Raw genomic sequence first — 72,089 nt, forward strand, 5'->3', positions numbered from 1 at the left:
ATTAATAATAGTTTTGAAATAAAAAATAAACTAAATATTATTTAAGTGATATTTAGATATAGAAAAGCTTCTTTAAAATTTTTGCCTTAGGCCTCAAACTATCTTGGGTCGGCCCAGGTTATCCAAATAGCTAGATGTTTTACTGTTTGGCTTTTATATCAAACTTAGCTTAAGTAGGGCTGTAAGTTGTATATCAACAATTGGGGTTGTGGGTTTCAATTTACTCTTTTGTCATTAAACAAAAGATTTGGGGTTTGAACCAATCTACACTAAAAATCAATTGGTGTCTTAGTCTAATAATAAAGGGTAACTAGTATAGGCGGTCAGATGTTTCCGTTAAAAATACTAGGAGGTGTAAATCAATTAAGTTACAAAGATCTTAGCAAAATTTATAGATAATTTTTAATATTACAAGGTTAGTTAATCTAATTTTTATAAGTTTATAGATGAAAATCATTCGATCTAATTAACTTAAATAATATTATTTCACTGATGATTAAATTTTAACAATTAGCATATATTTGTTTAAAAATACTACTCGTGATGGTTTTGATATATAGAGCTAGAACAAGTTAATCAAGTAGCTTGTCAACAAGTTCAAATTTGTTTGATAAAAAATGAATCAAACTTAAATATGTAATCTAATTCGATGATAAACTTGAGCTTGTCTCGTATTTAAAATAAAATTAAAGGAATAATCTTATAGTTTAATATTTAGCTAGATTTAGCTTGTATACAGTCTAGGTTCAAGGAGAAACTTAAAACAATTGAGCGGAAACATCTCTTGTATTCAATTTTGATGTTAAATTTGAGTACTTAAGTAGTAGTGATTAAGAATCATTTCAAGTTAATATTCCTATAAGTAATGTGTTAGAATCTTTAAAATCCTAAATTCTAAGTATCCAACTTTTTATTTTTTTTGCTAAGCTTACCTAATGTGATTCTTTAATTATTGAGATACGGTTTTTTGTGGCTTTAAAATATTTGCAAGTGGGAATTTCTTATATTATATATATTTTATAAGATTTGGATATTCCGGGAAAAAGCCAGCACCGTAGCCACAACTCTTAAAGATACCTAAATAGTCACCTCCCAACAGTACTAGTCAAGCAAAGAACCCTGGCCAGATGGTCCTAGTTTCCCCAATTTCCTTGGCCAATCGCTATGTGGTTTCTACAATCCCAAAACCAAACTATGAAAGGCCACTCCTAACCCAGTCTAGCTTTAGTTTTGCCTTAATATCCCCAACACCTAAGGCAATAACTCCAAACACAGTAGATGATCCCTTTGGCCCCTTACAGTCCCAAAGATCATCCTAGCCATCCAGCAGAAAGAATAAGTCTCCTTACATTAAGGAACCTTACATCCAGCACATCTTTTATACTAAACCACACATGATCCATATAAAAGATCCATTAGCCTTAGTAATAGAAGTTTTGCCACCAAATTGGCATTTTCTTCCAAAGGTCCCAGAAAAATCCATTAAGTTCTATAAGAGCATCCTTATCCCAAGAAAAGTCTACTCGAATAGAAGACATCAAGTCAAAATTGGACACCTCAGTTGTCCTCTACCACAAACTCATCATCACCAAGTTTGTCAGTTGCAAAGAATGGGGCTAACACCCTTCCCTACTCAAAACAATAGAAGGCACAGGAATTCAATATAGTTACTATGACTATATTGATGCCTTTGAAAAGATTTTATTTTATCAGAATAAGAACTTTGATCATTCATGGTTCTTAATGTTTGATAAAAATTTCAACAGCCAAATACCGACTTGGTTCCTTAAGTGGTGGGAAATGTTCGGATCAATTCCTCAGATCTTCCCAGAACCTCTCAAAGATGCCCTCAGATATTTCAGCTCAAGATTCCAAGTTAACCATCACAATTCCCAGTTTCCAGCAATCTTGCATATGACCATCAGGTATAAAATCCATTGGATCAGCATGTGGTCCTATGCAATTAGCAACAATCTATTAAACAAGGAGTTCTCAGTAAAATGGTGGGATAGCCTCAAACTTGATCCAATCATCGATTAGATAAATAAGGATTTCCCTCCTCTAGTCCACAAAGCCATTACCTAGAAGACAATGTCCCAGTCTAGCCTAGAATCTGTCTTAGTCGCCGAAAAATCTAGCAAAGAATTAAAAGATCTTGTCGACTAGTTGCTCCTCTAGGATTCTCAGTTAGAAGAAGAAGAAAAGACTTCTTCTGCCTCTTCTGAAGCATCTACCAGTCACCAACCATTTGACCCCTTCTTCTTAAGATCCCTACGAGGGCCATAATTTGGACAATCCCTAGATTATTCTAGTAGCACCAGTCACCACTCAAAATAGCTCTAAATAGCTCCAGATTCAATCACTATTTAGAACAGTACCAGCAGACAAGTTACTATTCATGAATAATACTAGCCGACACAAGAAGATAAAAACAGTACCAGCTGACACAAGAAGATAAAAACAGTACCAGCCGACACAAAAAGACAAAAATGAACAATCGTGCAGCTTCGCTACGCTTTCGAAGGTCCAGTCTACTTTCGGTGGAAAAGGTTTTCACCCAAGGAAAGAACAAATTACGCCCCCAGAATTTCAGGAATCTTTAGAGCTCTTTCCAGAGGATCCTAAGCTCTTCCCAGTCTATATAAAGAAGCTTAAGTTCCATTCAGAGGCATGCTTGGTTCAACATATCTCCTTCTTATAAGAATCCCTTAATAATCTTGTATTAGGAATATCCATTCTTGTAACCAATCTGTAGCCAAATGGCTTTTCTATTTTTCTGTTTTCAATGTAATCATATGGCCTCAGTCGGCTTAGTTGTCTTTGCATAAATAAGCTGTAACTTATCCTTTGTGGTGTGTGTGTGTGTGTGGTGTGTATGTATATGAGATCCCAACAAAAAAACGATTTGACCCCCTAAAAAACTAATTAACTAGTTATCCTAATGATTATCCAAAAAACAGTGGCTTAAAGTTAAATGACCCTCTTAAAAAAAGTTAAGAAAGAAAGGAAGGAAGAGTAATTCTAAGGACTAGTTATTGAGTTCAAATAGAGTGTTTTTAATAAAACAATTTCTCTTGTAACTTTTAGCTTTGAGTCATTTATGTGGCTTGAGGACTTGATTGGGTTCACTTGCTTGTGATTTCTAGAAGAAAAATTATTTTCAAATGAGACAATCGATTTTTGCATCATGAACAGCCAATCCCTTTTGGCTTTAATTATGGAGGAAAAGAAATGCATTAGCCTTAATAAGTTTGGTGTACCTCTAAAGAAAGAAAATAAATAAGAGGAAGTATGAATAAACTATAGCAATACTTATCTCTCCTATCTACAAATTTTTTCTTTTGAAAATGATTTGTTTCACGACATTCTTAAATTAGTCCACCACCTTACACATGAACCCACCATAATTTGTAATTTAAAAAAAAAAAAAATTGTGGATTTGTGGTATCTATAGAAGGACTCTAAGATGTGAAAATAAACATATGTTTAAATGAAAAATTTATTAATATCTTGTTTTCTTTATATTTCTTGTAATTTCCTTTTATAATCAAACAAATTGTAAATAGATTTGTTTTTGGTGATTTTTTTTTCTCTTTTCTTTTTCTTTTGATTTTTTTTTTTCTCTTCAATTTTGCTAATTATCTTATGCTCAATTTATTTCAATGAAAAATTTTATATGAAAATGGTTTTATTTTTTATTTAGGGTAAATTTCACTAACTAGCCTTGAGGTTTGGCCAAATACCAAGGAGGTCCAAAAGATTTCAAAACTGGCCATTTCAGTCCTTTAGTCCAAACAAATTCTAACACCGTTAACCTCAGTTATAATGCTCATGTTATGGTCTAATACCATATCGATTTTCCATGTCACCCAACAGCAATTGGCCTTCCTCTTAGATTCCTACATGTGTACATGCCACTAGAAGGACAACCTCATCACCATCAAGCCTGATCCCATTAGGATTTTTTTTTTTCAAAATAACACTAATTTTCAAACAATTTCGTTAATTAGCATCGTTTTCAAACTATTTAGGAAACTAACATCTCGAGTCTCATAGACTTGAGTTCACTGTAGCAACTCGAGTATCAAAGACTTGATTTCTATGATAATTCACTTGGAACTTGAGTCTCTACAAAAGAAAACCAAAAATCAATAAATGTGAGTCTCTTCTTCTTCTTCTCCTTCTTCTTCTTCTTCTTCTTTTGGTCTCTTCCTTTTCTCCCTTTGAAAAAAAAATTTACGAGTTTCTACAAACAACCGAAGAAACAACAAAAACACAAACACAAACAAACATCAAGAATCAAGAAACCCAAAGACAGGGAGAAACATCAACAAACCCAAAGACCCAGAGAAGAAAACGAAGGAATTAAAGAAAAATCTTTGCCTGGAGCCTTCGCCACCTAGGTTTAATCACAGCCAGCTGGGTTTGATCTCTTTGGTTTGTTGTTTTTGTCTTTGTGGTTTGGGTTTATTCTTCTTGGTTCCTGTCTTTGTGGGTTTTTGTTTGGGCTTGTTCTCTCTTATTTCTTCTTTTTCCTAATTTCTAGGTTTCGTTCCTCCGTTTATCTTCTTCTTCTTCTTCTTTTTTTATTTTATTTTATTTTATTTATTTTTATTTTTTATTTTGTGTGTGTGTGTGTGTGTGTGTGTGTGTGTGTGTAAAGCAGGAACTTGAGTCTTAGAGACTAGAGTTCCACGCCACCTCATGGATATTGACTCTTTTAGACTTGAGTTGCTATAGTGAACTTAACTCTAAGAGAATCGAGACGTTAGATTTCTAAATAGTTTGGAAATGATGCTAACTAACGAAATTATTTGAAAATGAGTATTATTTTGAAAAAAGAAAAAATCCTATCCCATCATCTACCTACATCCTATCCAAACAATGAATTGCCTTCCTTGCATACCATGTACTCCCAATCCTTCAATCATGGCTGCCCATGAAAACACATTCCTTTTAGGCATCCCCCTCAAAGACTTCTTCAGCCTTGTCTATACACCCGCACTTAGCATACATATCAATAAGTGCAGTCCCCACAAACACATCTATCTCCATTCCACTCCTCTTCCTAACATACTTATGAATCTATTTCCCTTGCAAAACTGCCCCAGTTTGAGCACAAGCAGTAAGCACAGTTTACACAAAATTCATCAAGCTCAACTCCACTCACCAACATATCCCTCAAAGCCTCAAAACCCATATTACACTTAACATAACCATTCATAAGAACCCAAATTTTTTTTGCTCAAACCAACTCAAACTCATTGCTCAAAAAAAAAAAAAAAAAAAAAAAAAAAAAAAAAAAAACCCACCACCACAGATCCAAACCAAAATTCACAAACCTCCATCGCCGACCCATAAATAACCCAAACCCTTCAATGCTAATCCACATCAAAACCCACGAACCACTGCTAACCCACAGCACGCCGCCGCTGCAAAGACCACGAGAGCCAACATCGATCCACACCGAAACCCATGAACACCACTTACCCACACCATGGCGCCGCCGCAAAGACCACAAGAAGAGAAGAGAGGTCTGAGAGTGGAAAAGGGATGAGGGAGCCAGAGAGAGTGAGTGAGAAGAAAGAGTGGTCTGAGAGTGGAAGATCAGGGAGCCAGAAAGAGAGTAAGAAGAAAGAGCGAGGAGAGAGAAGAAAGGTTTGAGGGTGAGAGAGAGAAACTAAAATAAATAACGACGTTAGAGTCTATTTGAACTTAAGGACTAAAATGGTCAATTTTGAAATCTTTTGGACCTCCTTGGTTTTTGGTCAAACCTCAGGGCTAGTTAGTGAAATTTACCCTTTTATTTTTTATTTTTGCGTTTTCTTGTATTTGGTAGCATAAAAAAAATGGGTTAAATGAAAATTATTTTTGGTCAATAAAAATCTCATGACTTATTTTTCAGAGGAGGTTTTCTATTAATTTTTTTTTGGAAAACAACTTTATCCCAAGCTCATTTTCAAGGTTGCTACTAAATAAATAAAAATAAAAAAAAAAAAAAAAAAAAAAAGCAACTATTTAAAAAAAATTGAAAAATGACTTATTTTTCAAAAAACTTTATTGTCGAAAAGTTTATTTCCTCTCACTCAGTAGCCCTTTTAACCGAAAATTTTATTAGAAAAAATTCCAAATTAAAATAACTTTTGTCGTAAGTGAGTTGAACTCTAGTTGTCATATTAATTCACTTTCTTCTTCCCCCCTCTTGGACAGTGAAATTGTAGGGAAAATAGACCTGCAGTCCTGATTGGCATTGTGACCCCAACAGGTTTTTATATAAATATTGAATCAATAAACACCATGAATTTTCTTCCGTCCTAAAAGGAGGCATCCATTAAAGTACTTAGCGTTTGTTTGACAAAAATTATTTTTGCTTACTTATTTTATTATTCAGCTTATTTTTGCTACTATTTATGGGTCCTATTACACTTTTTGATATTATTCATGGGTCCTACTACACTTTTTTTGAAAGGAGCCTTAAGCCAGTAATACCAACTCAGTCAACCCTAACTTAGGTTCAACCCACTTAACACCAAAGCCAATGCTACTTCAAGTTTAGAAGTGCAGCTAAGGCAAGTGTGAGGCTAGCAACATTCACTCCCACCACTAAGTGGGGTACTGGGTAACATTAGATTAGAAAACCAGACAAATATATAACTTGTGTTCCTTGACTTTGGCTCTTTCAAGTATTTAGTACAAGTGTGAACCCAACGATGTTCACCCCTCACTACTGAGTGGTTATTGCAGGACAACCTAACAAACATTTTTGTTCCTCCAATTAATGAGGACCAAATGCCTTTCAAACCCAAAATAAATGATAAGACTAAGCTAACCACGTGGCCAAAGCCCACAGTGGCATTAGGAAATCATTGGAAGCAGTGGTTTTAGAAGGTTTAGATATAGGTAAGTGGCTCACTTAAGTGACTAACAGGGATTGTTAATGTCAATTGTCAAGGTTTGAGATATTGGTTTCGGGTAATCGTTGTTGTACACACTCTTGCACACAACGGTGTACTTGAAGTCATAATTTTATTGTAAATTGTGCTTGTGTGTACGGTTGTGTGTAATAAACACTATTAATTAGTTTAGGTGTTTATTAAATAGATCAACCCCAACATTAGATCGCTTTTCTCCTTTTTAGTATGCCTCACTATAAATATCCTCAAATTTCAAAATTTTAAGCATCATGTCTTTTTACATCCCAATACATTAACTTTGAACGTTATCATCAGATGATGTGCAATAAAGCTTTTGCATTGATGTACCCGTGACTCCCATTTATATTCATGTTCGCGTGTCGGGTTCGTATCATGTCAACTCATGAGTATCTGACTATATAGATCAATACTAACCTGACCTATTTATTAAATGGGTCAAGATTTTTCAACCCTAACACGACCCATTTATTAAACGAGTCAGTTGTGTCAACTTGTTTATTAGATTTTATCAAAATGAAAAAAAAAAAAATTATGAAAAAACAAACAAATAAATATTTTTAATATATAATTCAAAGCTAATGAGTAATTGCATTACAAATAATTATTCAAAACTAAAGCATATTCCAATATCATAAATAATCAATTACAATATGTCAAAGAAAATAAACCACAACAACTAATAAGTTTATATACCTAGAGTTTGAAGGTATATTAGTAAAATGTCATTTAATTAAACGGGTTCTATGTGTTGAATACTAACCCAACCCGTTTATTAAACAGGTCAGTCATGTCAACCTGATATGACAAGAACTCATTAAGTTTTAACTCATAACTTTCTAATTTTGTGTCGTGTCATGTCGGATTCGCAGATTGTGTCCAATTTTGCCACCTCTACCCAATTGAAAGAAATTATGACAATTACAACATGTAAACCTAATTTGCATGTATTCTCTACCATAGGATAGGTAATTGCAATATCTAATTTTATCTGCACCTTTTTCATGCTCCGATAATCATTTATCAAACTTAGCAAAAATCTCATTAATCATGGAATATTGTCTACACAGAATATTGAGCTCCAATAGGAACACAAAAATTCCACATCTTAATGTGGAAAAAAAATTTTGTGTTAAAGGCTTAAGTTTTTTGGGTTTTAGATTTTAGACTTTCGGGTTTAGGGATTTGTAATTATTATTATTATTATTATTATTGTTATTTTTTATATTTTAGAACTTGGGTCTGGTTAATGGGTTAATGGACCAACTGAGGAAAATTTTGATACAAATTTTATGAGAAATATAAAAAATTGTGAAAAAATTAATTACTTTTTCTTTTTCCATAAAAAGTTTTTATAAATATTTCCTAAACTAATTCCCTTAGACCTTCCATTATCTTTTCCATTTGAACTTTTAGAGATTTGGAGCTTTTAAGAGGGGGTTTTGGGTCTTGGGGTTTTAGAAATTTAGAGGTTTGAGGTTTTAGGGGTTAGGGTTTAGCGTTAAGAGTTTAAGGTTTAGCTTTAGAGGTTATAGCTTATAGGGTTTGGTAAATAAGTGGATGCATCCTATTGTCATTTGATTATATTAATTGCAATTCTGTATCCCTCAATACACACACGTTTTTAGTAAAGGTCAACAAATGTTCAATCCTTGTCTTACTAAGTGGATTGCCAAAAGACTAGTGAAAAGAATCTTGTTTAGAGCCGAAAGATAATTATGTAGTAGATTTAATAACTAAGTTCAATTAGCCAATTCCTTTAAAAAAAAAAAATTCAATTAGTGAATTATGTGACCAAAAGTAGCAAGAGTCTTGTTAACAGGTGCCTTTAGTAAAGGCACCTCAATACACACACGTGTTTAGTAAAGGTCAACATATGCTCAATCCTTGTCTTACTAAGTGGATTGCCAAAAGACTAGTGAAAAGAATTTTGTTTAGAGCCGAAAGATAATTATGCAGTAGATTTAATAACTAAGTTCAATTAGCCGATTCCTTTTAAAAAATAGTTCAATTAGTGAATTATGTGACCAAAAGTAGCAAGAGTCTTGTTAACAAGTACCTTTAGGTATTTGTTAATGGACAATTTTAAAAAAGTTTTAATTTCACTTTTATGAAAAATATAAAAAGTTATCAAAAAAATTAGGCAACAATGCAAAACTAACCCTCTAACTTTCACATTTTTTTCATTTCAGTCCTCTAACTTTTAGTTTTGTCAATTCAGTCTTCTAACTTTCAATTTTTGTCAATTCAAGACTTCGTTACTACTTCTGTTACTGTTGCCGTTAAACCCACTAAACGACGCCCTTTTTTTTTTCCCTTTTATTTTTTTTTATTTTTTATTTTTTTTAATCCAGAATTAAAAGAAAAATTTGGAAAAAAAGAAAAAAGAAAACATTCGTCGTTCCCCTTCCCAAATTCATTTCACAGTCTCTTTGAAGCTCTCTCCTCCTCCCCAGTTCAACTTTTTTTCTTCTCAAAACCCAATAGTTCAAGCACAAATCAAATATCAAATATCAAACACAAACCAAACATGAAACCCAAATTAGCCAAACCAAATTTAGTATCAAACCAAGTTACCAAACATATCAAACACAAATCAATAGAAAATCAGCCCAGCAAAGCTAAGCCATAGCCACCACCCACAACCCATTAATCAAACAAACCCACGACCCAGCTTGCCACCACCAAAAATCAAAACAAAACAAAGTGGGTTTAATTCAAATCCCTAACTTTGAGAGAGAGAGAGAGAGACTGAGTTCGCCCCTGCTCGCCATGTGAACCTCGCAGCCCTTGCTCGCCATGTAAACCACCACCACCCTCACTGCTCTACCTTGACTGAATCGGTGATGGAGTTCTGAATCAATGATGGGTGTGCCATGAAGACTGTGAGGACAGAGGGGTTTATGGCTTTGTATAAGGGTTTCATTCCAACTATCTCAAGGCAAGGTCCATTCACTATGGTGCTATTTGTCACACTTGAACAAGTCTGAAAGCTATTCATGGATTTGTGATCATGGCAGAGTTGAAACATTCTTATTAGATTATGTGTTTAAGCAGTTTGAAGAAGAAAAGCATAAATTTGGCAAATTTAAGGAAAATTAGTGGAAATTTGGTTATCACTTGATAATGTTTGCCTATTTGCCCCCCACATTTTACCACACGTTTGTTCAGGGGAAGGGGAATTACGTCGTTTCCCTTAATGTTTTTTTTTTTTTTTTTTTTTTTTTATTAAAAAAATGCAAAACGGCGTCATTTAGTGGGTTTAACGACAACAGTAACAAAAGCAGTAACAGAGCCTTGAATTGACAAAAATTGAAAGTTAGAGGACTGAATTGACAAAACTGAAAGTTAGAGGACTAAAATGAAAAAAGGTGAAAGTTAGAGGGCCAGTTTTGCATTTTTGCCAAAAAATTATTACTTTTTTCTCTTCCCATAAAAAGTTTTTAAAAATATTTTTTAAATCAATGCCATTAAAGCATTCGTTAAATTTTTCCAAGTATAAAATATCAACAGCCACAAAACAATGAGTCACAAAATATAAAGCAAAATTATAAAAGTAATAAAAACATGAGACACCGCGATATAGTGATGAAATGGAAAATCAATGAATAACAACTCCGAAAGAAAATCCACTACGAGGTTCCTCTACCCCAATAAAAATATAAAACAATTCACTATAGTAAGAAAAACTTGACCCCACACCAGCTCTAGAACTTCAGAACTCCTTGTACATGAACCCCTTTCACGAACCTTCTTTCTTGATCACAACTAGATTCTTTGACCCAATCCAAGGACCCTAAACCCTAAGTTCAACTAGCCGATTCCTTTTAAAAAAAAAGTTCAATTAGTCAATTATGTGATCAAAAGTATCAAGAGTCTTGTTAACAGGTGCCTTTAGGTATTTGTTAATGGACCATTTAAAAAAAAAAAAATTAATTTCACTTTTATGAAAAATATAAAAAGTTATTAAAAAAATTAATTACTTTTTTCTCTTCCCATAAAAAGTTTTTAAAAATATTTTTTAAACCAATGTTATTAAAGCATTCGTTAACTTTTTCCAAGTATAAAATATCAACAACCACAAAACAATGAGTCACAAAATATAAAGCAAAATTATAAAAGTAAAAAAAATATGAGACACCGCAATATAGTGATGAAATGGAAAATCAATGAATAACGACTCCAAAAGAAAAACCACCCACTATGAGGTACCTCTACCCCAATAAAAGTATAAAACAATTCTCTATAGGAAGAAATACTTGACCACACACCAGCTCTAGAACTTCAGATTCCTTGTACATGAACCCCTTTCACGAACCTTCTTTCTTGATCACGACTAGATTCTTTGACCCAATCCAAGGACCTTAATTGAAGATTTGAATACTGCATTAACATTAGGTTTTTTGGCTCTCTAGTTTCAAATTTGATCACACCAACTGATACTATCCGATCGAAGGAATACCTCTTTTTGTACTTGCAGGTTCACTATAGGATGGAGGTTTTGATTTTCTCTTTGTTTTGCTCTCTGTTTCTTCTTCTCTAGTCTAGAAAGTCATGAGAAAATAAGCCTTTATATATTAGACTTCAATATGATTTTGAAACAAAGAGCTCAATTCAATTAAAACACATAATCGTATGTCCAATTCTCGATCAATTAAGAGTTGATTGAAAAATAATCGAAATTACATACTTCTCATATTCAACAATTTTGTGTCAACTTCAACTAGGCATTCACTCATTCCAAATTTAAATTGGATAAAAATTGTGTCTATTTTGAAGCTACATATGCACTTTCCAATGAAAAATTTGATATATACAAAGAGAGAGATAGAATTTTTTAATGAAATGGAATGTAAAATAGACAATCTTTTTTTTTTTTTTTTTTAAAGAGTTTCAACCAATGATATCCGTTCCTGATGATAGCTCTTTATAATCAGATCAAGACACCAATTGGTTTTTCGTGTAAGCGTGGATTGAACCCCAGATCTCTTATTCAACTATTAGAGACTTTACCAGTTGAGCTAACTAGAACCCACTAAATTAGACAGTTTGATGTAATTATTTTTGACAAGTAGTTATGTAAAATAGAAATGTAAGTTCTTATGTTAAAATAAACAAAAAATATTTTTACACGAGCTAATGCGAATGCTCTTATTGTAACATCAAATCATCAAATCGAAGATCGTAACATTACAAAACTACTAAATATAATTAATAGTAATGTAGGAATCTAAGTCTACCTATGGATTATTATTATTATATTTTCCTAAATTTAAGACTAATATTCTAAAAATACTTAAAATGATGGGTGTCTTGGAAGAAAAGATCGAAACACCTTTCCCAAGACGGTTGGGGTCCTTGGTTTATGCTAATAATAAATTTAGAAGATTTAAGTAGTAATCATACTTTGAATTTCTTTACACAGGTTAAGAGAGTCTCATAGCTCTTCTGGTTAAGAGAGTCTCCTAACTATATTGAATTATTAAAAAAAAAATCATTTTATATGAGTGTACCTAAATAAATAAAATAAAATATTAAAAATCTAATAATTTTAAAGATTGAGGATAAAAAGATGGGGGAAGTTAACATTTGCCCTAAGGGTATTGGTTTAAAAAATATTTTTTAGAAATTTTTTATTGGAAAAAGAAAAAGAAAATTAATTTTTTAACAACTTTTTATATTTCTCATGAAAGTTGTGTCAAAACTTTCTTAAATTGATTTATTAACAACTGCCTTAAGGGTATCATTAACAGGACCCTAAAATGATTGTGAGCTAGTTTACAAGATCCCAGGTTCTAAATCTGAAATCTTAATGAAATCCTAAGTTTAAAATTTTATTTAATAATTGAAATACTTCAAAAAAAAAAAAAAATTTATTATAGCTTAAAAAAATGGTACGAATGAGTTTAAAATATAGATGCAAAAGTTTGATAAATGGATAAAATAAGTAGTGGGAGAATGAGCAGTAGCAACTAGAATCTGGAAAGGCCCCATTGATGTATGAGAAAAATGAAATCAAACCCAAAAAGGAAGAGAAAAACTAGGACCTTACGCAGGAGAATAAGTATGACGAGAGAGAAATAGCAATAAGTATTTGAAGGGGAGGGAGAGTTACACGTTACACAAATCAAGAAGGAAAGGAAGTCATAAAAGCTTAATATTGATTCCCTAGTGTGGGTGTGGGTGTGGGTGTGGGTGTGGGTGAGAATGATTGCTGCGCATCTTCCTCAAGAAATTAATTAAAATGGGAAAGGTTTACGCAGCCACAGCCGCCATCGCCACTCACTCTCTCTCTCGACACTTGTCTCTAAATTATTAGCCTCTTAACTGATAATTCTCCTGGACAAGATTATTATGCCCAAAAGTGGCATGCTTGGTTCCACTATTAAACTATCTTAAGGTTGAGAGAGATTACCCTTAGTCTATTTTACACAATAATGCTCAACTAATAATAAAAGGATAGCTTTGCGCTTCATTACTTAAGAATATGCTTTTTTATACCATGACCATATCGTTCTGAGTAAATAAATTGGTTCAAATTATGTGTGTGTGTGTTTGTTTTGGAAAAATCAAATATGTGTGTTAAAGGTTATGAGCTAGAAATATGTATATTAAAGGTAGGCACAATTAATAAAACCCTTTCTTTCTCTCTCACCAATCATTAACATCCGTACCAAGAAATTATAACAGAGAAGAAGTGGAATCGATCAGCATTAATTTAGTAGCCGCAACGGTTCAATGTCTTTGGGAGTCCATGAGTACTCGCACACTAGCTATAAAATCGATCCTATTTGTTCACCTAGTATTCAGTACTAAACAAACTAAAAAAAAATCTGTTTTTATAATTCTAGTACTTCAATAGCTTTTGTTTCTTGTGAGTGATTTTTGTCTTTGGGTAGTGAATGGAGGAGAATAAAGTGATAGAAGTGAGAGAGTTCAACGCAAACAAGGACATTCCAAGTGTTGAAGACATAGAGAGAAGGTGTGAGGTTGGTCCAACAGGCCAAATGTCTCTCTTCACCAATCTTTTAGGTGACCCTATTTCCAGAATCCGCCACTCACCTTCTTTCCTCATGCTGGTATATATATATATATATATATATATATATATTGTATTGTACCCCTTGATTTTCTGTCCATTTCTACCATCTCTCCCATTACTTAATACTTTTTCCATTTTGTTTTCGCGATAGGTCTTTTTTTCTTCTTCTTCTATATCTATCTTCAAATAACTATATGATCATCAGGTAGCTGAGATGGTGGGTGATAATTCGGAGAAAGAGATTGTTGGAATGATTAGGGGTTGCATCAAAACCGTCACTTGTTCCAAAAAGCTCACCAGAAATGGCAGTAAGTGTAAGAACAACAATATAGACACTCCAAAACTCAGCCCCATTTGCACCAAACTCGCTTACGTTCTAGGTCTCCGAGTTTCTCCTTCTCACAGGTACTTCCATAATACCAAATTGCACTCACACTTTCCTTTGCTCTTTTATGCATAGATTTCTAGGAAAGAAATTAAAATATTTCCTTCACATGTTTGAAAAATAAATAAAAAAATAACAAAAAAATTAGTGTAACTAATTGGGCTTATTACCACTTTTTTCAATCTAGGTTTGATGTTTATTTATTATTTATAATTCTTTGCATTATATTATTAATTTTTTCGATATCTTTGTTCATGTCACAGGAGAAAAGGTATTGGGTTGAAGCTGGTTAAGGAAATGGAGCAGTGGTTCATAAAAAATGGAGTTGAGTACTCATACATAGCCACTGATAAAGATAACAAACCCTCCCTTAATCTTTTCACGCAAAAATGTGATTACACTAAGTTTCGAACCCCATCAATTTTGGTCCAACCTGTGTTTGCTCACCGAGTCAAGTTCCCTAGCCGAGTTACAATAATCAAACTCACCCCATCTGACTCAGAGAGGCTCTATCGCCACCGATTCTCCACCACCGAGTTCTTCCCCAGAGACATTGATAGGATTCTCGATAATAAACTCAATCTGGGTACTTACCTAGCTATCCCAAGAGGGTCGTTCTCGGCTGAGTCATGGCCGGGTTGGAACGAGTTCTTATGTGATCCGCCCGAGTCATGGGCAATTATGAGTGTTTGGAATTGTAAAGAGGTGTTTACGTTAGAAATAAAAGGCGCGTCACGTGCACGGCGCTTGGCAGCTAAGGCTACACGCGTGGTGGACAAGGCGTTACCGTGGTTGGAAGTGCCTTCGGTTCCTGATGTTTTTAGGCCATTTGGGTTGCTTTTTATGTATGGGTTAGGAGGTGAAGGTCCACGTGCAGGGAGTTTGATGAAGGCCTTGTGTGGCCACACGCATAACTTGGCAAAAGCTAATGGTTGTGGAGTGCTGGTGACTGAGGTGGCAAGTGGGGACCCGTTGAGGTTAGCAATACCACATTGGAAGAGGCTATCTTGCGCCGAAGATGTATGGTGCATCAAAAGACTTGCGGGGCATTATAGTGATGGGCCTGTTGGTGATTGGACCAAATCCCAACCTGGCCTTTCCATTTTTGTGGACCCTAGAGAGTTCTAAAATTTGAGTGACTCAATTAAAACTCACACTGCCCGTGTTCACTCTAAACCCAAGTTCACAAAATGCTTGAATATCAACTTATATTTGGATTTTGGAACATGACGAGTACTTGCTAAAAAATTATTTAAATATGCCACCAATTACAAAGGGACACTTTAGCATATCGTGAATTTGGGTGTGTTCCTCAAGTTACTTGAACTGTAACTTATATGTGACTTGTATGGGCTTTTTTTTGTCGTTGTAAAGTGTTTTTACCTTTCAATGTAGATTGATCCTTCCCTCTTTTCCTTTTTATGCATACAGGTTATTTTAAATTGGACCTGCATCTTTTCATCTGATCCACGTGATGTTTTCATTGGTTTGCAAACCTTCTTCAAAACTCATTTAGTGTTCTAAAGTTAGAATGTCATGAATGTATAGTATATGTCACCAAAGTGCTCATGTAGCTAAAAGAGATGAGTGCCCTTGACGTGTCATAGAAAAAAAAAAAAAAAAAAAAATCTTTAGTGCAATGTGTACGGTCCATTCTATATTCCCCCAATCAAAATCTAACAAATTATCATTTTCTTTTCTTCACAAAATTTAAATGGCAAAAGCAGAGACCCATTTGGTATCCCCTTTTGAAACCACACTTTTTCCAAATACAATTTTTTTTAATGTTATTTTTTCTAAGTACGGTCTCTTCCAAACAACCCATATTCAAAATGCTGAAAAAACATATGCTATTAAAGAGGATTTTTGTTCATGTAATAGCATGTATCCTATTAAGACTGATGGACAGACACAATGAATGGTAAGAGCTCTACCTCTTTGGGCATTTGTCTTATATACAATTACCCTTCTCTTTTTATTCAATCAAGTGACAAGATTCTCAGCAAAACAACTCTAAACTCTTAGTCCAAAAACTATATGCGCTTCATTTTTGCTAAATTAAAACAATAAGCACTACTAGTGGAGTTTCTAATGTCATTAAAGAAAGCAAAAAGGCCGAAAGAACCCTCCAACACTATTTATGTAGTTCGCAACTAAGACACAGAATGCCTCCTATTTCTGGAAGGGGTTGATTTAACTTCTTCAGGGTTGGCAGAACCAAGGCTGTCTGATGAATCTGAGCCACTATTCTCACCCTGCCCCCCTTTGCTAGACCAAAGCTTTGTAAAGATCTTCTTTGACTTGAGCAGCCCTTTCATTTTACTTATAGCAGCTTTGTCCACATTACTTTTACCATCTCCATTTCCATTTCTTTCACTACCTCCCACTCCATTAGCCAACCTTAAAGAAGCTAGCTCCCCTTTAAGGGCCTTGAGCTCCTCAGCTGTGGCCACTGCATCCCAGTCTTCTTCTGTGTTAGTTGTAGCTGACCTTGAGCTCCCGTGAGAGCCACTATTAAGTTCCTTAATGCCTTTGGGTAGGTCAGGGGTGCTGCAGCCTGATGATGCAGCTGCCCTAACCTGCTCAAAAAAGAGTACTTGCACAACTACACGCAATGGGAGTCTCTCGTTTTGCACAGCATGCATGCATGCATCAACTGAGAGCTTCTTGCAGTCCATCAGCTTGCATATCCTCTTCCTCTCACTCTTGCTGATCCCAGGGTGCTCCTGCATTAAGGCACAGTGAAGAATACAACTTTATTTAGTATTTTTGTAACAAAAACATCCAGGTTACACATCAATTCAACGTCGGTGAGAATTGAGCAGTGCTTTACTATATAACAAATTTCTAGTGTGAAACGCTAATACACTAAAATGCACAGCATGTTTTACAACATGAAATTTTCCACTTAATGTATGTTCACTGTTAAAATTTACGCTTACCTTTAGATACATGTCAATGGCGCGGTAAAGCCCATCATGAGCCGGCCGAGAGATATCAGACACCATCTCAGCAAGATCAACAAAATTTGACAAAGTTAGATTGGCATCCTTAGAAATTTCGGCAAGGTATCCATCAATCAGTTTTGCCACCATCAGCTTGGAAGCATCTGATAAAATCCCCGGCTTCCTTGTTTCCTGAAATTCATGGCTATCTTCTAATGATTCAATCTCAGCATTCTGATCTTGCATTAGGAACTCTTGAACTATTTTCTGCACTGTACTAACATCATACATTGTTGTTTCCTCTTCTGATGCTCGTATCAAAAGATCATTTACAGAAGCCTCCTCCAGTTGCTGTCCTATTCTCCTTATCAGCTCATCCTTAGCCATTTCTCCTGAATCCATCAAAATGGAGGCTTTCAACAACTTCAGGAGGAAGCTACAAGAGACACAGCCTTTCTCTGCAGGCAATAGCTGCACTATTGTATCCACTATTGACTCATGCTTTATCATGTCTCCAGACTGAATCATACCCTTGCTGAAACCTGGCAACCTTCTGTAAGCATACGCTTTTAAGGCTGCTCCAATCACATCATTAGAAACTATCCTTTTTGCTTTAATAATCATTAGAATGCGCTTATAAAGATCAATTTCAAGTTCACACAAATCCTCAACCCACCAGTCCTTAGGCACCAGACGGTTTCTAACGCCATTCCAGTTTGGATCATTCCCATTTTCCTCTGGGAGCTTCTTTCGGTTATAGGTATAGGACCAGTCAACCTTGGAAACATCAACACAGGCCTTGGTAGCTATAGAATCAATGCAATTGCTAACCACCTTCAAATCCTCAGATAATGGTAAGAGCGACTTTGTAGTCTGAAGAACAATGATTGAATCTTTCCAGCTGCGGAAAATGCTAGAAGTAAGAAAGACATCAATCTTGTAAATGAGGTTCCCTTTCTCAATGGCCTCATGCATTTCTAGGTACTCGGCTGCACATCGAGCTGCAACAACATTGTAAGCATTGAGGGTAACAGTCATGCCATAACAAAACTTCACACATATCTCAAAGGCTGCAGGACCACCAGGAATGTCAGAAATTTGAACTTCATCTGTGTTCTCTTCATTAGTGGTAACAACCAACTTCTGCAATCGGGAACTCTTTGACAGTAGAGGAAACTACACAACAGATAATTCGTAATTTGGAATCAGACAATAAACATTTTGCACAACATATTCACATGCATTATTATGAGTGCAATTGAACTGAGCTGAGCCATGTAATGTTTGCCCGTCTGCTCAGTTTTATCATTGAAGCTGTAAGTTAGAGACCAAAGTGGCCAAGTTCTAAAATTATAAGTTAAAGGTAGTCGCTAGTCCCACCAATGCCTCTTAACAAACTTTTTGATTCCGTGCCTTGATAACCATGTCTACAATTTGATTACTATAATAAAACGATCAGGCAGTTATCAACTAAGTGGATTCTAGTACTATTTTAATAATCTTTATCCAGTAATAAATTAGATATTAGTATTTCCATTAAACAAAATAGTTTATCACACTTAAAATTTAAGCCCTGCTCCACAAGCATGTGAGAACTCTGATGCTGGAATTAGTTTAGAGCCTTTTATGTATAAGCAACCAAGCATGTACCCTTTCCAGAGAAGGAAAGGGAAGTGGATCAAAAATTTAAAAATAGAAACAATTGTAGCAGATTCTTGTATAAGGATCAACCAGTGTAAATAGATTACTCATGTAGCATAAGTAGCTAGGGTCCCTTTATTAATCATAAAAATTCTACAAATCAAGGACGGTGATACAGGTGCAAGAGCAAGAAATTAAAAAATAATAATAATAATAAAAAAAAAAAAAAAAAAAAAAAAAAAAAAAACAAAACAACAACATTGAAAAAAATTATCTTCATTGCATATCCAATTACTCGGCCAAAGAATATTGTACCTTGTGAAGATAAAATTTTACATCCCCTACAATAAGAATGATGTCCGTTGCCAGCTCACTTGCCACATACCTGCACATGGTTATGCTCCTTGTAATGAACTGAGAACTATAAAGACAAAAAAAAAAAAAAAAAAAAACTTTAAACATGAACAAAGGTATTGTTCTAAAGGATGAAGATTATCTGAACTCATCAACAGACCTTCCACCACTATCTTTATATGTTACCAACATGGGAAAGTTCACTAATAAGCAAGGAATAACAACTCATTCAAACTTTTTTGCATTTCCATGTAAAAACTCTCAAGGTCTTGTTCTTGCCAACCATATCATTACTTTAACATCAACTATATAATCAAACATGTTAGTCCAGCAATGAATGGATAACTACTAGAAGAAATTCATCTATTTTAAATCTTGCATGAAAGTCAAATACCCTGCAATTTCAATTGAAGAAATTATACTAAACGGGGTACCTCTCATTTGACCAGCCAACTGGACAAGCATTAAACTAATACAAGGAATCCACTTCACCAGAGGAAACGTTCCAAAACAGACCCAATAGGGCCAATACTGAGATAGTGCAAGACTATAATCATAAAGTGATAGGAATTCAGAGTGAAACTTCAAATACTTTCCAAAAAGTGATATTGCTAGACTAATGTGGTTTCAAATGCACCAAGCTCAAGTTATCTGTATGAAAGTTAAATTAAAGTACCTAGTTTAACCTCATAGTTACCATCTGTGGTCTATTAAAAGAATATGAGTTTTGCAGTCACAAGGGTCACATTTTCCCCACAGCATTCCTGAGAAGGGAAAGACTTCAATCATACTATCTTAACTCAAGTTGGATAGCTGTTCCTAATATATGTATATGTGACACCAATTTGCTAATAATTATACCAAGGATCAGATCCATACTCCTCAACTTTGTTTGATTGATAAACCCAAAGTTCCAAATAAATAAATAAACATATATATATATATATATATATACATATCTGATGAATTACTCAAAAACTATTTATTCACTGGATTAATACAATAATATTTTAAGAAAATCCCATCACATTCAATTGTCAATAATGCCAACTGAGGAGGTACTGGAAAAATAATACAACTACAATACCTGCAGCAAACAATTCAAAATGTGAAATCAAGATCTTCCGAAGAAAATTCAGCACAACTATAAAAATTTAAAATTTTAAAAAGCAGTGAATTTTCTTATGTCCTAATGTAGTTAGAAGTTAGAAATAAGAAAATAGGGCACCATTCTTCAAACCTCAAATGCCAAAGTGAAACAAATCATCAAAATTCAACGTCAATATCAAAAGTACAGGAAATGAGTACAAATGTGGGCCATAAAATGGGCAAGCTCAAAAAGAACAGAAATAAACTAACAGGAACTTTCAAACCCAACAACATTTATTTTTAAATAAGCCCTAATTTCAATTAGGCAATGAATATGTTAGCAGTTCCTCCATTGGGAGCAGGAAATAAAACTCAAAACAACTATTTACCTGGGCAGGGTGTATCTACATAGTAATATGCATCTGTGAATATAACTCAAAATTTAAACTTTTCCATTAAACTGCTACAGTACGGTGAATATGTGCTCAGCTGCAAATCTCCTAAAGAATAATGGTAAATCTAATACAAAAGAGGTCATATAAAGAGAAATCTTAATGAAGAGAGAGACAATTGAAAGTGCCAAAATCATCCATAACCGGCTTTTGCAAGACAAACTGAAATGCATCAAACATAGAAGAGCAGCATCAGCAACCATGTTTTTCAAAGAATAGAAATAAAGCTCCAAATGATCTCTCACCTGACATTGTTCCCATCAGTTTGAAAGGAATCTGGCTTTGATCCAAGCTTCATAAACTTCATCTTTGAAAGCTAAAAAAAAAAAATCAGCTTGCTTCACCCCCAGCCCCCTTAAACCTTTAAAACTAACCTTCTTCGACACTCAACTTGTAGTCCTAAATGCCTAAATCAGATACCTCAGAGTCACCACCACACATCCTAATAAGTGAACAAAAATAACAACCCCCCCACCCCCCCAATCGAGAAAAAGTCCCAGAAATAGAAAGGAATAATCCCAGGGTGTGGGGACCAGATTTGTGAATGCAACCCAGCCCAAGTAAGTTTCCTGGTCTCCAAAGAAGGATCTCAAAGAGGGGTGAGGATATATGCTTGTGGGGGTATGAGTATGACTATGAGAGTGAAGAATCTTTGACAACAACCGAGGCAAAAGAAAGAAGTGAGTCTGAGTAAGAGAGAGAAAGAGATAAAGGGAAACACAAGATGGGGTTTGTACAATTTTTTAACAAAAGGTTCTCTTCAATGCCAAGAGAGCCAAATAAGAGGCTGTTTCCTTGGTCGGCGGCAAAGCCCACGGAGCCCGGGCGCACCCAGTTAGCCAAGGAGACATAACCAACAGACTATTAAGACTAAAATATTTCTCAAATCAGTAACACCCACAAGCACAAATCTGACTCCACCTCACTCTTTCTCTCTTTATATATATATATATATATATATATATATTTTCCCTTCACTTGCTGATCACTTTGTTACATTTGTTTTTACATTTTTTAAAGGATTCATACCACTAGACCCTTTTGTGACCTTTAAAGCTTCAAGTTCCAAACACAACAATATACAAATCAACTTTTGTGTATGAATTATTTAACCGTTGAAGTTTGAAAAACAAAAAACCTGCAACAGAAAACAGCATCTCGGTATCAGTTGAAGAAACCACCAAAACGGTAGACAACAAGCATCTCTCTTTATTTTTGCACAGAATGGGAATAAATATGTGAGAGAGAGTGAGAGATCAGAGAAAAAAATTAAAAATAAAAACAAAGTTGATTATTGTAATGAACAACTAAACATTAACTACCAGCAAAAAAATCACCAACAAAATTTAACTGAAAAATCTGAGGAATCTATCAGAATATATCACAGAAAATCTAGTAAAATATTGAAGCTGAAGATCATGTTTATGGTTTCAATAATGGTAAGAATCTAAAACCCCACAATGAAGAAAAATATGCCTACTATCAGGATGGAAACACAAAGACAAAGCCCCAAAAGCCACTCTCCGTGTAAACCCCAACAAAACCCAAGACCCATATATCAAATTCACAAAGCTGTATGTATAGAGTACTAACCAATTACATGCAATAATGCCTAATTAAGCTTAACTCATGCCAAGTTTGAGTCTTTTTCCTTTCTTTCTTTTTCTTTTTTTTTATTAGTTGGTATCAGCAAAAACCAATCAAAGAAAGTTAAGGGAGATTGGCCAGGAGAGAGAGAGAGAGTTGTAAAGAAAGGTTGCCCAAATCTTACACTAGCTAGAGTTCCAATCTTTTTGCGTCAAGGATCAGAAAGAGTTCAGTGGAACAGTGACACAACCTTTGAGGCCTATATGCATGAGAAGTAAACTACTTTAAAGTCTGGAGTGACTTTTTGAGGAGTAACCCCCACCACACAAGTAAAACCAAAAGCAAAAGGAACCAAATAAACCCATGAGAGCCTATCAGAAAATGAGCTGGTTCTCACAGTTTCTGCATACAAACCCCAAGTAGAAACCACAGACTCAGATTAAAAGTAAAAGCCAAGCTGTTACGAAATGTTTCATCAGTCCTATTCTTTTCTTTCTTTCTTGTTAGTGCCAACACTATCTACCACTTCCTTTTTTTTTTTTTGTGAAATCAACCACTTTCTTTTTGAGCACAATATATATATATATATATATATATATTTTTTTTTTTTTTTCCCTTTTTAAACTCACCCTACTCTCCTTTCTCAATAATTTTCCCTTGAAAGTAAGATGGCACTCGTTCAATTTTAAGAGCATTAACACTCACCATTTACACTTGCTCAGTCATGCACGCCAAACTGACACTCCAGCTTTCTTGTTGTTGTTGCCCCAATAACGCGGTCTCCTTCATTAAATGACCCCTTTCTTGCTTCCCAATCAACCCAGTACCTCTCTCTCTCTCTGCTGCTACGTCAACTTATTGGCAGTGACACCAGAAAACTTAAAAGAGGGTGATGATCAAACAGTACGAGTCAAAAAACTGTGGGCTTTACAAAGTTATCACCATGGTTTGAAACTCTAACCGGACCGTAAGGTCTAACGAGGGTAACCGTGAACCGTTTACTAAAGAGTTTTTTTAATTCCAAAAACCGGCTTAAGTAGAAACTTCAACCACTTTTTCTTCTTTGTCTCTCTCCCTCTTTCGTTGTTTCTGCTGTTTCTTCTTAATCTTCTTCTTCTTCTCTCTCTCGTTCTTTCTGCATTCTGTTGTTTCTTACTATTTTCTTCTCTCTCTCTCTCTCTCTCGTTTGCTCAATGTTCTAATGTGAGCTATAGACGTTAAGGTCCATTTGATAACCGTATTTAAACAACGTAAGGTTAAATACCACACAACATGTATTTCTATGCATATTTTCATAAAACTTAAAACAATGTTACTAAAAAAAACCCTAACATTTTCTTGAGCTTTGGATTAATTGTGAGCCGCATAACATTTTTATTTTTTTACGATGAAAACACCATTTTAGTCCCTACATTCTGAAGTTGTAGTCAATTTAATTTCTATATTTTGGTATCAGTCAATTTGGCCTCTATAATTGTAAATTTATAGTCAATTTTGTATCTGTCGTTAACTCACTAACGAAAAATGCTTACATGGCAAATGGTTTGTACATTTGGCATATTTAATAATGATGCCAAAAAATCATCAATGAGCCACACAGTCCTCGTATGCTCGAAATAGTGCCTGCACAACAAAAAAGAAGACCTAGTGTAAGTTTGGATCCACGTTTACTTTTGCGTTTTGCGTTTTGCTTTTTTTTTTTTTTTTTTTTTTTTTTCTACACGCGTTTCAGACTTTCAGGAGACAAGCGCAACAGTAGAGTACTGTTTAGTACTGTTTGGCCCTGATTTTTTTGACTTTTCTGTCCATCAGTGGGTCCGTGTACTGTTCATGGACCCACAAATTTCATTTTTTATCAATTTTTTCATTAAAAATGGGTCCCACAGCACTATTCACACATTTAAAAATTATTTTGCTACAGTGTTTTCAGTTTTCAGTTTTCAGTTTCAGCAAAATAAGTTCTATCCAAACACACCCCTAATAGAGAGCACCGGTGTGGTGCCGACCAAATACCTTCCGAAGGTCAAGTTAGAATATTTTCGCAACTCTAGAGTGCCAGAGCTAGAATCAATTATGCGTACCTGTTTTCTAAGGGTCTTTGGATTTTTATAGTAGCGTAGAACTGAATTTCCATAACTTACGTCACAAGTCTTTTCCTTATAGGGAAGATCTCCATTAATGAGCGTATAATTTAGAATCCTCCTCGTGTTAGAATTCCATTCATATTAAGACTTTATGGACTAGGGTCAATCGTGAGGCGCAAGCCATTTCACTTTAAGGTTTCTTGGAGACCACTTAATGATTAATTGAGTGCCACGTGGCCTTTATGTCCGTCCACCCTTTCGTTCGTTCACATAGGATCCGTCCACTATTAGCCCATTTGTCTAGCAATCCGTCCATCTAACCTGATCCGTCACCTCCAATTTTCTCCCTCTTCAGTTGCCCCCTCACCTCGTGGGTTCGTGCTCTCTAAGTGGAAGGACCCGCAGGGTGACGGTTTAATCTAGTCTTTTGAGGAACAACCCTAGCCTTAACAGGCTGGCCTAAGATCATTAATGATGAAGGACACGTGGCATTTACTGAATGGTCGCTCACTTGGATCGAAGCGCCCCTTCGTCTTCCGTGCCGTTCTCCCTATATAAACTGAGCTATCTTCCTCTCATTTCTTTACTTTCTATTGAAATCCATGATCAGAGCGCACCCGTCATCTTTGTCAAACAATCATACTATTCAGCTGTTGTGTTCGTCAACTTTGTCAAATGACCATACCGTTCAGCTGTTGTATCCGTCATCAACACCTTTTCATCGTTTGACTTCATCCTGGTGAGCACTCTTTTCCTTTACTTTAAATTTTATGCATTTTTATTTTTCTAGACTTTTACACTACCGTCATCCATTATAGACCTGTCAGTCTTAAGATTTATCATCACGTGTAGGTCATGTCTAGTGCGTCAAGTAACCAGTCGTTTGTCCGCGACGGAGCGGGCTACGTTGAAATGGACCTGTCAGGTCATAAAGACCCTGACAATCCAAGTGAAGAGAGGAGTTCGTCAGCTTCCTCTTTAAGGGATGAGGATTCGAAGATGGAAAGGTCAGAGGGTGACTCTAGTGACGGCCTAATTGGTGCCGAACCCCCAATCCAATCTGTCATAGGACCTGATAGGCTCAGTGAGTTCATCCTACTCCCCTTATGGACGGTCAATGATTTTGTTTCTAAAATCAAAGAATCACACTTCAAAACACTTAGGGATAAGTATCAAATACCTGTCCGTATACCCATGCGTCTACCTTACAAGTCAAAGAAATGTTATTACGAGGGTCTTGAGGACATAGGAATCTATGAGCAAATGCTAAAGGCAAGGCTCAGGTTTCCCTTAAGCACCCTTCACCGTCGTCTACTCCAATACCTTGGATTGTCTGTCAACCAAATCTCCCAAAATGCCTAGAGGATCTTCCTTAGTGTGAAGGGCCTATTCGGTGCCATGTCAGACGGGGCACGGAGGCTGATGGTGGAAGAGTTTTTTCACTGTTATCGTCCTGCTGAGGTCTCCTAGTCCAAGGGCATGTACAACTTCACGCCCAAGAGCCCATTGCTAAGGCTTATTTGTGAGAACCCTGACTCTAATAGGGATTGGAAGAGTTGTTACTTCTTTTTGGAAGGTGATGAGTGGATGTGTCACCCCGGTGACAATGAAGTCATGCCCGTTGACAAAACATTGGGCGTAATGCCACCGTCGGGTATGCGTCCGTCTACTGAGATTCATTTTTGTTTCAACTTTTCTTTAACATCTAATTGTCTGTCTCCTTATGCAGCTCGGGATCATCCTCCGGTTTCACTGGAACAGTTTAGCTTTTTGGAGAAGATTTTTAACAAAACCAGCTTGAAGAAAGGACATAGGCTAAATTGGTCAATTTGGATACCCTGCACTGGTATTGTGACGGACCAGAGCCGACCACAACCGCTCGTCGATACGACGCCCAAGATCGTCAACGTAAATCCGTCACCTTAAATTTGGGTTTCTCTAATTGTACTTTATTTCACTCTAACCATTCGTCTTACTTTGTGTAGAGATGGATGCTACAAAGAGAAGAGCCTACATTATGTAGTAGGCTGCTTTGCAAAAACAACAGGGGGGTCAGACCTCTAAGGGGCCGAGTTTAGCCAACCCGTCCTCCAAGAGGAAAGAACCGGAGAAGACTGACCATCATCCCCCTAAGAAGCCCAAAATTATTCCTGAACCCGTCTTGGGGTTGAAAGCTGAGGGTAAGAAGACGGTCACTAAACTCGTCCACGGAAAGGGAAAAGGACTTATGACGGGTTCTGACCTGCTGAAAAACCACCTGTCTTCCTCTGTGAGGACTCAAAGTATGCATTGGAGCAACTTCTGTCCATCATAACGGTTGACGATTATGAGGACTTGGGCAACCATGCAACCGAGGCCATGGGGGAGACGGGTCTCTTTTGCATTGCTCAGGTAACTTCGCAACCATCTACCTTTAACCTTTCCTTTCCGTCAACTTTTCCGGTTACTAACCTTTTCGTCTTCAGGCCATGTTAATGATGAAAGGGTTGATGGGCCGTTGCCTCAACCATGAGACGTCTTTGGACCGTCTATAGGCGAAGGAAGATTTGACGGAGGACGAGCTCAATGAGTTGAAGTCCTGGAAAGTGGTCCAAGAGAAGAAACTCGCTCTATCAGAAGAAGCTCGAGGCGAGCTAGAAAAGCAGATGGAGCTGTTGAGGAAGGTCCTGGCAAACAAGGAGAAAGAAATTAACGAGGCCAAGGACCGGCTCCGTCAGGCAAAGGAGGAAGCTATACGTAAGTATCGTGACTCCAATGCCCTTTTGGCAGAGCTAGGAGGTTCATTTGCTGAAGGCTTTGACAACTGCCTCCGTCAAGTCAGAGCTTCTCATTCGGACCTGGACTTGTCTAACATTAATATTGATGCTCCAACCCAGACTTCAGTTTAGCCCGTCCACTCTGAGGGCATGAATGAGGTATTTGTCGATGATGCTCCTGGTGACGAAGGGGGAGCTCAAGTTAAGGACAACAACTGTCACCCTGATGTTCAAGAGGAGAACGAGCAAAATAACCCCATTCAGCAGTAGTGTTTTATTTTATTTTTTATTTTATTTTTTATTTTTGGTAAAGATCTTTGGAGAACAGTGTTAATCCACCCGTTGTTTGTAATCTTAAACTTATCCATTGTTCATGGCATGTAAAACATTTCCCTTTAAGGGCTTTTAAATATTTACTTATTCTATTGTTTGTCTATTTTTATGTAGATAATAATAAAATACGACCATCTTTTAGATGGACCCGTCCTCTGCTGAATGTGTAGTGTCAATTTTAACTTTACGTTGAACTTGCCTACTATAGGGATCTTACAATTATCCTCTTCAAGGAATCCGTTCACTTGCGGACTAGTGAGGAACATTTAATTTTAAGTTGGGTCTGTCCACTATATGGACCTAATAGTTATCATCCATTTGGATGAGTCCGTCCATCCATATGGACCTAATAATTATCATCCAACTTTAAATTGCATTCGTCCACAATATGGACAGTTTTCATCTTTTTAGGATGAGTCCATTCATTCATGGTCAAGTAGTGTTAATCCAATTTGAAGTTGTATCCGTCCACAATATGGACTCCAATCGTTCACAAATATTTTAGTTATTCCATCCTTCACAGATGGATCTGTCTACTTTATGGACTTCAGAACACCTCATCCTCCTAGGATGAACAGTCCATTTTACTAGACTCCGTTATAGGCCGTCCACTTGTTGGACTTAATATTTTCACCTCCAGTGATGAACCGTCTACAAGGATTTTTAGTTATTTCATCCTTCATGGATTGGTCCGTCCACTTATCAGACTTCAAAACACCTCATCCTCCTAGGATGAATCGTCCATTTTACTGGACTTCGTTATAGGCCGTCCACTTGTTGGACTTAATACTTTCACCCTCCTGGGATGAACCATCTACAAGGATTTTTAGTTATTTCATCCTTCACAGATGGATCTGTCCACTTTATGGACTCAATAAGCTTTCATCTTCTTGGATGACGTCCATTTTATGGACTTGATAAAATTTTGTAGAAAAACACAAGTCATATCTGAATACTCCTCGTATTATAGTCATTCATCCGTAGGATAGTGATTCTCCAAGGAGAAGCTTAAAAAGATACTTAAAAACCATTGTAGCAAAAATAAATTGTCTAAATAGTAAACTAAAAAACTAGAAAATCTAGCAAAAATTGATCTAAAAATAAACTGGAGGTCTGGTGGATGTTGCTTTCTACGTCTTCATTTCTACTGGTAGTACTTCTGTAGGTGCTCAGTGTTCCATGGATGCTGCAACTTTCGCTCGTTTAGCGTCACAAGGTGGTAGGTGCCTTTTCTTTGCCATGATGTAATTCTGTAAGGTCCTTTCCAATTGGAGTCGAGCTTTCCTTGGGTAGGATCTTTAGTGGCGCCCATTATCTTCCTCAAAACAAGATCTCCGACCTGGAAGTTTCTGTGTCTGACCTTAGAGTTGTAGTGTTTCGCCATGAGGTTCTAGTATCGTGCCAACCTTTGCTCAACTGTTGCCCGAACCTTGTCCACTAGGTCAAGTTGCAGGCGTATAGCCTCATCATTCTTGCCCTTGTCATAGTTCTCCACCCTATAACTTGTGAGCCCTACTTCTACTGGGATGACTGCCTCGCTTCCGTATGCTAGTCGAAATGGTGTCTCCCCTGTAGGTGTCCTTGCAGCTGTCCAATATGCCCATAAAGCACTTGGTAGTTCATCCAGCCATATGCACTTTGCCCCCTCGAGCCGAGTCTTGATGATCTTGAGTAAGGATTGGTTCGTAACTTTAACTTGTCCATTGACTTGTGGGTGGGCAAGTGACAAGTAGTGGTTCTTGATTCCTAATTCCGAACAGAAGTCTCTGAATGCGCTGTTGTCGAATTGCTTTCCATTGTCCGAGACAAGCACCCTAGGTATCCCATATCTACAAATGATGTTCTTCCAGACAAAACTTCGAATATTCTTCTTCGTGATAGTGGCTAAGGTTTCTGCTTCCACCCATTTGGTGAAGTAGTCGATGCTAACTACCAGGAACTTTAGTTGCCTGACTGCTACTGGGAAGGGGTCCATGATATCCAATCCCCATTGAGCGAACGACTATGGGGCTGTCATAGGGGTGAGTTCCTCGAACAGTTGTCTGATGATGTTACCGAACCTCTGGCACTTGTCGCAGGCTTTGACATAAGTTTGTGCATTCTTCTGCATAGTAGACTAGTAGTATCCTGCTCGAATCAGCTTATTCACCAGCGATTGTGCCCCCGAGTGGTTTCCGCAAATTCCCTCATGGACTTCTCTCATAACGTAATCTGCTTTCTCGGGGCTCAAACACCTTAGGTACAGGTGGGAGAAACCTCTTTTGTATAAGACGTCTTTTATTAGAACAAACCGCGATGCTTGGACCTTCAATTTTCTAGTGGCATCTTTCCCGTCCGGTAGCATACCATTTCTTAGGTACGAGATTAATGGCGTGGTCCAGTTGCTTTCAGAACCTATCTCCTGCACATTTGTATCCTCATCTATGAGTGAAGAGACTTGGATTAGGATAGTACCTGATTGGGGACGAGCATGTATTCTGCTGAGGTAGCCTTAGCTAGTTGATCGGCACACTCGTTCTCCTCCCTTGGGATTTGGACGAATTTGATTTGGAGACTACCAATCCGTCCCTTCACCTCTTTAAGGTATTTCTTCATCCTCTTGTTCTTGCACTCGTAGTCGCCATTGATCTGACTGATTACGACTTGGGAGTCACAGTATATGACCATGTTTTCAGCCCTTGCTGCCTTCGCGAGGTCCAAGCCTGCCACCAAAGCTTCGTATTCTGCTTCATTATTGGTTGTAGGAAAGTCCAGGCGGATCATGCACTCGATTTTATCTCCCTCCAGAGTATGGAGTACTACGCTAGCACCTCCTGCTTGCTTATTGGAGGATCCATCCATGTGGATGCTCCATTGTGGGATTTCTTCTGCCCCCTAGCCTTCCAGGAGAGTGAATTCGACGATGAAGTCGGCCACTACCTGTCCCTTTATAGCTGTGCATGGACGGTATTGTATATCGAACTCACTTAGCTCAACTGCCCATAACGCCATTCGTCCTGTAGCATCGGGGCTACCCATAGCCCTTTGTAGAGGCTTGTCCGTTAGGACAACAATTGTATATGCTTGAAAATATGGCTTAAGTTTTCGTGCCACAGTTACCAATGCAAAAGCCAGTTTTTCCATCTGGGGGTACCTTTCTTTTGCTCCCCGAAACGCTCGGCTCATAAAGTAAATGGGTCTTTGCATCCCATCCTCTTCTCTTACCAAAGTCACGCTTACAGCGGCATGTGAAATGGCTAAGTATAGATAGAGCTCTTCCCTTGGCTTGGATGGGCTGAGTAATGAGGGAGATGAAAGATACAACTTTAGATTTTCAAACGCCTGCTAGCATTTTTCCGTCCACTCAAACAATCTCTTCAATATGCGGAAGAAGGGAAGGCATTTGTCCGTCACCCTTGAAACGAACCTGTTTAGTGTTTACTATCTTGCAGTTCAGGCTTTGCACCTCCTTGACCATCTTCGGTAGGGCTAACTTCACTATAGCCCGTATTTTCTCTGGATTGACCTCGATTCCTCTTTGGGATACCATGAATCCCAAGAATTTCCCCGCAGTTACTTTGAACACACACTTGTTCGGATTTAATTTCATGTTGTACGTCTGGAGGGTGTTGAAGGTCTCTTGAAGGTCACTCAAATGATCGTCTTCTCGTAAGCTTTTTACCAGTATGTCGTCTACATAAACTTGCACATTCCTCCCAATCTGGTGTGTAAACATCTTGTTCATCAATCTCTGGTACGTTGCTCTTGCATTCTTGAGTCTGAATGACATCATTTTGTAGTAGAAGAGTCCTTTACTGGTAACAAAAGAAGTCTTCTCTTGATCGGCCTCCTTCATTCTGATCTGATTGTATCCTGAGAACGCATCCATGAAGCTCAAAAGTTGATGTCTCACGGTCGAGTCTACTAGGGTATCTATCTGTGGGAATGGGTAATTATCCTTGGGGTAGGCTCTATTGAGGTCCGTGAAATCTACACACATCCTCCACTTTCCATTGGCCTTTTTTACCATAACCACGTTTGCCAACCAGTCAGGGTAGTACACTTCTCGAATGAAATCTACTTCCAGCAACTTCCAAACCTCCTCAGCTATAGCTTTCTCTCGTTCCGAGGTGAATACTCTCTTTTTCTGTTGGATGGGAGAGGATAAGGGAGATGCATTCAATCTGTGAACTATGACCGAGGGGTCTATACCTGGCATATCCTCGTGACTCCAGGTGAATACATCCTGATTTTCTCTCAGAAACGTCGTGAATGCTTGACGTACTGGCTAACTAGCCAACATACCCACTCCAATCGTTCGCTCGGGCCTTGAGTCATCAAGGGTTACTTCCTTTAGTTCTTCCACCGGCTCCACTATTGTTCATTGTTTTTCTATGCGCATGGTCTGCTAGTGATCATTCATCTTTAGCATGGCAATGTAACATTCATGAACTGCCACTTGATCTCTTCTTACTTCTCCTACCCCATACTCAGTGGGAAACTTGATCATCAAATGGTAGGTTGATGTTACAGCCTTCCATGAGTTCAAGTAGTAGGACGTCCCAATATGGTGTTGTATGCGGACGAGTAGTCAACGACTAGGAAGGTCACGTCTTTCGTGATCTGCTGAGGGTAGTCTCTAACCATCACCGGTAGGGTGACGGCATCTAGCGTATACATCCTTATTCCTCCAAATCCTACGAGCGGGGCATTGGTTAGGATCAATTGTTCTCTCTCTATTCTCATCTACTGAAAAGTTGGATAATACAAGATATTAGTAGAGCTCCCATTTTATACCAGCACCCTGTAAGTGTTATAATCTCCAACCCGTATACTGACTACGAGTGCATCATCATATGGATGGTGGAGGCGTCGAGCATGTTCCTCTGTGAACCCAATTACGGGATTGTCGACCCGTGCCATCTTTGGGGCATACCTTGTAAGTTGAATTTTCTATACCATCTGTAGGTATGTCTTACAAGCCTTTTTGGAGGAACTGGAAGTACTGCCCCCTATAATCATCCTTATGTCTCCCAAGGGTGGCCAGGGTCGTTCGTTTTCTCTCCAGGCTGGTGCTTATTGGTTTTGTTCTATTCCTTCCTTACCGATGAATTTTTGCAGTTTCCCTTGCCTAATGAAGGCCTCTATCTACTGCTTCAGGTCATAGCATTCAGTCGTGTCGTGACCGTAGTCTCGGTGGAAACGGCCATATTTATCCCTGGATCTCTTGTTAGGATCACCCTTCAATTTGTTGGGGAATGTCAAGACTCCTTCGTCTTTGATCTGCATCGGGACTTGATCAATCGAGGTATTCAGGGGGGTGAAGCTTGTGAACCTCCCTGTCGGGGGTTTGGATCGTCGATCATCTCTTTTCTCTCCCATTCTTGCCATCTTTTGGCCCCTATCCTACCAGGCTTCCTCCTGCCTCTCTCTTTTCTTAGGCTTCTCTTCGTGGGCCAACAACGTGTCTTTAGCATTCTTGTACTTGGTGGCCCTATAAAGTACATCTGACATGGTTTTTGGGTCATTCTTATACAAGGAGAATAGAAACTTACCCCTTTTGTAGCCCGTTCGTGAAGGCTGCCACGAGTATCTTGTTGTCAGCTTCGTCAATCGAGAGTGCTTCCTTGTTGAAGCGGGCGATATAAGACCTTAGCGTCTCATCTTCCTGTTGCGATTAGCTCATTAAACATGCGATCGACTTCTTATATCTATGTCCCCCGATAAAGTGTGAAGCGAACTGGCACTTAAGTCCTTGAAAGTACTGATGGAGTTGGGCGTCAACTTGCTGAACCAAATTCTTGCGAGACCCCTTTGTGTGGTAGGGAAGGCTTTACACATGATCTCGTCTGCCACTCCTTGAAAGTGCATCAAGCTCTTGAAGGATTCCAAGTGATCTAGAGGGTCCTTGGTTCCGTCGTAGCTTTCTATTTGCGGTATGTGTAACTTCGGTGGTAGGAGGAAGGAGTTGATGGATGTAGTGAATGGTGAATCGGTTTGGTGGACTAAGTCGTCGAGGTCGCTAGACACTCTCCCTCTGAGAGCATTCATCATAAAGTCCATCTGTTCTTTCATCATCTGCATCTTTGCAACAATGTGGGGTGATGCCGAATAAATGAGGGATGGACGGCTTAGGTCTTGTCGTTCCGGTCTGCTCAAGGCGTTAACTACCCTTTGGCCCCTCTTGGTCTCTTCATTCAACACTGGTATCTTCTTGGTCTTCCTCTTGGGTACCCATTGCTGTGTTCTTCTATCGTAGCTATTCTTCTAGGTCTTGGTTCTATTTGGTGAGACGTTCCACTACTGCTATGAGGGTTTGGACCTGCCTTTCTAGGGCAGTGGCTTGCAGCTCGTCTCCCTGAACGTTGTTGGTGGTCGTCATCGAGCGAGTAAATACTATGAAACACTTTGTTCGGGAAGCGTTTGTATGGCTTACAAGTCAAGTTTCCCACAGACAGTGCCAACTAATGAAGTTGAAAAATCACCAATAAGCCACACAGTCCTCGCACACTTGAAATAGTGCCTGCACAACAAAAGAGAAGACCCTAACAAAGAGCACCGATGCGGTGCCAGCCAAATACCCTACGAAGTTCAAGTTAGAATCTTTTCACAACTCTAGAGTGCCAGAGCTGGGATCAATTATGTGTACCTGTTTTCTGAGGGTCTTTGGGTTTTTGTAGTAGCGTAGAATCGAATTTCCTTAACTTGCGTCACAAGTCTTTTCCTTATAGGGAAGATCTCCATTAATGAGCGTATATTCCAGAATCCTCCTTGTGTTAGAATTCCATTCATATAAAAACTCTATGGACTAGGGTCAATTGTGAGGCGCAAACCGTTTCCCTTTAGGGTTTCTTGGAGACCACATAATGATTAATTGAGTGCCACGTGGCCTTTATGTCCGTCCACCCTTTCATCCGTTCACGTAGGATCCGCCCACTATTAGCCCATTTGTCTAGTAATCCATCCGTCTAACCTGATCTGTCACCTCCAGTTTTCTCCTTCTTCATTTAATATTAAAAAATTGGATCAGATGCTGATGTGTATAAGTATAAGAGACCATGTCAGCGCTTAGGTGGCAAAAAAAGCCACATCAACTTTAAAAAATAATTTTATTTTCTTTACTACTTTTTTCCGTTTTGTATTTTTCTTCTTCTTAGTTTCTCACAATTTTCTTAACTTGGCAAAATTTCATTTTTATTTTATTGATATTGGTTTTTTTTCCTTTATTGCAATTTTTTGGTAACCAAACAATAATTTAGTCCAACAATCTTAAATCAACATAGGCCATGTTGTTTCTAAAAGACTAAATCCTCGCCTAAAAGAAAACCCAGATGTAGATCCACCAAACCCAATTTCAAACTAATTCTAGATATTTCAAACAAAAGCCCCAAATTCAAAGATTCAAACTAATCCCAAAATCCTTGGCTACAAACCCAAATCCACCAATACCCCAACCATCCAATACCATCCTAAACCCAAATCCACAACAGAGCTTGATCCATGGCCAATAACCCCAAAGAAAACCAGATCCAATCGATCCCAATCCCGACCCACTTAACTCGGATCTCCTCGTCTCAAGTTCGACCAGCATGGACCTAGCCTCGGATCGTCGCCACCTTGTGCAGCAATAGGATCCCATGAGCTCCTCATCACACATGGACATTGGTCAGAATGACGGAGATTAAGTCGAAGGATTGGCTATGACGTTGGAGTGACAGTGATTGTTGGCTTTGGCTCCTCATCACGCACAGAGAGAGAAAGAAAAAGAGAGATATGAAATATTACTATTTAAGAAATTTGGTTTTGTTTTTGTGAGATTGTAGGTTTATAAAAAAAAAAAAACAAAAAAAAATATAAAAGCTTATGTGGCTTTTTTTGCCACCTAAGTGCTAACATGACCACTTAAATTTAGACACATCAGCATTTGATCTAATTTTTAAATATTAAATAAGCCAAATGTATAAAACCATTTGCTACATAAGTATCTTCCGTTAGTGAGTTAACGACAGGAACCAAATTGACTGTAAATTTACAATAGTAGGGACCAAATTGATTGATACTAAAATATAGAAACCAAATTGACTGTAACCCTAAAATGTAGAGACCAAAATAGTGTTTTCGCTTTTTTTATTTATTTATTTATTTTATTTTTTTTAAGGTGAACATTTTTATGGACTTTGATTTTGTACTATTACATTTCAAATGAGTGGTCACCAATGCTCTCAGGTTTCAACTGCCTCCTAATCTTCTAGATTTTGTTATTTATTTATTCTTAAATATTCATGGAAAATGTGGAAGTTTTATCGGGGCTCACAAAAAAGTTGAGTCAATGTCCACCAATGTTGAAGCTTCAAAAAAAAAAAAAAAAAAAAAAAAAAAAAAAAAAAAAAAAAAAAATCTTACGGGAAATACTGACCATTTGAGATAGGTTTGAATATCTCTTATTTTGTTAAAGGTGAAAATTTATTACTGAAAGTACGGTAAGTAAAAGTAAAAATTAATTGAAATAGTATAGTAAGATTCATAAATAGTACTAAAATGTATAGTGAAGCCTATAAATAATAGTAAAAATAAACTGAATGGTAAAATAATTTATAATTTTCATGCAAATCTTAGTGTGCGTTAGGGAAGCAATGAAAATTATAAATTCTTTTTATTTATTTTTGCTACTATTCATGAACTCACTGTACTTTTTGATATTATTCAAGGATCTCATTGTATTATTTTTGCTAATTTTTACTTTTATCTACCGTACTTTCAGCAAAATAAACGAATTTCAAACAAACACTAGTTTGACAAAATTATTTTTGCCAATTTATTTTACTATTCAGCTTATTTTTGATACTATTTATTGGTACTATTATACTATTTCAGTTAACTTTTACCTCTATTTACAGCACTTTTAATAAAAAGTTTTTAATTTTAGCAAAATAAACAAATACCAAACAGACCCTTAATCTCTTAAAAAAAAAAGTTTATTAGATTAAACAGATAATTGATACGTGAACATTGTAATTTGTACAAATAAGAATGCAACCATAAAACACAACTCATTCTCAGAAAATCACTGTGTTGTTGGACTCGCCACGCCGCCTTACACTTTGCCAGCTTGTCTCGATCTTGCACCTCGCCGGACACCAGTGGCATCTCTACTACCTCTCCCTCATGTTCTTGAGAACTTTCTCTGAGAGAAAGGTAAAGTAATTTGATGACCATGAAATCTCATAATCCAAACACACACACACACACAGAAAATCCTTATACAAAACTTTCTTCTTTCTTTCCTACCTTCAATCTCACCCATTTTGATTTGAAGAAATGAATCCTCAGCAAAAAAATTGAATCACCAATTCACCATGGTATCTGAAACAAGTCAACAACACACACAGAATGAGAGGTGGCGTTAGGTGGAAAGAGTTTTTTTTTTTTTTTTTTTTTTTTTTTTTTTTTTTGGAGAAAGAGGAGGAAAGAGTTAATGAGAAATGAGAATGCCAGGTTTCAATTTGTTTTTATTTTTATTTTTTAAAGAAATCTCTTGAATGCGGTCCTTTATTGCCACGTTACAACCATGCACATGAATATTTCATAACCATACTCAATGGGAGAAATTAATAAAAAAAAAGGCTTAGTTATAAAATTTTAATATACTATAAATAACTTTTTATATCAAAATAAAAGAATAAATTGAAAGGGGATGCAATTGTTGCAAGCTTTTGTTCCACTTTCTTAATTTTCTTCTTCAAATCATTGGTAAGAGATTCGGATGATGAAAAGGTCTTTGTGACTACTTTTGCTAATTTTTGCTGGTTGTCAAGAATCTTTAAAAGAGCTTGAGTTTGAACCACAACATTCTCTGCTTGCCAATTTAAAATTGCCTCTGTTGACGAGACTTGTTTTCGGGTTCCATCTGAATTAATTCCAACAGGAGTTTTGATTTTCCAAACATGTCTTGTGTTGGCCTGGGGTGGTCAAAGTTTTCTAGTGTAGGAAAATCTTGATCATAAGAGGATGAAGGTCTGTCAATAGTGTAGGAAGGTAAAGGATTTTGTGTTTGGGTTTGTGAGAAAGGAGGAGGATGATATTTATGTAATTGAGGGAGGATATTCTGGTAATATGGAATCAATGGAGGTTTGGGCTTATGGTTAGGATCTTGTTTAGGCTTGGGTTCTTTGCATGGAGGAAGAGAAGACTGGGGTTTCTGTTTTTTGGTTCTGGGATAAAAGACATAATAGTCAAATTTTCCAGAAGGTTCTCCTAAGAGATCTACTTCAGGATCTCCAGTTTCATATCTTTCTTTCAAGCTTTGCTGGAGAGAATTTTTCTTTCTTCTTCTTAGTTGATCATCATCATCAATTGATTCTTCTTTGCATTCATCACAATCACAAATATCCCACCATATATGACTAGAAGATGATTTTCCTTCATAACAAGATTTTCCATCTTCACAAAATGCTTTAATTGCAAGACCTTTTTCAGCAACATATGATACAAGCTGCAACATTGCCATTTGAGTTGGAAGGTCTATCAATAGTGTAGTAGGGTAAAGGATTTTGTGTTTGGGTTTGTGTGAAAGAAGGATGATGATATTTATGTAATTGAGGGAGGATATTCTAGTAATATGGAATCAATGGAGGTTTGGGCTCATGGTTAGGATCTTGTTTAGGCTTGGGAGTCACTTCATCAAGTAGTTCAGCTGATCCAGTCCAATAATCCTTTCTTTATCACGAAAGAAAATGGAAAAGTAGAGATGGAGCTTCTCAATTACAAGATACTTATGCAGCTACACTCCTTGCTGCTGCTCCGGTGTTAAAAAGGGCAATGACAGGGGTAGGTCTGGAATATGTGTCAAGGAGAATGTGAACTTGGGCAATAAAATTTTATAACTAAGCTTTTTATTTAATTTCTCCCATTGAGTATGGTTATGAAATACTCATATGCATGGTTGTAACTATATATATTTATATATATATACACACACACACACACACACACACACACATATATATATATATAGTCTGTATATTGAAAGGAATTGGAGTCTATCCTTTTGGTAATTTATATCTTAAATTGCAATTTTAATAAGTGCTAGATAAACACTCAGTTATTTTAGAAAATGCTTTTTGACAGTTTTTACTAAATAATTTGCTTTTAAGAAAAGTCTAATTTCATTCCCCACTTTTTTAAAACACCATTTTATCAAAAAGTACAATTACATAAAAACTCAACTAAACTCACCCTAAGATAATTTATACACACACACACACACACACACACACACACACACATATATATAAATATATATATATATATGTATATATATAGTAATTTTGAAACGGTATATTGATATTGATCTGTATCGAAATATTTCATATCCCTCACTAAAAAAACTCAAAATCAATTTATGTTTGCTTAGGAATTAATATTTCTTATTTGTTTTATGAAAGTTATGAAAAATACATTTGAAAGATAGAGTTTTGTATTTATTTGGACTATTTTAGTCAATTTTTATATTTTGACTAATTTAATATGTATATTAAATTAATTATAACATCATCACGGTTCGACTTTGGTCCAACTTTAAAAACCTTTAACATTTCCCTTTATAGTTCTTTGAACGGTTCAGATTTGAAAACCATGGTTATTTCAAGTATAAACATGTCAAAGTTTAATTGGCTAGAACTACAAAATGTTCCACAACATTATGCTCTCTGGTTTAAATTTTAATTTTAATGTAACATTCTGGAACTTAATTGCTAGCCAATGTCCACGTTCTCATTTGGAAAATAAAAAAGGTATCTTGGGCAGCCTTGTGAATTGCCATAACAACATGAGCTCATGTGAAAACTATATGATCTTTTTTTTTTTTTTTTGCTTCACTACATGTGAACTATATGATCATTTGTAGGTTAACTGATCGTAAATGTCAAAATCTTCTCCTAATAGAGAATTATTGTAAAATTAAAGGTGAGATTGTTTAAATATTCAAAAAAAGAAGAGAAATAATGGTTAAAACTACACAGAAAAGTTCCATCAAAAGAAAACACATGCATTGGTCAAAGTTTTTTTTTTTTTTTTTTGAGAAATGGATACTTGCTAATATATATTAAGCAAAAGAGGAAGAATCATCCAATACAAAAGACATAATATCTGTTGGAACACACTCCAACCAGATAAGAGAAGAAAAAAATTGTCTCGCTTGCTGGGCTAAGGCATGAGCGACCGCATTACCTTGCCGACGTACGTGAGCGAAAGATATACTCCGAAATGAGTTTGATAGGTAAGCAATATCCTTGAAGAGATGCCCGCCTCGAGAATTCTCCATACCGGTTCACCTTAAAGAGTTTACCACAGACTCAGAATCACCCTCGCATATAAACTGATCAAAACCCGACTCAGTGGTAAAGCTCACAGCGCGCCTGGCAGCGAGGAGTTCAAGGATTTCCACTGTTGGAGGTTTCACGATTTGCTCGGATAAAGTAGCTAACACCCGGCCCTCACTGTTGCGGACTACTACCCCAATTCCGGCCATATTAGATTCTGCAAACATGGCACCATCATAGTTAGTTTTCATTGAACCTGCACTAGGAGGTTGCCATCTGGTATGAGAAGCTCGGCGTCTGTGGGAATGGTGACTGTCCAGCCCCCTGAATTCACAGAGGTAGTTCTTGGCATAATCAGTGATATTGCGAATAGGCAGGGGATTATCATTGAGGCGAGCTTTGTTCCTTTGATACCAAATTGACCACGCCGTAATAGCAAAGAACGGAAGCAAAGACGGTTTGACTCGGATTTTTTGCAGAACTTCCGAGAAAGAAACAGGGGCCGTTAAGCTCTTGTCCACCCATTCGAAATCTGTCTCCCAAACAACTTGGATGCAACTACAACTCCAAAGAGCGTGCACAACAGATTCCGAGTCCCCAAAACAGCGAGCACAGCCCGATTCCTGGAGAATTTTTCGCTTCATAAGGTTATCTTTAGTGGGCAGCGAGTTGGTGCAAGCTTTCCAGAGAAAATGCTTGACCTTCCCAGGCACCTTCAGCTTCCATATGATTTTCCAGAAGCCTTTCTGCGAGTCCAAGACTTGAGGCCGATTCATTTCAAAATTATGGAGCTCGCACAGGAGTTTATAACCAGACTTTACCGAATATCAACCCGATTTTTCTGTTCTCCACACCAAAGTATCGGGTTGAGGAGTAGAACACAGGGGAATAGACTTAATGAGACTTGCATTAGGTGGAAAAAAGCACAGGTCAATGAGGTTGGTATTCCACCAACCCGTTGTAGAATTAATCAAAGATACAACTGTGAACTCTGGTGTTAGATGTACAACAGGAGAGCTGATTCGACCATCAGGATTAGGAAGCCAAGCATCTCTATAAATCCAAACAGATTCACCACTGCCTATTCTCTAGAAAGCTCCTTTGTTAATTAAATCTTTAGGCCACAAAATACTTTTCCATGCAAAAGAGCCCGTAGAAGTCTTAGCTTCAAAAATTGAGCAACTTGGAAAATACTTTGCCTTGAACACTCTGCAAAAAAGAGACTCCTTATCATGAATCAATCTCCACACCTGTTTAGCCAACATGGCTTTATTGAATTTACATAAGTCTTTGAAACCAAGACCCCCTTCACTCTTTGGTTGACACAAAACCTCCCATTTTTTCCAATGAATTTTTCTCCTATCACCCCTTTGACCCCACCAAAACTTCCGAATGAGCATCTCAATGTCTTGGCAAAGCCCAATAGGCAATCGAAAACAACTCATTGCAAACGTAGGGATGGCTTGAACCACCGCCTTCAAAAGAACTTCTTTGCCTGCTTGCGACAATAATTTCTCCTTCCACCCTTGGAGTTTACCCCACACCCTATCCTTAATGAAATTTAAGCTCGCCTTTTTTTTCCTCCCAACCACCGTCGGTAAGCCCAAATACCTTTCATACTCCTTTATTTCGGCCACCCCAAGCAAATTTTTTATTTCTTCCTTTGTAGCACTAGAGGCATTGCTACTGAAAAAGAGGGTCGTTTTATCCGAGTTAATTTTTTGATCGGATGCACGTTCATATTTTCCCAATATCTCCTGAATTTTTTCCACATCCCCCACCCTAGCTCGGTAGAACAATACACTATCATCTGCAAAAAAAAGATGAGAAATCTTTGGACCATTTCTGCAAAGGGAAACCCCCTCAATATGCTTGTTGTCCACTGCATGATCAATTAACCCATTTAAACCTTCGGAACATATTAGAAAATGATAAGGGGAGAGAGGATCACCTTGCCGAATACCTCGAGTTGGCACTATATGACCTTTAGGTTCGCCATTGACTAAGATCGAATAGGATACGGATTTTATGCACTCCATAATCCATCCTATCCACTTCGAGTCGAAGCCCATTTTCTCCATGATCCTTTGCAGAAACACCCATTCCAACCGGTCGTATGCTTTACTCATATCCAATTTTAAAGCCATATGACCCATTTTTCCCGTTCTTTTTCTTTTCATGTGATGCAACGTCTCAAAGGCCAGCAAAATGTTATCGGAAATAGCTTTGTCCGATTGAAAGGCGCTCTGAGATTCTGAGATAATATGGGGTAGCACATTCTTCAACCTATTGGCCAAAACTTTCGAAACAAGTTTATACAAAATATTACATAGAGCAATTGGACGGAATTCAGTAACAAATTCGAGGCTTTTCACCTTAGGAATTAGAGTAATAAAAGTGTGATTCAAACCTGGTTCAATTGAATTTGAATTTAGACAAGAAATCATAGCTTTGACTACGTCATCCCCAATGCTCTCCCAATAATGTTGGAAAAAGATTGGCAGCATTCCATCTGGGCCCGGAGCTTTTAGCGGGGCCATTTGCTTCAAGGCTTTCTCCACCTCTTACTTTGAGAAATTTCTGGTTAAACAATTATTCATATCATCGGACATCACCTTTTTTGTATGTTGGACAACTTCCTCAATGTCATGCGGATTAGAGGTAGTAAACAATTGGTTGTAATATTCAACAATCATCTTAGAAACTTTTTCATCACTTGAAGCTATTCTTCCCCGAGAGTCTCTGAGTTCCGTAATGCTGTTTCTCCTGAAACGCTGAGACGCCCGGTTATGGAAATAGCTAGAATTTTTATCCCCAGAGATCATCCAGTGCACATGACTACGCTGCTGCCACATTTTTTCTTCCACTCTAAGCAAATCTGCCACTTCAGATTTTAATTGAAGAAAAAACTCCACACTCCCTCCTTTTGTTGCATCCTCTTCCGCTAATTTTAGATTCTTTTTTTTCTCTACCAATGCACTTACCACATTACCAAAAGAATTCTTACTCCAATCACGCAACTGAGTTTTGCATGTATCGACTTTCATCATAACTCTGGGCATAGGTGGTTCCGAGGAGATGGTCTTCCAGGCGTTCTTCACTGTGTCATGGCAGCCTTGCTCTTCTAACCAAATATTTTCAAAACGCCAGGGGCGTTGAGGTTTTAAGCTAATCCCATCAGGAAGGACCAAGATAGGGTTGTGGTCCGATGAAGCACACACTAGAGTTTTCACTTTAGTTGCAGGAAAAAGATTAAACCATTCTGTTGTACACACAGCCTTGTCTAGCCTCTCCCAAACAATACCACCATCCGGATAAGTTTTGTGCCAAGTGAATTTACAACCCACAAAGCCAAGATCAAACAACCCACATTCATCTAATGCTTCACGGAATTTCAGCATTTGACCATAAGGTCTTAACCGGCCTCCCAACTTTTCCTATGACTTCAAAAGTTCGTTAAAGTCACCTCCAACCAACCACGGTACTGAGAAACGATTATTTAGTTCTCGTAACAAATCCCATGATTCCATACGAAGCTGGGTTTCAGGAGCATCGTAAAAACCGGTAAAGTGCCAGACATTCACCTTTCCTCTATTGATCAAGACGTCAATATGATTATGAGAGGAGGACATGACTTGCAAGTCAAAGTCCTTCCAAAACAACACCAAGCCACCACCACGAGTTAAACGAGAAACTCCATGGTGATGACCAAAACGAAGCGAATCACGTAAACCGGTTAGCCTAACCTCATCCAGCCATGTTTCGGCTAAAAACACCGCAGTAGGATCTTGTGCCCGGACTAAATCGCCAAGCTCTTAAACTGTCTGCCGGTTCTCAAGCCCGCGACAGTTCTAACATAGAAGACTCATAATTCCCGGCGGAGTTGCTTCGCAACCTCCGCCGATCCCATTTGTGTAGTAAACAACGTGCTCTGTTTTTCAGCTTCTTCCTCTGTTTTTTGTTTTTTTTCCTTCACTGCATTAGCTTCCTCACGGGCCTAGGCTTCCCTTATTTTGCGTTTTGGGCCTTCAATCCCATAGGGTGCTTCCTCCATTAACTCAGAATTGAGCCTAGTTAATAATCTAGTCCACTGGCCTTTTTTTCCTTCCTTTTTTGGGCTTGGCCCAACTCCAGCTTTTTCTTTCCTACCCAGTCCATCCAAGCCTTTACTTATATCAGCTTTTGCACTCATTTTGCTGTCCGCTGCACACTCCAACCAAACCGCCTCTCTGCTCTGACAGCCTTCAGCTTTTTGTAGTTGTGAACCTAGTTGACCCTCTAAGCACCCTATTTTCTCGCATGGGACATGATCATACTTTTGTAAGTCACTGTCAATTTCCTGAAGTTTTGCCATAAAAGGGTCTCCCTCAGCGTATGTTCCCATGCTGGTTGGAAGAAAATCAGAGTTTAATGTCATAGGTAAGTGTTCCGCATCACCCATCGAGACTCTACCTCCACTAGTGTTCACGTCGCTATCATTGGTTTGGTGCGCGGAAGTTGGTGATGAGGAAGAACCAGCTTTACCCTGCCAATCCGTCATCAAGTCCACATCAGTCCGCAATCTTGAGGCAACCAGAGGCACAACGACATTTAATGCATTCCCTGTTAATACCGAGGCTTCCGTTTCGGCTTGTCCTCCAGAGGGAGGATGGCCAGAGTTTTCTGATGATGATGAAGTATCCGTTTGAGCACTTGAGTTCGCCTATGACTTCTCCCCATTTGATTTATGACCCCCTCTGTCTTCAAAGAAGCCCGATACATGAACAACAGATTTTTTGATGTTGCCTATCTGAGAGGCACGTATAAAAGGTCCAAATTGTTTATCCTGAGGTTTAAGAGAACCCTTACTTTCAATCCACAGATGGCAATCTTTCTCATCGTGATCAAGGCGCCCACACCAGTAACATATGATGGGTAATCTTTCATATTTGAAGGAGACCTATACTCGATCACCTTCTTCCAGATTAACTAATCTTCCCCGGCATAGTGGTTGTGTCACATCCACTTTGACCCTCACACGCACACAACATCCTCCTACCTCTGTTGGATGAGTTTCGGAAAAGCACACCTCACCCAACGAATTGCATATATCTTCTGCCACTTCCTCAGACATGTATCTTATTGGAATATCGAAAACTTGTACCCAGAGAGATGTTTTGTTAAATCTAATATCTTGTAATGGAGTGTTTTTCTCATACTTCTGAATCACCACCAGATGTTTATCAAACGTCCAAGGCTCACTGCTCAGAACCCGGTGAATATCTTCCTGGTTTTCAAAGACAAACAACAGCACATGGTTGCCCATATTTTTTATTGTGAACCCCTTAATCGCTCTCCATAGAGGTTTGAAGGTCCTAGCAATAGCATCAACGTTCAATGCTCTTCGGGTTAAGAACTTTGCTGCAATGATATGTTCCTTGGATCCTTGATTTTTTCCCAACGTGATTTTGTCTCCCTCTCTGTCCAACAATGAAAATTTGGTCCATTGTTTTGATAACTCTTCCATAACAACTGAGCTCAGATAAGAACGAATAGAAAAGGATGGAAGTAGGAAATTTAACTATAGAGAAAAGAAAAATTAAACTGTTTCCCAGACCCCTTGAAAGGATGAAACCACTAGCTCTGCAGATAACAATGTTATCTCAGAGGAAAAACGATCCTTCAAAAGAAGGAACAAACTATTTCACAACTGGCGGGAGACTTGGAAAAGCCCAAGTCAAACGCCAGAGGAAAACTGAGTCTAATCTCAAATTCTAGATGCATTGGTAAAAGTTAGATACGCTTTTTCTTTTGACCGTACTGAACTAATAAAACCTTGTCAAATTTAATGTAACTGTATATATTATCGAGAGCGAGAGAGAGAGTATAGAATGAGGATTTTATTTTTATTTTATGTTTCTAATTTATAATGCTTCACATGATGCCATAAGGATGTATTCAATGACGTAACCTTATTCCTACTCTCTCTTCTCTTTCTTCTTTTTTTTTTTTTTTTTTTTTTTTTTTTTTTTTTGGTGTGTGTGTGTGTTTTTTTTTTTTTTTTTTTGTTTAGGGGGGGGGGGGGGGGGGGGCTAAAAACTCAAAGAATCGGTGCCTCCAAAATTATTTCCTAGTCTCCTAAATTTTTTTTTTATCTGCCTAATCTCCAAATTAGTATCTTTTGTAAGTTAAACCCCATGTTCTTCTTTAAGGAAACTCAAGCAGTTGTAGAACTAAGATTTTAATTTGAGGGACAGGACCAAAGAATAAAACTAAAAACAAAAATGGTTCTTAATATATTAATCAATATTAATACAAGTAATAAAATAATTACTTAATTAAACATAAAATTAATCGTCACACAAAATATAAAATAAAAGATAATTTATAGTTTATTTTGAAATACCTAACAATAATTAAAAGATATAAACAAAAATAATCAATATATATTGGTCAAAAACTCAAAAAAGTAACTTATAATACTAATCCAAAAATATGAAATTTAAATAGATTATTTGATTATATAAGAGTAAATTGAGAAAAGAAATTAATGAACAAGTATTCAAAGTTTAACAGCCGAAAGCAAAAATTTTTAGGGATAATTATATTTTAAACTATATAATTGAGGAGATGTAACAAATTAAACCATATAATTTCAAAAATAATAAAGTACACCCTAAAATTCAAAAATAAAATTTATAGTTTTTAAAATTTTTTTTAAAATATACTATAATGTTTTAAAAAGTAACAAATTAAACTTTTAGCTCATATTAAACTCCAAAACATTGACATTCCTCTTAAATGGAATGAAATTTAATTGGTTACTTTTGGAATTATAGCATTTAATATTACTTTTAAAATTTTAAGGTTTATATTGTCACTTTTAAAATTATAGAGTTTAAAATATAATTTACTCAAAATTTTAGAAAATTTTTATAGTATTTTGATTTCTTTTCAGAAATTGTACCATGCATCTTTTTTTCTTTCTGCCCTAACTTTTCTTTCCAATTACTGAAATTCTATATATAACAAAATGTCTTCAAAAGGGTGTTTCAATATTTCAGAAAGAATTTTTGAAAAAGAAATGGAATGTAGACGATAAATGGTAGTTCACCAAGCCTTTACCATTTGGTTTAACTAAAAATAACTAATAAAAAAAAAAGGTACAACAACAACAAAATAAATGGAATGCAGACTATAAATGAGAGATGTAAATTTTGTCCTTTTTTTCCCCCTTTTTTTTGGTGAAATAGAAGTATAAGAGCAAAAGTTAGGCCGTTTTTAGGCTTTTTTTTTTTTTTTTTTTTTTTTTTTTTTGTAACGGTACTTTAGGTTAAGTAATGTGTTTGAGCCTAATGAGAGAGTGTAATTAAAATGTGTATGTGTGTTGCGATTTAGTTTGTTTCTCAAAAAAGAAGTATAAGAGTAAAACACCAATCTAAAACCAAAATTCCTAAAATAATAAGGCTTACATCCAACTCCTTACTTGCTTAACAACGTGGGATGAGAAGAAACCATTCGGTAGTAACTATGTAATAACGAATCGTAAAGATATATGTAACTGTCAATCCCTTAACGACCCAGATTTTTTTTTTTTTTTTTTTTTTGTATTTTGGAAATTTTGGTCCGCTTATTGCTAATTAACAAATTTGAACCTAGTTGATTAATTACTCAAATATGCTTGCAAGATCATTTTGTAGGGACACGTTTTACAACCCAAGCTCAAAATGTATGGGATATTGGCCCAATGAGCTCAGTACAATAAATTTGTAGAGAGTGGATCGAAGAACTAAGCCCTAATGAATTGGACAACGACTAGTATGGATTTATAGGATGATCAAGCAAAAACAAGAAGCACTGATCTGAATGAATTCACTGTCCAAGGAGGTAAGTCTCCATATAAATCAATTAAACCAATTACAAGTATAATTTTGATGGCTACAATGTTCCCTTTTCCTTTTTCAATCCTCTCCTCATGAAGGGTCTTTACATTATATAGCTCCCTTTAGACCATCTTGATCCTACACTTGTTGATCATTTGAGTCCTTACTTGAGTACCTGTCCCATCAGACACCCTCTTTGGCTTTCTGTGAGTTGTGGTAGCCAAGACAGCACTGTTTAGGGGTCTTCTCCATATAAATGCGGCCACAAAAGTAGCTGCAGTGCATTCAATGTGGTGGTAGCAGCTTTCCCTTAGATATTTTTGGGTTCCCCTCCTTCTCGTATGTTCATGATGCACATCTCTATCACTGGAGCTTCTTGGAAGGTCACCCTGATTGTTGGAATACATATTTGAACTATATTTATCATACCCGAGGAGAAATTCCTCCTCGGACCACCTTCCACTCATTCCTTACTTATGAGACTCTAAACTGGAATCACCTATAACTATTTATTCCTCCTCGGACCATTCATGTTCTCGGCCCAAGCTCAAGGCCCAATATATGATTTGGGCCCTTAACCCTACAATAGCCCCTTAAAACTCTGGTTTTTTCCTCTCATCAGAGGAGAAAAGTGGGGTTTTGATTTTTCATGCGTTAATATTGAAAGTTCAAAATGTGTATAAAACACTTTGAACGTTTAGATCCCCAATTTACAAATTATCAATTCAAGCTTATTATCAAACAATTAATGTGCGGAATATGAACATAAGCTTAAAACAGAATTGATAAACAATCTAAACCAAATAAAATTACATCCACAGTAGAAATTAAATGGAAAAGATTAAGGGAAGAGAGATGCAAACACAAGGACAACACATGATGTGTTATCGAAGAGGAAACCGAAGCCCTCGGCATAAAACCTCTCCGCCGTCCTCCAAGCGGTAAACAATCCACTAAAGAATGTAGTTGGGATACATAAACAGCAGAAGATCCTCCAAGCCTAATCTACCCAGTGTACCTAAGCCCTCCAAGCCCCTACCTTAACGAGGTTACGCCGAACCTATTTCTTCTTTAGCTTACCGGATTCCGCTATAAACCATAACATCAACCAATATGAAATTGATCCATTCCTAACTGCTTCCCAAGCACCAAATGGCTTTCTCACAGATGTGGGTATGATGAGAAAAGGTTTTGGTAATGTACCTCTCAAGGATGTAACAATGGAGAGAGTGAGAGTAGAGGAATTTGAAGAGTCTCTATGTGAAGATATGGGATGAGTCAATCCTGTTTTTCTCTAGGGTTTCTGAAAGTTCAATAAGTGTATAAAACACCTTGAACGTTTAGACCCCCAATTTACAAATTACCAATTCAAGCTTAATATCAAACAATTAATGTGCGGAAAATGAACATAAGCTTAATACAGAATTGATAAACAATCTAAACCAAATAAAATCACATCCACAGTAGAAATTAAATGGAAAAATTAAGGGAAGAGAGATGCAAATACGAGGACAACACTTGATGTGTTATCGAAGAGGAAATCGAAGCCCTTGGCGTAAAACCTCTCCGCCGTCTTCCAAGCGGTAAACAATCCACTAAAGAATGTAGTTGGGATACATGAACAGCAGAAGACCCTCCAAGCCTAATCTACCCAATGTACCTAAGCCCTCCAAGCTCCTACTCCAACGAGGTTACGCCGAACTTATTTCATCTTTAGCTTACCGGATTCCGCTACTTGACCATAGCATCAACCAATATGAAATTGGTCCTTTTTTAACGGCTTCCCAAACACCAAATGACCTTCTCACAGATATGGGTATGGTGAGAAAAGGTTTTGGTAATGTACCTCTCAAGGTTTTGACAATGGAGAGGAAGAAAGTAGAGGAATTTGAAGAGTCTCTATATGAAGATTGTGGATGAATCAATCTTGTTTTTCTCTAGGGTTTCTCTCTCAAAATTCTTTCTGAAAGCTCTCTGAATATCGTGGGTATAAGGGTATATATATAGTAGGGTGAGAAAGAATGTGAAAAGTCAGTTTTTCCCAAACAGGGTGTTTTGGCGACTTGGCCTCGCGACTGGGTTGAGTTGCGAGTTCAAGCCACAAGCTAACGGGCTGGCTAGTTTGGGACTTTTGTCCTATAGTGCAACAGCTAGCATGACTCTTCAGCTTCTGGCATGCTTGTCACGTGTGCAACTTCTGACGGCTTGCAAGCCACGAGCCACCCGCGAGATCCAGTTGCGAGTCCCTGCTTTTTTGCACAATCTTGAGCATTTCTTCACACTCTCTCACACACTACTCTTACATGATTCCCACCTAAATACAGGGTTACTAATTGCTAAAATACAAGCAAATTTGGCACGGAATAAAGCCAACAAGATGGTTGCTAAATTTCAACTTTACAGTCTCCCCCTTTGGCTATTCCGTGACAAAACCCTAAAATAAACTCTAAACTTAACATGTGAGTTGGGAATAGTTGAATAAAACTCACTCACACCTAACTCTAGAATCTGATAAGCTCTTGAATCAAATGAACAAGAATCTCCTGAAACATAACAACACGGTATCATCATTGTATGTAGAAAAACTTGTAATAGCATATGAGACAAGCACAATGCGATCAAGCAAAATGGAATGAGAAATAAACTATGGCTTGACCAAACAGGTAATCACTATAAAATAGTGACTACAATGCTCATTCACACTTGGAATAAACATCCGGAGATACAAGTTAATAAGCTTAATGCAAATCACTTGCAAGCCCAACACTCAACCAATGCACAATACATAAAGTATATGCATCTAGGAACAAAATCCTACTAGGGCACAAGAGTGAGAATACTTAAAGAAAATGCATAACATTTAGCTAGAAGTATTAGGCAACAGAACATAAAGGCTGCATAGCAAGGTACAAACCATAAAAGCCTACAAACACATGGAAACAAACCCTAAAAGCTTACAAAAGCAACATAGGCATAAACGAAAGACATTTTAAATAGCTAAGCATAAATATGAACTATGAGCAAAGCAAAAAAATAGTTAATATAACACAAAGCTCTTTCTCTTTTTCTCCCCCTATCATATCACTCCCCCTATCATGGATCATAGGAGATGTGATGAATTTGGAACATTTATACCTGTAACTTGAAACACTTGCACAAAACACATTAGACCCTTAAGGTATAGCAAGTAATAAAAGGACAAGTATAATGAATTTCTTCCCCTACAAATGTGCACAAGAAATAGTATACTCTCCCCCTTTTTGACACGAATAGACAAAAGGGGTCAATGAGAAAAGAGGGCAAGAGATGAATGTATGGACAATGATAATGATGTATGAGGGAAAAATGAAAAGAGTTTGAAAACGACCTTGAAAATAACTCTCAATATGCAAAACACGCGATTTTCGCGACTGAGCCAAGTCATGTGAAAGTCGCCAAAACAAGCCACGAGAAACCTAAGAACCAAAAATTTGAAAATTTTTCTAAGTGTTTTTCGCGACTGGAATGTCTACCCGTGAGAGAGTCGCAAGGTGAGCCGCGAAAATCTCTGTGTACCCCTCGCGACTGGACCTTCTACCTGCGAACAAGTTGCCATACTGAGCTACGAGAAACATAAAAACCCAAATTTTGAAAAATATTCAAAGTATTTTTCGCGACTAGGACATTGACCCGCCAGTGAGTTGCGAAAAAATCTCTGTGTGGGCTTGCGACTGGGGCATGCGACTGGACCAACCCGCGACTAAGTTGCCAGAACAGGGCAACATTGTTTTTGAAGATTTTGACAATTTTTGCAAAAACAAAATACTTTCTAAAAACAACTAAAAACTCAAAAATCTTTTTGTGATTGATTAATAAAGATTGAGTATGTGAAAACACATTTAATCAAGTACAATCACACGAATGAATATGGCATTCATTGAACATAGACATGTGTGTTGTGTGTGGATATAAAAAATAAGATAGTCCTTAGTCTAATGTGAAGCTTCAATGATCAATTCAATCATGACATACACAACTAGCACTAGATAATGTGACCCATCTCAATTATAGAAATATGCATATATGACCTCCCACATAGACTTGAGTACAATATCTTTGAAACTTATCATTTGGCTCCATGTTTGATATATCATTTGATCTTTTTGAATCAACACATCTCATTGTGAGATTAATGCTTGAAATTTTGGATATTTCACTTTGATGAGTTAGCCTTTGGCTTTTTGGGCTTCATACAATTTTAATTTTTGGTCGTTTTCCCTTTTTCCTAGTCAAAAATACTAGTATGTGCGATAGGCTTTTGCAGCTCAATATTTCTTCTCATTTGGAGATTTACATTTAGTGAGCTGTTTTAGCAAAAAAAATAAAATAAAGAGTGGGAAGATATATAGATACAAGTCTATGCATGTCTCAAGATCAACAAAACCATTCACTAATCATCCATGGCAAGGTTGAAGATCTATTTACAACAGTCACATAGATTTCAAGATTTCTCTCACAATGATATGAGTGCATAGGGAACAAGCTATGCTCGTAGATGCACAAAACCATTTGCACAAAGGTACAAGGTAAAACATATTTTAAGACAAAACTCAACAGTGTCGATCAATCTTTTTGGATTTTCTACTTTTTATGTGGTTTTTGGATTTTTGACACACAAGAAGGAAAAGATTGATCAAAAGTAACAGTGTAAAAACACTCAAAGTAAAAAGCAAACAAGCACAATTTTCAACACATGCTGGAATGATAACAGAAAGCACTCAACCAATCAAAGTCACAAAGCATAGGAAGTATTAATGCATGGACATGTTGTAATACTTATGCATGTGTACCCTTCTTCACCCACACGACACTTGCGTTTGGGGTGATATCCCTTGAGGATTGGGTACGATTGTTGTGACTTTCAAACCTTCTGGTGAAGCTTGCCAAACAGGTAGTGAAGGCATCAATCATCTTTAGCACATCCCTCACTTCGGGATCGCCTTCTTGACCTTGTGATTGCTCAGCAGTCCAATTCCCTTTGCCATGTCTTGGTCTTCTCGACCTTTGAGCATTTGAATTCTTCAATGCTTAAAGCTTATGACAATTTGGTCTGATATGTCTTGGAATTCCACAATGATGGCAGAAGTGTTGAGTTCTAGAACCTCTTCGTGACTTTGGGAGGGATTTCCCTTTACCCTTAGGTTTGACCACTGATTGGTTATGAGGCTTAGTTAAAAACCGTTGGTCAGTCACATTCCACTTCTTTTCCAGCTTCACTTTCTCAACAACTAAAGTTTCTACCATTGGTTTCTTGGAGATTCTAGCCTTTTGCCCTTAATTTTTAAAAAATTTAGCAATATGCCCCTATTTTGAAACTATATAGGGATATGCCCCTGTTTCAATACTCGATTACCTTAAAATCGAGTTTCAATGAAATACTCGATTTGTAGAAAATCGAGTTATGCTCGATCAAACTTAAAAAAAAAAAAAAAAATGCATGGAACTCGATTTTTTGGAAGTCGAGTTCCAAAACGCCGCTATAGGGCTTTAAAACGTCACTAAAGGGCTCCTTGAACCATGTATGGGGAGTTTTAAAAAAATCTTGCAGAAAAACGCCGCTATAGGGCTTTAAAACGTCACTATAGGGCCTAAAAACGTCACTATAGGGCTCCCTGAACAGAGGCGATGACACTTATAAAAAATTTTGTAGGAAAACGCCGCTATAGGGCTTTAAAACGTCACTATAAAGCTTAAAAACGCCACTATAGGGCTCCCTGAATATGGGGTGAAAAATTTTTGCATTGAACTCGATTTCCTGAAACTCGAGTTCCATGCAAATATATATATATATATATATATATATATTTTTAAAGTTTGATCGAGCATAACTCGATTTTAGGATAATTGAGTATCGAAACAGGGGCACACCCCTATATAGTTTTAAAACAGGGGCATATTGCCAATTTTTTTAAAAAATCAAGGGTAAAATGCCAGAATCTCCTTGGTTTCTTAGTTTTCACAAACTTCATTTCCTTGGATATATTAACTGCCAAACTGCTCTCTCTGGTGTATCTCAATCCACTTCTGTCGGACAATGGTTTTTGAAGAGCAAGCACTTCATCAGGCTTCTTGGAGGAGACTCACTCTACTTTAGTATTGGCTTGAACCACCTCAAGCTCAAGGAATTTTATCTTTGAGTAGGCTTCGATCAGCTCTCCATTCAGCGTCTCCATTGCACATTCGGTCTCCTTGTATTGCACTAGAAGACTCATATAGTCTTCCTCTGCCCTCTTCATCTTTTTAATGGCTACCTTAGCCACTTTTGCATGTTCACCGGTCTTCTCAAGGAGGGAGTTGTAGTTCTCTTGCAGTCCCATTGTACCTTCATCTTCCTTATCATCGGATTCTTGTACTATCCACACTAATTCCAATTCAGTGTGCTCACCAAGTTCTTCCACCAACACACTCAAATCATCCGAAGATTGCCTAGGTGCAATGGTCATGTATGTAGAGTAGTTTCTCTTTCTAAGGTGAAGACCTTCATCTAAAGATCCAATGATGTTGCTACCTGGATGGTTTTTGATCACTCTTGATGATGGCTTCTTTGATGGGGACACTTCATCATTCCGGGAGATAGGAGGATGAACTTCTGGAGGAGTGAGAGGACTTGATGTTCTAGACATTGATCTTGCTTCCAATCTTGAGTTCACAGGAGTTGATTCCTTTTCTGGTGTAGGTCCTTCAACTTCAATATCTTGTGCTTCGACCTCTACTATGAGTTCTTTGGAGCTTGGCCCTTCTCCATCATCAACCATCTCGACCTTTGTTATAGCATCATCAACTTCCACATTAATGGACTCCATTACTGTCTTTGTTCTCTTGTTGAATACTCTATATGCCCAGCTATTAGTAGAATACCCAAGGAAGATGCCTTCATCACTTTTCGCATCAAACTTCCCAAGGTTCTCACGATCATTGAGAATGTAACACTTGCTTCCGAATACTCGGAAGTACTTCACTTTTGGCTTCTTTTCATTCCAAATTTCATATGCGGTCTTCTTTGTTCCAGCTCGAAAATATATTCTATTGCCAATGTGACATAAGGTGTTCACAGCTTCTTCCCAAAACTTTTGAGGAATTTGCTTGTTGAATAGCATAACTCTTGCCATTTCTTGAATCACCCGATTCTTCCTCTCAACCACCCCATTTTGTTGAGGAGTTTTGGAAGTTGAAAATTCCCTTTTGATTCCATTCTTTTCACAAAACGCCTCAAATCTTGCATTCTCAAATTCCTTGCCATGATCACTCCTTATCTTGACAATAGGAACCCCCTTCTCGTTTTGTAGTCTCTTGCAAAGAATTTTCAATTTCTCACACACTTCTGATTTTTCTCTAAGAAATTCAACCCAAGTATCTTGAGAAATCATCAACAATGACCATAATGTACCTTTTTTCCTCCTAGACTTCTAGTTCTTGTGGGCCCCATTAGATCAACATGAAGAAGCTCTAAGCATCGTGAAGAGGCGATCATATTCACCTTGTGGTGACTTACCTTTGTTTGCTTCCCTATTTGGCATGCACCACAAAAAGTCTTCTCCACCTTTCCAAATTTTGGAAGTCCCTCAACAGCTTCAAATTTGGAGACTTTAGCCACTTGTTTGAAGTTTGCATGTTCGAATCTTTGATGCCAAAGTTCCAACATGTCAACACGAGCAATTCTGCAGGAAATTGGTGCCATAGGAACTACTCTGTAGCAATTGTTGGTAGTCCTATTTCCCTTCAAGACTTGAATCCCTTCTTCATCAATGATTATGCACCCCTTCTTTGAGAATTGAACAAGGAAGTCTTCATCACATATTTGAGTGATGCTTAAGAGATTTGCCTTCAGCCCTTTGATGTATAAGACATCCTTCAATAGAGGTAATCCTGGTATCTCAATAGTTCCTTTGCCAAGAACTTGAGCATGACTTCCATCACCAAATGTCACATAGTCACCAACCTTCTCTTTAAGAGATTTAAACAATAATTTATCCCCAGTCATGTGATGAGAATAGCCGCTATCAAGATACCATAAACATGAATTGAAAACCTTCGAAGAGGTGTGCACAAATAGACAAGCATGGGACAAGCACTCTTGACCTTCAAACAAAAACTTATCTTCATTTTCCATGCTCTTGCTAGATTGAATTTTCCTTTTTAGATTATCAACCTTATCACACAATATTCTATTTCTTCTTTTATACTACTTAAACAACGAATTAGATTCACATAGACTATTGTGTAAGATGTGATTCTCATTTTCTAAAAATTTCAGCATGTGAACAAACATTCTAGCATGTTTCTTAGTTTTTAATAACTCTAGGAGTTCTTTGTTAGGGAACCCTTCAAACCTACTCATAGAGTCATTATCACAAACATTTAAACCACAATTCAGCATAGCCTTTTCCATGGCTTCATCCATAGCTAAGGGGTCTAGGATCGCATTTAGGTAATTAAACCACAGCAAGTGCACCTGCTCTGATACCAATTGAAAGTTCAATAAGTGTATAAAACACCTTGAACGTTTAGACCCCCAATTTACAAATTACCAATTCAAGCTTAATATCAAACAATTAATGTGCGAAAAATGAACATAAGTTTAATACAGAATTGACAAACAATCTAAACCAAATAAAATCACATCCACAGTAGAAATTAAATGAAAAAGATTAAGGGAAGAGAGATGCAAACACAAGGACAACACTCGATATGTTATCGAAGAGGAAACCGAAGCCCTGGCGTAAAACCTCTTCACCACCCTCCAAGCGGTAAACAAACCACTAAAGAATGTAGTTGGGATACATGAATAGCAGAAGACCCTCCAAGCCTAATCTACCCAATGAACCTAAGCCCTCCAAGCTCCTACTCCAACGAGGTTACGCTGAACCTATTTCTTCTTTAGCTTACTGGGTTTCGCTACTTGACCATAGCATCAACCAATATGAAATTGGTCCCTTTTTAACTGCTTCCCAAACACCAAATGACCTTCTCACAGATATGGGTATGGTGAGAAAAGGTTTTAGTAATGTATCTCTCAAGGTTTTGACAATGGAGAGGAAGAAAGTAGAGGAATTTGAAGAGTCTCTATGTGAAGATTGTGGATGAATCAATCTTGTTTTTCTCTAGGGTTTCTCTCTCAAAATTCTCTCTGGAAGCTCTCTGAATATCGTGGGTATAAGGGTATATATATAGTAGGGTGAGAAGGAATGTGAAAAGTCAGTTTTTCCCAAACAAGGTGTTCTGGCAACTTGGCCTCGCGATTGGGTTGAGTCGCGAGCTCAAGCCACGAGCTAACGGCCTGGCCAGCCTGGGACTTTTGTCCTGTAGTGCAACAACTGGCGTAACTCTTCAGCTTCTGGCATGCTTGGCACGTGTGCAACTTTTGGCGGCTTGCAAGCCATGAGTCACCCGCGAGATCCAGTCGCGAGTCCCTGCTTTTTTGCACAATCTTGAGCAGTTCTTCACACTTTCTCACACACTACCCTTACATGATTCCCACCTAAATACAGGGTTACTAATTGCTAAAATACAAGCAAATTTAGCACGGAATAAAACCAACAAGATGGTTGATAAAATTCAACCTTACAGTTTCTCTCTCAATATTCTCTCTAGAAGCTCTCTACAAAACGTGGGTATAAGGGATATTTATATTTGTATATGTTTGGAATGCGAAGAGTTAGTTTTTCCAAAATGGAGCTGGCTAACGGCTTGGCCTCGTGACTTGACTGAGCCGTGAGGTAACTGAACGGCCATACTAGACCTTTTGTCCTATAGTGCTACAACTAGCATGACGGTTCAACTTCTCTGATTGCTTGGCACGTGTGCAACTTCTAGTGGCTTGCAAGCCACGAGCTACCCGCGAGATCCAGTCGCGAGTCCCTGATTCTTTACACAATCTTGAGCATTTTTTCACACTCTCACACACACTACCCTTACATGATTCCCACCTAAATACAGGGTTACTAAATGCTGAATTACAAGCAAATTTGGCACGGAATAAAGCCAACAAGATGGTTGATAAAATTCAACCTTACAAATATTATGTTGCCCTTTGATTTGCACATGTGGGAGTGCCGTTTTGCGCACCCCATGATTGCTACTGACGCTTCGGAGCCCGCGAGGCGTCATTAATTGCTTCAGGTGGCGTCTTGTTCCCCACATCCAACGGTGAGGCGCTAATCCAATGGCTGATATTTCTCCTTGGGTTTTGAGCGGGACAACTCCCACTCAATTTCGTCCTCTATATAAAGCATCGAGGGAAATCACCTTCCCCTCATTTCACAAGTCTTCAGACTCTCCAGAGATTCCATGCACTCAAACTCATAGAGCCCTTTAAGTTACTAAGCCTCCCACACCTTTTCCTTAAGAAATATCCAAAAATCTTCCCAAAGGTTTCAGGGATTGACATATATATTAGTTCTTGTAAGTTTCTACTTCTTCAAACTTTTCTTTTTCTCCACGGCCAATCTTCTCGGCTTTCCAGTTTTTATTACTTCACTCACCAATTTCAGTTATTTCCCTCTAACTTGTTCAAATGGGTAGATTTAAGCACCTAGTAGACTCCCATACCAAAATAGAGGCCTTTAAGGCCAGATATCACATACCACAGGAGGTTGCTCTGTAGTATTGTGCCCCAAACCAACTATTAACACATAGAGAGGAGGGAGAAGTCATCATTCCCATTATAGCTTTTATAGAAGGAGGAATGACGCTCTCTATGGGTAGAATAACCCAAGACTAACTTTTTAACTATAGGTTGTATCCTCATCAGTGCGTACCCAACCTTTTTAGGGTCTTAGGCAACGTCGATGCTCTAAACGAGCATTTGGGTTTGGGGCTCACTTGGCATGATATGGTCCATATGTACAAGTGCCACTCACTCACTGATGCGGGGTTTTACCTTAAGTCTAGATCGCCTATCGTTAGGCTTGTCTCATGTCTCCCCAAATCTAACAAGGGTATGAAAGACAACTATCTGATAGCTTCGGGAGAGTGGCATGATGGCCTTCACTGCCCTGTCCGAGAGGGAGAGGCAAGTGGGATACCTTAGAGTTAGGTTCCTTAGCAATAGATTTTGATCTTTGACCTTAACTATGTAGTTATTTTTCTTTCGTTCCGCCCCCTTTTATGACAGATTTTAACTTTCTAACTATGTTTTGCTCCTCGGCTACTTTTGTAGAAAAAAGTCACGTAGCGCTGAGGCTCAGTCTGACCAACGTCGCAGCTCTTAACTACTTGCTAAGATCCGAAATCTTTGTAAGTAAGGATAGATAGTTGCGAGCCGTCCATTTGATTCTGGACTTCGAGCCCATCTCGGAGATATACCAAGAAATTGGCCAAGCCATAAGAGCAGGTGACCTATGGTTGTCTCGAATTGATGTATCACAACCAAATTTCCTAGCTCGAGATGACCTCCCACCGGTCGTACTACCACTCTGACAGAACCCTCCACTAGTCGTACAACCATTCCAGTAGGTTTCGCTTGAAGCAGTAGCAGCAGCACCAAGGGAAGAGATTGCCTCCTCAAATTCCTTACTCGAAGAAGAAATTGACAAGTTCCTTTTTGAAGAGGAGGAGACTCAAGGAATGCAAGTAATTCCCATCTCGGACGCTGAGGACGAGCCTGATAGGCATTCAAGTGTCCATGCTTCGATCCTAGTAGTTGCCCGTCCAGATAGATCATCCAAGGAAGAAGAGGAAGAAATGGCCTTGAATCGGGGGAACAAAGGCCTAAGGGAGTTGCTGGTAGGGAGGAACACAGGTCAACATCCAAAGAAGTCCCCAAATCTAAACTTCCTCCTACCTTACCCCCTCTTCCCCTTCTACCCCCCATTGACCTCGGATTGTGCGTTGATCCAAACTTGAAGAAGAAGAGACTAGTGCAGGAGCTAGAGGAAGGGGAGGTGGTCCCTTAAAAGGGTACCAAATAGCAAAAAACAACCAAGGACCCTAAAGACAAGAAGGCCACCTTCGTAGACAGTAAGGAGGAGCATAATGGGGCCGAGGTGCGACTTCAGCAACGCACCTGGTCTCCCAAAGGGGGCATGCTGCTCACATTGCTAAGGCCTTAGAGAAACCCTTCCTTCTTCCCAAGGAAATGGATGCTGTCAAGAAGATGAGGCAACAAGACCTGTTTGTGTCCTTGAAAAGGGACCTTGCCCTGGTAAGTATACTATCTGACATTTTTTTTTTTTTAAATATCACTATGTTTTTCCCTTCCTTTATTATTATTTTTTTTATCTCTCTTCTACTCATATGGGATTGCTATGTTATTCTTGTGTAGATCACCCAAAAGGTCTTTGTGACCGAGGAGTGGGTGAAGAAGGCTCGGAATGATGTTAAAAACGAGGTTTTCCTCCGCCTTAAAGTTGAGAAGGCCTTGGGGGCTGCAAAGGAAGAGAATAAAGAGCTGCTCTCCAAGCTAACCGTCGAGGAGAGAGAGAAAATGTGCTTAGGCAAGGTTGAAGAGTGCTAAGGCTCAAGTTGAGGACCAACACAAACTGCTCTACCAAACTAAATTGGAGTTAGCTACTTCAAGGCAACTTGCTGGATCTAAAGGCAAAGCTCCCGAAGATTAAGGAGGCGGCTTAATTGGCTAAGGAGGTAGCAGAGGCTAAGAAGCAGGTGTCCTATCTTCTCGGCGTGGAAGAAACATAAATCAGGCTTGCCGAGGAACTAGCTGAGGTATGCAAGGATTACTGCTCGATTACATGGGCAGAAGCCCTTAACCTTGCAGGAGTCTGAAAGTTCAAAAACGTGTACAAAACACCTTTGAACGTTTAGACCCCCAAATTACAACTTAACCAATACAAGCAATATGTCAAACAACTAGTGTACGGAAACTTAACACATGCTATAATACGAAATTAGTTAAAGACTATCTAAGCCATAACAAAATAAAACCACAGCAGATAATAAAAAGGCAAAGATAGAGAGGAAGGAAGATGCAAACACAAAGACAACACGCGATGTGTTATCGAAGAGGAAACCGAAGTCCTCGGTGAAAAACCTCTCCGCCGCCCTCCAAGCGGTAAACAATCCACTAGAAAATACAGTTGGGATACAAGGACAGCAATAGACCCTCCAAGCCTAATCTACCCAGTGCACCTAAGCCCTCCAAGCTTCTTGCTCCAACGAGGTTGCGCCGAACCTTTTTCTTTTCTAGCTTCCCAGATTCCGCTACTAGACCGTAGCATCAACCAATGAAGATTGGTTCCTTCCTAACTGCTTCCCAGAAATCCAAACAACTGTCTCACAGTGATGATGATGGTGAGAACCAGGTTTGGTATAATGCCACTCAAAGATTTGACAATGGAGAGGAAGAGAGTAGAGGAATTTGAAGAGACTCTAAGGTATAGATTGTGGGTGAAACAATCTTGTTTTTCTTTAGGGTTTCTCTCTCAAAATTCTCTCTGGAAGCCCTCTTTCAATCGTGGGTAAAAGGGGTATTTATACTGGAGTGGGAGAGGAATGTGAAACGTCAGGTTTTACAAAACAGGGGTGGCTCGCGGCTTGACTAAGTCGCGAGATCCAGTCGCGAGTTAACCGTATGGCCAGTTGTCCTGTTTTGTTCTGTAGTGCTCCAGCTAGCATGACTGTTCATCTTCCAGCATGCTTGGCACGTGTGCTGCTTCTGGCGGCTTGCAGCCGCGAGTCACCCGCGAGTCCCAGCCGCGAGTCTCTGTTTTCTTGCACACTCTTGAGCAATCTTCACTCTATCTCACTCACTACCCTTACAACAAACCCACCTAAATACAGGGTTACTAAATGCTGAATTACAAGCAAATTTGGCACGGAATAAAGCCAACAAGATGGTTGATAAAATTCAACCTTACAAATATTATGTTGCCCTTTGATTTGCACATGTGGGAGTGCCGTTTTGCGCACCCCATGATTGCTACTGACGCTTCGGAGCCCGCGAGGCGTCATTAATTGCTTCAGGTGGCGTCTTGTTCCCCACATCCAACGGTGAGGCGCTAATCCAATGGCTGATATTTCTCCTTGGGTTTTGAGCGGGACAACTCCCACTCAATTTCGTCCTCTATATAAAGCATCGAGGGAAATCACCTTCCCCTCATTTCACAAGTCTTCAGACTCTCCAGAGATTCCATGCACTCAAACTCATAGAGCCCTTTAAGTTACTAAGCCTCCCACACCTTTTCCTTAAGAAATATCCAAAAATCTTCCCAAAGGTTTCAGGGATTGACATATATATTAGTTCTTGTAAGTTTCTACTTCTTCAAACTTTTCTTTTTCTCCACGGCCAATCTTCTCGGCTTTCCAGTTTTTATTACTTCACTCACCAATTTCAGTTATTTCCCTCTAACTTGTTCAAATGGGTAGATTTAAGCACCTAGTAGACTCCCATACCAAAATAGAGGCCTTTAAGGCCAGATATCACATACCACAGGAGGTTGCTCTGTAGTATTGTGCCCCAAACCAACTATTAACACATAGAGAGGAGGGAGAAGTCATCATTCCCATTATAGCTTTTATAGAAGGAGGAATGACGCTCTCTATGGGTAGAATAACCCAAGACTAACTTTTTAACTATAGGTTGTATCCTCATCAGTGCGTACCCAACCTTTTTAGGGTCTTAGGCAACGTCGATGCTCTAAACGAGCATTTGGGTTTGGGGCTCACTTGGCATGATATGGTCCATATGTACAAGTGCCACTCACTCACTGATGCGGGGTTTTACCTTAAGTCTAGATCGCCTATCGTTAGGCTTGTCTCATGTCTCCCCAAATCTAACAAGGGTATGAAAGACAACTATCTGATAGCTTCGGGAGAGTGGCATGATGGCCTTCACTGCCCTGTCCGAGAGGGAGAGGCAAGTGGGATACCTTAGAGTTAGGTTCCTTAGCAATAGATTTTGATCTTTGACCTTAACTATGTAGTTATTTTTCTTTCGTTCCGCCCCCTTTTATGACAGATTTTAACTTTCTAACTATGTTTTGCTCCTCGGCTACTTTTGTAGAAAAAAGTCACGTAGCGCTGAGGCTCAGTCTGACCAACGTCGCAGCTCTTAACTACTTGCTAAGATCCGAAATCTTTGTAAGTAAGGATAGATAGTTGCGAGCCGTCCATTTGATTCTGGACTTCGAGCCCATCTCGGAGATATACCAAGAAATTGGCCAAGCCATAAGAGCAGGTGACCTATGGTTGTCTCGAATTGATGTATCACAACCAAATTTCCTAGCTCGAGATGACCTCCCACCGGTCGTACTACCACTCTGACAGAACCCTCCACTAGTCGTACAACCATTCCAGTAGGTTTCGCTTGAAGCAGTAGCAGCAGCACCAAGGGAAGAGATTGCCTCCTCAAATTCCTTACTCGAAGAAGAAATTGACAAGTTCCTTTTTGAAGAGGAGGAGACTCAAGGAATGCAAGTAATTCCCATCTCGGACGCTGAGGACGAGCCTGATAGGCATTCAAGTGTCCATGCTTCGATCCTAGTAGTTGCCCGTCCAGATAGATCATCCAAGGAAGAAGAGGAAGAAATGGCCTTGAATCGGGGGAACAAAGGCCTAAGGGAGTTGCTGGTAGGGAGGAACACAGGTCAACATCCAAAGAAGTCCCCAAATCTAAACTTCCTCCTACCTTACCCCCTCTTCCCCTTCTACCCCCCATTGACCTCGGATTGTGCGTTGATCCAAACTTGAAGAAGAAGAGACTAGTGCAGGAGCTAGAGGAAGGGGAGGTGGTCCCTTAAAAGGGTACCAAATAGCAAAAAACAACCAAGGACCCTAAAGACAAGAAGGCCACCTTCGTAGACAGTAAGGAGGAGCATAATGGGGCCGAGGTGCGACTTCAGCAACGCACCTGGTCTCCCAAAGGGGGCATGCTGCTCACATTGCTAAGGCCTTAGAGAAACCCTTCCTTCTTCCCAAGGAAATGGATGCTGTCAAGAAGATGAGGCAACAAGACCTGTTTGTGTCCTTGAAAAGGGACCTTGCCCTGGTAAGTATACTATCTGACATTTTTTTTTTTTTAAATATCACTATGTTTTTCCCTTCCTTTATTATTATTTTTTTTATCTCTCTTCTACTCATATGGGATTGCTATGTTATTCTTGTGTAGATCACCCAAAAGGTCTTTGTGACCGAGGAGTGGGTGAAGAAGGCTCGGAATGATGTTAAAAACGAGGTTTTCCTCCGCCTTAAAGTTGAGAAGGCCTTGGGGGCTGCAAAGGAAGAGAATAAAGAGCTGCTCTCCAAGCTAACCGTCGAGGAGAGAGAGAAAATGTGCTTAGGCAAGGTTGAAGAGTGCTAAGGCTCAAGTTAAGGACCAACACAAATTGCTCTACCAAACTAAATTGGAGTTAGCTACTTCAAGGCAACTTGCTGGATCTAAAGGCAAAGCTCCCGAAGATTAAGGAGGCGGCTTAATTGGCTAAGGAGGTAGCAGAGGCTAAGAAGCAGGTGTCCTATCTTCTCGGCGTGGAAGAAACATAAATCAGGCTTGCCGAGGAACTAGCTGAGGTATGCAAGGATTACTGCTCGATTACATGGGCAGAAGCCCTTAACCTTGCAGGAGTCTGAAAGTTCAAAAACGTGTACAAAACACCTTTGAACGTTTAGACCCCCAAATTACAACTTAACCAATACAAGCAATATGTCAAACAACTAGTGTACGGAAACTTAACACATGCTATAATACGAAATTAGTTAAAGACTATCTAAGCCATAACAAAATAAAACCACAGCAGATAATAAAAAGGCAAAGATAGAGAGGAAGGAAGATGCAAACACAAAGACAACACGCGATGTGTTATCGAAGAGGAAACCGAAGTCCTCGGCGAAAAACCTCTCCGCCGCCCTCCAAGCGGTAAACAATCCACTAGAAAATACAGTTGGGATACAAGGACAGCAATAGACCCTCCAAGCCTAATCTACCCAGTGCACCTAAGCCCTCCAAGCTTCTTGCTCCAACGAGGTTGCGCCGAACCTTTTTCTTTTCTAGCTTCCCAGATTCCGCTACTAGACCGTAGCATCAACCAATGAAGATTGGTTCCTTCCTAACTGCTTCCCAGAAATCCAAACAACTGTCTCACAGTGATGATGATGGTGAGAACCAGGTTTGGTATAATGCCACTCAAAGATTTGACAATGGAGAGGAAGAGAGTAGAGGAATTTGAAGAGACTCTAAGGTATAGATTGTGGGTGAAACAATCTTGTTTTTCTTTAGGGTTTCTCTCTCAAAATTCTCTCTGGAAGCCCTCTTTCAATCGTGGGTAAAAGGGGTATTTATACTGGAGTGGGAGAGGAATGTGAAACGTCAGGTTTTACAAAACAGGGGTGGCTCGCGGCTTGACTAAGTCGCGAGATCCAGTCGCGAGTTAACCGTATGGCCAGTTGTCCTGTTTTGTTCTGTAGTGCTCCAGCTAGCATGACTGTTCATCTTCCAGCATGCTTGGCACGTGTGCTGCTTCTGGCGGCTTGCAGCCGCGAGTCACCCGCGAGTCCCAGCCGCGAGTCTCTGTTTTCTTGCACACTCTTGAGCAATCTTCACTCTATCTCACTCACTACCCTTACAACAAACCCACCTAAATACAGGGTTACTAAATGCTGAATTACAAGCAAATTTGGCACGGAATAAAGCCAATTAGATGGTTGAATAAATTCAACCTTACAATCTCCCCCTTTGGCTATTCCGTGACAAAACCCTAAAACAGACTCTAGACTTAACATGTGAGTTGGGAACAGTTGAACAAAACTCACTCACACCTAACTCTAGAAGCTGTGAAGCACTTGAATCATATGAACATAATACTCCTGAAACACAACAATACACCATGATCATTGTAAGCAGAAAATTATAAATGCATATGAAACAGACAATATGTGATCAAGCAAAGATGGAGTTAATAAACAAACCATGGTTTGATCAACCAAGTGAACACCACAAGGTAGTGATCACAGTGCTCATTCACACTTGGAATGAACACAAGGACATACAAGTTAACAAGCACAAGGCAAGACACTTGTATGCTCAACACTCAACCAATGCATAACACACAAGGTATATGCATCTAGGAACAATCATACAAGGGCACAAGAGTGACAGTACATAAACCAAAATGCAGAACATTTAGATTAAAGTACTGATTTCAACATAGCATAAAAGCTGCATTAAGCAAGGTACATACCATAAAGCCTACAAACTATGCATAAAACATTAACCCTAAAAGCTTACAAAAGCACATGGGTACAAACACAAGAACATCCTGAATAACATCATCAAAATATATTAAAGTTTAAACCAAGAGTATAAGTAATGAGTTAGAAACAACTATACACCAAAACACAGTGTATCAAAAACATAAAAACACTAAAAGTAGCCAAAACATAAGCATATATAAACAAAGTCTCTGATTTTGACAACTCCCCCTCAACATAATACTCCCCCTTAAGAGTTGCTTTTCTGCTTCTCAATCATCAATGACATTATCAACAAACAGAAACTTCTCCCCCTTTTTGACAGGAATGGCCAAAGGGTCAGTGTTCAGGCTGAGTGATGAAGCTATCAAGTTTTGCAGACAAAACATCAATCTGATCCTGCATGGCTCTCATCCTCTCAGAGTGCTCAGTCTGGACTTCTCTGATCCCATCAAGTCTTTCCAGAATGATTTGGAAAGCATTTGGAGGTGTATCTGAAGAAGTTGATGCTCTGGGTCTTTTGCCACTCCTCCTGGGTGTTGAGGTTGATGCATGCCCTGCTGCCTCTGCTTCAGTCTCCATTGGGATACCTTCTCCTTCATCACCTTCATCTTTCCGGGATCTCCATTTTGATCTCTAGATTGATCACCTGCCCAAGTTCTCTTATCATTTCTGGGTCCTCCTTACCTTTGAGGAGTTGCACTGTTCTTTGCTCTCAGCTTTTGGCAATTTGGTCGAGTATGCCCTTGAAGTCCGCAATAATGGCACATATAAGTTCCTCTAGGACCTCTTTGTGGTCGTGGACGTGACTTGGCACGAGATTCAGACCTGCCCACAGACTGATTACGGGGATTCAGCATCCGTTGGTTCACCACATTCTTCTTCTCCTCCACCTCGAGCTTCTCACCAGTAAGGTCAGCTACAACTGGATCTTTGGCCTTTACAAACTTCACTTCTTTAGTGACATTTCCAGACGAACTACTTCCTCCGGTATATCCCAATCCGGATTTGTCTGAAAAGCTCTTTTGAGATGATATAACATCATCTAGCTTCTTGGTGGTGACCCTCTCTATTTTAGCATTCACTTGCACAACCTCATTCTCAAGAAATCTCACTTTTGTGTAAGCTTCGGACAACTCACCATTCAGTGTTTCTATCTCACATTTGGCCTTCCTATATCGAATTAGGAGACTTTTGTAGTCCTCCTCAGCCTTCTTCATTTTTCTCACAGCAGCTTTGGCCACCCTTGTGTACTCACCCGACTTCTCCAAGAGTGAGTTATAATTCTCTTGAAGATTTGCTATGCTTTCATCTTCTTCAGCATCTGATTCTTCAACAAGTCCTAGTGATTCATTATCACTATGTTCTCCAAGGTCTCGTACAAGCAAATTAAACTCATCTGAAGACTCAACATGAGCAATAGTCATAAAAGCCGAATAGTTCCCCTCTCCATCACAGCTCTCTTCAGATTCTGAGTCAGACGAATCCGAGTCACTCAAGGTCGTGGCATACACTTTACCTTTCGATTTCAGATAATTCGGACATTCCTTCTTAAAGTGTCCATGCCCGTTACATTCGAAACAAGTGACACCTTGTGTGGGTTGGGATTCTTTTCCATCTTTCTTTTTGAATTCCCTTTTCTCCCTTCCAGAACTTTGGAATTTTCTTTTATCATCAAATTTGTCATTATTTTTGAATTTCAAGAACTTTCTGAAATTTTTGACAAGGTATGCAACATCTTTGTCAACCACATCTTCTCCCGATGAGTCTTGATCTTCTACCTTCTCATTAATGGTCTTTAGAGCAAGAGATTTACTCTTCCGTTGATTGGGCAGCGACATCTCATAAGTCTGCAGAGAACTAACCAGCTCCTGTACTTTGATGTCATCAAGGTCCTTGCTCTCTTCAATTGTTGTCACTTTAGCACGAAAACTTTCCGGCAATGATCGAAGGATCTTCCTTACAATCTTTGAGTCCTCCGTTTTCTCCCCCAAGTTGAACTTACTGACCACCACCTCATTTAGCTTCCCATAGAAAGAGTCAAAAGACTCATCCTCACTCATTTTGAGCTCCTCAAACCGAGTGGTCAGCATTTGCAACTTGGTGTCTTTCACTTTCTTCGTGCCTTCATAGGTGGTTTCCAAAATCTCCCATGCTTCTTTGGCAACGGTAATATGAGAAATCCTGTGAAATTCATCTGGAGACACACCACAGAAAATAGCATTGAGTGCTTTACTGTTAGCATTAGATGCAGCAAGTGCTGCCTTATCCCATGTGGATTTGGCTGCCTCAAGTTTGGTCCAACCAATCTCAACAGCATCTCAAACGGATTCATCAATAGAACACAGAAAAGCTCTCATGCGAACCTTCCAAAAAGCATAATTACTACCATCAAAATATGGAGGTTCATTTAGGGATTGAAACCTATCCATCTCAAAAGGGAGTCAAGGATCACACAATGGTAATGGAACCAATAGCAGTGTACCCGCTCTGATACCAAATGAAAGTTCAAAAACGTGTACAAAACACCTTTGAACGTTTAGACCCCCAAATTACAACTTAACCAATACAAGCAATATGTCAAACAACTAGTGTGCGGAAACTTAACACATGCTATAATACGAAATTGGTTAAAGACTATCTAAGCCATAACAAAATAAAACCATAGCAAATAATAAAAAGGCAAAGATAGAGAGGAAGGAAGATGCAAACACAAAGACAACACGCGATGTGTTATCGAAGAGGAAACCGAAGTCCTCGGCGAAAAACCTCTCCGCCGCCCTCCAAGCGGTAAACAATCCACTAGAAAATACAGTTGGGATACAAGGACAGCAATAGACCCTCCAAGCCTAATCTACCCAGTGCACCTAAGCCCTCCAAGCTTCTTGCTCCAACGAGGTTGCGCCGAACCTTTTTCTTTTCTAGCTTCCCAGATTCCGCTACTAGACCGTAGCATCAACCAATGAAGATTGGTTCCTTCCTAACTGCTTCCCAGAAATCCAAACAACTGTCTCACAGTGATGATGATGGTGAGAACCAGGTTTGGTATAATGCCACTCAAAGATTTGACAATGGAGAGGAAGAGAGTAGAGGAATTTGAAGAGACTCTAAGGTATAGATTGTGGGTGAAACAATCTTGTTTTTCTTTAGGGTTTCTCTCTCAAAATTCTCTCTGGAAGCCCTCTTTCAATCGTGGGTAAAAGGGGTATTTATACTGGAGTGGGAGAGGAATGTGAAACGTCAGGTTTTACAAAACAGGGGTGGCTCGCGGCTTGACTAAGTCGCGAGATCCAGTCGCGAGTTAACCGTATGGCCAGTTGTCCTGTTTTGTTCTGTAGTGCTCCAGCTAGCATGACTGTTCATCTTCCAGCATGCTTGGTACGTGTGCTGCTTCTGGCGGCTTGCAGCCGCGAGTCACCCGCGAGTCCCAGCCGCGAGTCTCTGTTTTCTTGCACACTCTTGAGCAATCTTCACTCTATCTCACTCACTACCCTTACAACAAACCCACCTAAATACAGGGTTACTAAATGCTGAATTACAAGCAAATTTGGCACGGAATAAAGCCAATTAGATGGTTGAATAAATTCAACCTTACAGAGTCCTTATGGACTCGGAGTGGAGGCAATCGGAGAAAGTGTACTTCCACTCGGAGATTCATGAAGTCCTGGTTGCCCTCTTATCTCCCTCTGCCACAGCTCCTAAGTCTTCAGAGCAACCCCTGACTACTTAGGCTACTCTCACCCTCCCTAAGGCTGTAAAAGGACCCAGTCAAGCTGTTGATCAAAGCCAAAGGGTTGAAGGGGCAAAAGACAAAGGAAAGGACAAGGAGACTAAGCCCCCTGCTGAAGCTAAGGAGACTACTAAGGCCAAAACACAAGAGACTGAGGCTAGGAATAAAGAGATTGATCCCAAGGCTAAGGACGTCCCTCCCTCCAAGCCGAGCCAGAAGGAAGACCCCCCCAAGGCCAAGAAGTAGCTCTTTGGATTCATTCTGTAGTTTCTGTTGTTATTCCATTTGCTGTTTTTGTTTCTGCAATGACATTCTGTCATTGTATATAATGTACTTCCTTTTTGACTTAATGAAAATACCTTTTGTTCTATCGCTTGCACTTTTACTTTATGTGCTTTGAGGAGTGTTACTATTATAAATAGCATTGAACTGTTGCTACTTTATCTTTAATAAAAACTGGCAAAAATACACTGCTAACAATTTAAGCAATTTAACCAAGTACCAGTAATAGAGAAGTTTACCACATATTTGTATTATGAATTGACCCTTCTAAAATGGAGGCTAAATCTAATAAAGATAAGTAATATACATTGTAACAAATAAGAGGGAAGATATTTTTAATTCTTCCCAACACATAGATAAATAATTAAGGACTTTAACTTGCTCAACGCCAGATATTCAAGGAGTTGGATATAATCCTGAATTTGTTTTGACACTTAGACAAAACCAAATAGATGTTACAAAGTTAATTTTCCCTAAGTATATAATCCAAGGGATGACTAATGTTCTATTCAATAATTTATAAAGATGTAATAGAGTGTTAACTTCCCCAAAGCATCTAGTTTGAGGAGCCAGACATGACTAAGATTCTGTTTAATCACTTATAAAGATGTCATAGAGTATTAATTTCCCCAAAGCATCTAGTCCAACGAGTCAGGCATGACTAAGGTTCTGTTTAATCACTTATAAAGATGTCATAGAGTTTTAATTCCCTCAAAGCATCTGGTTTGAAGAGTCAGGCATGACTAAGATTCTATTAAAACACTTCTAAAGATGTCATAGAGTGTTAACTTCCCCAAAGTGTCTGGTCTGAGGAGCCAGGCATGACTAAGGTTCTATTTAAATACTTATATAAAAATGTCATAAAGTGTTAATTTCCCTAAAGCCTCGGGTTTGAAGATGCAAGCATGACTAAGGTTCTGTTTAATCACTTAGAAAGATGTCATAGAGAGTTAACTTCTCCAAAGCATCTGGTATGGGGAGCTTGGCATGACTAAGGTTATGTTTCATCACTTATAAAGATGTCATAGAGTGTTAATTTCCCCAAAGCATCTGGTCCGAGGAGTCAGGCATGACTAAAGTTCTATTTAATCACTTATAAAGATGTCATAGAGTGTTAATTTCCCCAAACCATCTTGTCCGAGGAGCCAGACATGACTAAGGTTCTGTTTAATCACTAATAAAGATGTCATAGAGTGTTAATTTCCCAAAATCATCTCGTCCGATGAGTCAGGCATGACTAAGATTTGGTTTAATCACTTATAAAGATGTCATAGAGTGTCAATTTCCCAAAAGTGTTTGGTCCGAGGAGCCAGACATGACTAAGGTTCTGTTTAATCACAAATAAAGATGTCATAGAATGTTAATTTTCCCAAAGCATTTGGTCCGAAGAGCTAGGCATGATTAAGACTCTAATTAAACACTTATAAAGAAGTCATAGAGTGTTAACTTCCCCAAAGCGTCTGGTCTGAGGAGCCAGGCAGGACTAAGATTCTGTTTAAACACTTATAAAATTTTTATGGAGTGTTAATTTTCGCAAAGCGTTTGGTCTGAGGAGCCAGGCATGACTAAGGTTCTGTTTAAACACAATTAAAAATGTTATAGAGTGTTAATTTCCCTAAATCGTTTGGTCTGAAGAGGCAGGCACGATTAAGGTTCTGTTTAATCACTTATAAAAATGTCATAGACTATTAATTTTCCAAAAACATCTGGTTTGAGGAGTTAGGCATGACTAAGGTTCTGTTTAATCACTTATAAAGATGTCATAGAGTGTTAATTTCCCCCAAAACATCTAGTCCGAGGAGTCAGGCATGACTAAGGTTCTGTTTAATCACTTATAAAGATGTTATAGATTGTTAATTTCCCCAAAGTATCTGGTCCGAGGAGCCAGGCATTACTAAGGTTCTATTTAATTACTTATAAAGATGTCGTAGAGTGTAAATTCCATTAAAGCATCTGGTCCAAAGAGCCAGGCATGACTAAAGTTCTATTAAAACACTTCTAAAATGTCATAGAGTGTTAACTTCCCCAAAGCATCTGGTCTGAGTGGCTAGGCATGACTAAGGTTCTGTTTAAACACTTATAAAAATGTTATAAAGTGTTAATTTTCCCAAAGCGTCTAGTCCGATGACGCAAGCT

General features: G+C 38.4%; 3 protein-coding genes across 5 annotated transcripts; 1 reads left to right on the forward strand and 2 right to left on the reverse strand.

The window, feature by feature from the left end:
* Nucleotides 1–13,599: 13,599 nt before the first annotated feature.
* LOC126707195 (probable N-acetyltransferase HLS1) lies at nt 13,600–15,753 on the forward strand. The gene is made up of 3 exons (XM_050406791.1): nt 13,600–14,011; nt 14,180–14,379; nt 14,623–15,753. Exons 1-3 carry the CDS (start codon nt 13,835–13,837, stop codon nt 15,485–15,487), a joined length of 1,242 nt encoding a protein of 413 aa, XP_050262748.1. The 5' UTR covers nt 13,600–13,834; the 3' UTR covers nt 15,488–15,753.
* Nucleotides 15,754–16,274: 521 nt separating this feature from the next.
* Nucleotides 16,275–23,268, reverse strand: LOC126706155 (BTB/POZ domain-containing protein NPY2-like). 3 transcript variants are annotated; one of them, XM_050405465.1, is made up of 5 exons: nt 23,133–23,268; nt 21,086–21,978; nt 19,261–19,366; nt 17,302–18,480; nt 16,275–17,085 (listed from the first exon to the last, which is right to left on the reverse strand). In XM_050405465.1, the coding sequence occupies exons 2-5, from the start codon at nt 21,145–21,147 to the stop codon at nt 16,513–16,515; spliced, it is 1,920 nt and encodes a 639-aa protein (XP_050261422.1). In that variant the 5' UTR covers nt 21,148–21,978; nt 23,133–23,268; the 3' UTR covers nt 16,275–16,512. The 3 variants fall into 3 exon arrangements, with proteins under 3 accessions (XP_050261422.1, XP_050261421.1, XP_050261423.1); XM_050405464.1 differs by lacking the exon at nt 23,133–23,268 and adding an exon at nt 22,612–22,944; XM_050405466.1 differs by lacking the exon at nt 23,133–23,268 and adding an exon at nt 22,612–22,943 and having other exon boundaries at nt 19,261–19,330.
* A 19,195-nt stretch (nt 23,269–42,463) lies between these two features.
* On the reverse strand, nt 42,464–43,300 carry LOC126704966 (uncharacterized). Its single transcript, XM_050403942.1, has one exon. The coding sequence runs from the start codon at nt 43,298–43,300 to the stop codon at nt 42,464–42,466; it is 837 nt and encodes a 278-aa protein (XP_050259899.1).
* Nucleotides 43,301–72,089: the final 28,789 nt, after the last annotated feature.

Source organism: Quercus robur, chromosome 11, assembly GCF_932294415.1.
Source record: "Quercus robur chromosome 11, dhQueRobu3.1, whole genome shotgun sequence".
Classification (NCBI taxonomy): Eukaryota; Viridiplantae; Streptophyta; class Magnoliopsida; order Fagales; family Fagaceae; genus Quercus; species Quercus robur.

Bases quoted from the DNA above. Each gene is read 5' to 3' on its own strand.
- LOC126707195 (XM_050406791.1), top strand. From the start codon at position 13,835: ATGGAGGAGAATAAAGTGATAGAAGTGAGAGAGTTCAACGCAAACAAG. The intron at 14,012-14,179 runs GTATATATATAT...TATGATCATCAG, and splicing joins CACCTTCTTTCCTCATGCTG to GTAGCTGAGATGGTGGGTGA. The intron at 14,380-14,622 runs GTACTTCCATAA...TTCATGTCACAG, and splicing joins CGAGTTTCTCCTTCTCACAG to GAGAAAAGGTATTGGGTTGA.
- LOC126706155 (XM_050405465.1), bottom strand. From the start codon at position 21,147: ATGAAGTTTATGAAGCTTGGATCAAAGCCAGATTCCTTTCAAACTGAT. The intron at 18,481-19,260 runs GTACAATATTCT...TCTGTTGTGTAG, and splicing joins TAAAATTTTATCTTCACAAG to TTTCCTCTACTGTCAAAGAG. The intron at 17,086-17,301 runs GTAAGCGTAAAT...GCCTTAATGCAG, and splicing joins CCATTGACATGTATCTAAAG to GAGCACCCTGGGATCAGCAA.
- LOC126704966 (XM_050403942.1), bottom strand. From the start codon at position 43,300: ATGCTGAAATTCCGTGAAGCATTAGATGAATGTGGGTTGTTTGATCTT.